The following is a 60,948-nucleotide window of genomic DNA, read 5'->3' as shown; positions in this document are numbered from 1 at the left end:
CATCATGCCGAAACCGTGCCCACCCCATTGCCGGCAATGGGGAAAAAAGTCGCGATACGTCGCGGCACGTCACACGACGTTGCGAGTTTGACACCCCTGCCCTGGGTGAAGAGGTTCCTCTATCCTGATCCACCTTTTTCCTTGCAGGCTATGGAAGTGTAAGGCCCCTTGAGTCCAGGTGCCAGAACTCACCTTCCCCTCTCATCTACCACTCAGTGTCCAGGCTTGGGTACCAGGCTGGGCCCTGGAGTATCTCAAGCCCTGTGGGGAGGGGCTCAGTATTCCCAAAACGTTGCACAGTTTAGGGTATCGGCATCAGCTCGCAGGGTTCCAGCTGGGTCTCCTCGTAGGTATTTGCCATTCTTCCCTTTAATGGCCACTCGGCTGCACTCACGAAACTCAAAGAAGAAGTCCTCAGATGTCTCGCCATCACTGCACACGGTGCCATTGCTGGCCACGTACCAGAACCTGTCACTGAGGCCTAGGAGCACCAAAGAGGCACAAGTCATTGGAGGGCGCATACACAATGGAGCCACATTCATCCTAAACACTTGCCTGGATGTTTCCCTGATAAACACACACAAGTCAGAAGCCATAATGGGCCAGCATGTTCAAACTTCGTCACGTGGTGATTGAAATATGAAAATGAGCACTTGTGCCAGGACGATGAGTTGATTATGAGGGTTCTTTTAGAGTGGGGGAAAACTCTAAAAGAGACAACATTTGTCCAGTTTGCTCATTCAACAACCAACACACTCAAGATCACTGCACAGAATCTTGAATGCAGAGAGTTCCACCATAGACAAGGCCATGTTAGGAAAAAGAGAAAACAAAAGCCCATGTGAAAAAGTAACATGAAGCCCCAGGCTCCCTAATTAAAACACTGGCATAAGCATCCTTTGCCAGGGCTAGTCCTCTCTTTAAATGTCTTCTAGTTGGACCTCTGCCCATAGCTGGTTATGGTAGAGGAACAGGATAAGAGAGCAAGGAGTTGCCCATCCCAGTTGGTACCTGGAAGACAGAACACACAAGACACTCTCACTTGGTCACCATCTTCCTCAATACGGGGAGATTTGATTCCCATCACCATAATTATTTCCCAATAAGCATCCAGAAGGAAAAATGAGCATGTGCACTTTTGGGTTCTTTTGCGAAGCAGTATCTTCTTTTCCTCATATGGAGTAGAGGGTAGAGATGATGGAACAGTTGGAGCAAGGAGGAAATGTTCTAAATCTATTTCGTGTCTACCAACAGCAGCACAGCAATTAACCATGATAGCCCAGAGATAGCTCCATATGGCAAGTCAGACGTGAGGTTCCCTTGTGACTTGGATAACTTTCAATAATTTAATCTATTGTGTGAAATTAGCTGATGGATTCTAAAGATTCTATATAAGATTGTTCTATATTAATTTTTTTAAAATGCTGTGAGGCTCTTAAGCTGTCCATTATAGCTGTTTCCCTTCGACTTTTAATTTTCTTTCTCCAACAGTCTTTACCCTTTGACTGTTGATCATATTCAGTTTTCATCAGACCTTTTTCTTAAAGTCTATTTCTCCGCTTGTATAAACCCTGGAATCAAAGGCAACAATACTTCTTTCTTGTGGATGGTACTACAGGTGGTCCTCCACTTACAACCACAATAGGCCCCAAAATTTCTGTTGCAAAGTGAGACATTTGTTAAGTCCATTTGTCCCATTTTTACCACTGTTCTTGCCATAGTTAAATGAACCACTGCAGTTACTGAATTACTAACGTGGTTGTTAAGTGAATCTGGCTTACCCATTGACTTTGCTTGTCAGAAGGTTGCAAAAAGGAATCACATGACCCCAGGACACTGCAACTGTCATAAATAGGAGTAAGTTGCCAAATGTCTGAATTTTGATCATATGCCGATGGGGATGCTGCAGTGGTCATAAGTGTGAACAATGGTCACAAATCATTTTTCCCAGTGCTGTCGCAACTTCAAACAATCACTAAATGAATTGTTTTAAGTCAAGGGCTAGTGTGTTTTTGTTTAGTGAACATACACTTAGGATATTTAATTAACTATTATTATATAGAATGGAAAAGGGACGCGGTGGCTCAGTGGGTTAGGACGCTGAGCTTGTCGATCAGAAGGTCGGCAATTTGGCGGGTCGAATCCCGAGTGCTGCGTAACAGAGTGAGCGCCTGTTACTCGTCCCAGCTTCTGCCAACCTAGCAGTTCAAAAGCACGTAAAAATGCAAGTAGAAAAATAGGGACCACGACGGTTGGAAGGTAACAGCGTTCCGTGCGCCTTTGGCGTCTAGTCATGCTGGCCACATGACCACGGAGACGTCCTCGGACAAACGCTGGCTCTTTGGCTTTGAAACGGAGATGAGCACCGGCCCCTAGAGTCGGAAATGACTAGCACGCATGTGCGTGGGAACCTTTACCTTTACCTATATAGAATGGGGATGAACTGCAGTCGACAAAATGGATATGTTTGCATATGATTGCATATGGGAACTTCAAAGCATTAACACTAAGCAACCTTTGAGTACATACCAGTTTACACTCACATGCAGGAAGTGGCCCACTGTGTTTCGTGTAGTATAGCATTCCTCTGACATGTGATCCAAATTAATTCACTGTGTGAATGAAGAATGTTCCCTAGCTCCATTCTCTCTTCCAACCACCCAGTTTGCAGACAACTAATTACCTTTGATCTGGTAAGCACCATCACTGAAATTGAGGTGGAAGACATCGTAGATGGAACGGTTGGCATCCAGCAAGTTGGAGTTGCGATGGTAACAAACAAAGCCATGGGCCCCACGAAGAACTAGAATGGGTCGGTTGATCAGCTTGAGAACAAATTCTTCATCTTTCCCTGTGGCAACAACTGTAACTCAGTGCGTTCTGAGGTTAATGAGGCTACCATAACCCTGAAGAATTAGGAATCTAAAAATGAATTCAAAGTTGCTCCCTTAGAAATGCCTATTTCTAAGAACTTGTTCATGTAGATATTTGGCAAACAGAAGGGAAGATTTTAAGTAGGGCTATGAAATTGGGGGTCATTTTATAGTCATACCTCTACAAGTTCCCTGCATGTGCCAAAATTCTAGAAATGTTGAAGAATCCCGCTTCTTTCCATGCTTAGGTAATCCAAATATAATAGTCCCTTAATTCTAAGACTAAATAAGCGTTGCTTTAGTATTCTCGTTAGCTAAAATTGTTTTGCACATGCAGGATATATAATTATTTACCAATTTAAGAGTTCAAGAGTGTTCTAGAGCCAGCTCAAGAATATAACAATGTCCTCTTGTCAGCCCGCATTGAGCAGATATGTCTCTTTTGGTTTTCCTGTTCCCTTAAACATCTGCTTTTCTAACTACAGCTTCAGAACTATCTGGCCAGGCTCCACCAACTCAATGATAAGGTTCCCATAATTGCTAAGCCCATGGTGCTTAACCATGCTTGGTTCACGATGCCACTATTACCCAGATCCACATAACATGTTTAACTCAAATAATGATATAACACAACATTCAGCATACTGCTGAACCCAGCCAGCATCTCTAGAAACAGAGTGGGTTTCTTCCAACTTCCTTGGAAACTTCAGTTTACACCAATTCTCTATCTAGCTCTCCTCTATTACACACCTAGACTTTTCCAGATTTATTCCAGCTGTCTCCAGTCTCTCCTGATTTCTATAAGCCCCAATGCTTATTGCTTGCGGGGGGGGGGGGGGAGGCAGAGAGACAGATAATGAGAAGGTGGTCCAACGTATTTGGAGGGTTCCAGATTTGTACTCTTTCTTTTGGCGACTAATTAGAGCTATATGGAAACTTCAGCCATACTTTCAAGATATTGCTAGGTCCATCTGGCTTTATTTTGTTTCACCATCTTCTACATTCCACAAAGCAATGCAACTGTGTTAAATATTTGATGTCTGGATTTGGTTGGATTATTTGTCTTTCAAAGCCATACAAAAGCAGTAGAAAATGAATGAATTTGACTAACCCACCTTCTACTAAAAGTCCAGTCAGCATGGCAATTGTCAGAGATGCTATGGTCCTTCAATAACCAAAAGACAACAGATTTCTCATAGTGGCTTCCTATTTTTATTTTTATTTTATTTAAAGGGACTGAGCTTTTGAAATAAAGCCCACGGGGAGTTTCCTCTTCAGGAACCAGAGATAAGACTTACCCACTCTGTCACTGACAGCTGCCAGTTGCCCATTCTTCTTGGTACAGATGTATTTGCCATTGTTAGCTTTAAGGGCAACACGGCGACCCCGCCATTCAAGGTCGAACATCATGCTGGCAGATCTAAGGAAACCAAAGCAGAAAGGAAGAGCAGAAAGGATTGATGGGAGAATCAGAAAGTAGGAACTATTCATTCCTTCCAAAGATTTTGTTCTTTCTGGCCTATTAGGCATTTATTACACATATAAATCCCACATACAATACACCCACAAAACTCCACAAAACATGGGAGGGAGATTTATGGAATCTTGATACAGTTGTAAAAATTGTATGTTGGATTGTATTGCCTATCTGCTAGTATTTACAAAGGTTCATCATGCTCTATTATTGCAACTGTTTCCTGAAGGTTTGGAGGCATTATTACCCTGCCTTAACTCATTGGCTTTTCAAGTTGTTCCTGTGGAGAGCAAACGTGTCTTACTAATCCTTTGCATTACATATTCTGTTAAATAACTATTTTTTTCCAAAGCACCAGAAGGCAAGACAAGAAACAATGGATGGAAACTAATCAAGGAGAGAAGCAACCTAGAACTAAGGAGAAATTTCCATGACTGGAAGTTTTCAAGAAGAGACGGGAACAGCCACTTGTCTGGTATGGTATAAGGTCTTTTGCTCGAGCAGGGGGTTAGATTAGATGACCTCCGAGGTCCGTCTATTCTGTTCTGTTCTGTTCTGTTCTGTTCTGTTCTGTTCTATTCCTATTCCTATTCCTATTCCTATTCCTATTCCTATTCCTATTCTGTTCTGTTCTGTTCTGTTCTGCTCTGCTCTGCTCTGTTCTATTCCTATTCCTATTCCTATTCCTATTCCTATTCCTATTCCTATTCCTATTCCTATTCCATTCCACATTCTCCACTACACTACACAGTCCACAAATTGAAAGAAGGTATGTGGGGTGGGGAATTTGCCTTACTAAATGAAAAATGAAGGTCAGGAAACACATTTGTAATGCACATTCCACCCAAACAGGGGCATGAGATGACACATATTGCTGAATATTTTCCTTTTTCTTTGGCATGATTCCATTGAATTGTAGCATAAAAGCATCCAGGCTATTTTCAGGGGCAGAAATAGGATTTTCCTAGATGTGACAAGTCTCTATAAGGAACCTCAGGGAATTTCAGTGCCTCATTTCATTGCCAAGTCTTATTCAGCCCTAGTCTTTGAATAAAGGTTCAAGTCATTGAAGAAGAATAGGGGGGGGAGAAACTTTAGCGTCTACATATATGTTTCCAACAGTTAATCCCACTAGCTGTTAAATATTCTAATTTTAATCTAATCTACTTTTGTCCAGTTTTAGCCTGCAGCCTGGAGCTCATGCTTGCCTGGATTAGAAAGTTCTTAAATGTTCTTGCTTAGAAGTGTCACATGTGAAAAGGGGAAGTAAGGGCGCAGTTGGAGAAGGAGAAGGCAGAGAAGCTGTTGTTGGATCGCCCAGATTCTAAAATTAAAAACAGCTAAAAACAACCAAGAAGGTGGTGCTTGTTCTTTATTGTATTGAAACGAGGATGCTGAGAAAAGATGTTATTCTTTTCCCTCATGTTGTTTTCCCGAACTAAATTATCTTCCTGAAAATATTATTTGCCCCAGGGAATAGAGAAGGTAAGAGAAATATATTCAAATACCCACATGGATTTCTACTGAACAAACAGCCGCTTCTGAAAGGGATTTTTTTTTAACCAGGAAATTATAAGGGGAAAGGCTGACCCCCTTCACTGCAACCCCCTCTTGAGGGTGCTTTTAATTTCTCAGCATCCCAGATCTTCCACAGATTTGTTTATGTCAGGGTTGTCAAACTTAATTTCATTGAGGGCCACATCAGCATTGCAGTTGCCCTCAGGGGGCCGGGTGGGTGTGGCCTGGGTGGGCGTGGCCTACTTGGTGGGTGTGGCTAAAGTGTGTATGGCCTACTGGGTGGGCATGGCCTACTGGGTGGGTGTGGCTAAAGTGCATATGGCCTACTGGGTGGGCATGGCCAGCTCTACATCATTGGCATCAAGGGTGCCTATGGGGGCCTGGACAGGAGTGGGACAGATCTGAGGGTCTCTGGCAGGAGGAGGGTCTCTGGGCCAGGGCCAAGGCAGTGGGGGCCGTTCCCTCACTATTTCCAGGATGGCTTCGCGGGCCACATGAAACCACTTTGCGGGCCGGATCTGGCCCCCAGGCCTTGTGTTTGACATGTCTGGTTTACGTGGTCCAAAGATGCCATTGCCAGATTCTCCAATCCTACTATTAAAAGTTCTCAAGCTACTGAGAAAACATTTCAGTAAAATAATAATAACAATTAAAAAAAACCCAGACTTATCAATTGTTGACAAGACAGTCTGGATAGTGGATGTGGCAGTACCTGGAGACAGCAGAAGAGAAAAGAAAGAACTGGAAAAAGTCACAAAATACCAAGACCCACAACCCGGTCCGGGTTTGGATGGGGAGAAACAGGCTTCGTCTCAATCCTGCCAAGACTGAGTGGCTGTGCATACCGGCATCTCAGACTAACCAATCTTTTCCATCGTTAACTATGGGGGGTGAGGTGTTACCCCCCGTGGATAGGGCCCGCAACTTGGGCGTCCTCCTGGATTCACGGCTCAGTTTGGAAGATCATATAGGAGCCGTGGCCAGGGGGGCTTTTGCCCAGGTTCGCCTGGTGCACCAGTTACGGCCCTATCTGGACCGAGATGCCCTACTCATGCGCTCGTGACCTCCCGGCTAGACTACTGCAATGCTCTCTACATGGGGCTGCCCCTGAGGACCACTCAGAGGCTTCAGCTGGTGCAGAATGCAGCCGCGCGAGTTGTGATGGGAGTCTCCCGATACTCCCATGTAACACCTCTTCTCCACGAGCTGCATTGGCTTCCAGTTGCCCTCCGGGTGAGATTCAAGGTGCTGGTGATGACCTAAAAAGCCCTAAATGGCATGGGCCTGGACCTGCTGCCAGCGTCAATTTCCCATCGTCCTGTGCCCTCCCACAAGGAGGACCTCAGGGTACCACCGGTCAAGGATTGCCGACGGGCGATCCACAGGGGGAGGGCGTTCTCTGTGGGTGCGCCTGCCCTATGGAATCAACTGCCAACGGAACTCCAGACTGCCCCCAACCTTCGTTCATTTCGCTGGGACCTAAAAACCTGGCTCTTTGAGCTATCTGGTCTGGACTGAGGGGTTTAATGTTTTTAAATTGTGATTTAATTTTTGTGGCTAGACTTAATTTAATTTATTTTAATTTTATATTGGATTGTTTTTAAATTTTGCCTTGTAAACCGCCCTGAGTCCTTTGAGAATAGGGCGGTATATAAACCGAATAAATAAATAAAATAAATAAATAGAAATAGAAAAACTGTGGCAAAAGAAAGCAATGATAATGCCAATAGTGATTGGTCCAAAACCACTGGACCAACACTTGAATGTAACCACCATTGACAAATTCACCATTACTCAAAAATTACACAAAAGGCAGCTTTCCTTGGAACAATTTAAATTCTGCTATATCTTTAACACCACCGAAACAGCAACACCTGCCTATCCCAGGTCCTTGGGAAGGACTCAACAGATGGATAAAAATGCCAAATCCAGTCTGAATATCTGGCTGACTGTGCAACAAATTATAATAAATTTAATAATTTATTAAACTTATAAGATGCCCAACCTTCAATGGCTCTGTGGCTCACAACCATCGATTAATCAAGCAGACAAACAAAATGTAAAATCAATGTAGACCAATGCAGAATATATGAAATCAGATTCTGCAGAAGGGAATTATGAAATGAGTTCTGATCAAGCAGTTGAACTATTTTAACCTTCCACCAACCGGCTGGCTGTTATTTGTGTAGAAGCAGATGAACGTTTCGTACAGGAATAACTTTTTAAAAACACCCACACCATCCAAATGTCCAACCCTGGATTCTCACATGAGGGGTGTGTGTGTGTGTGTGTGTGTTTTCAAAGAGAGGGAGTCATTTCCATAGGACGTCTTTCAGCCTATTCCACTGTTACACGTTTGCCAAAGTTACTGGTTTGGGCAAGGGAAGGGAGGGAGAGAAGCCCAGAGACTGTATCAGAACAGTTGCTGCCGGAGGAGGAAGGGAGATGTTCTTGAGAAACAGCAATTGTCTAAATGCAAACTCTGCAGAGGAAGATAAATGGGGCAGCAGATGCCAAAAGCAGCATCTTGCCATCATGGCACCAGCTTCCCTCCTTTTGCACAGGCACAATTACTCTATAGGTCTGCAAAAAAGAGACAGAATCTGCTTTGTGATGGTGCAGTGTTGTTTTTGTTGTTTTGATGAAAACCTACAGTAGCTCTTTGTTAAACCTGGTGACCATTTCTTCATTATGATGTCTGGTACACGCAATGGACTCACTTCTGAAATCCTGATTACTTTAGGGCAAGACTATGCAATCTTCTTATGCTTAGGGGCTGGAGACCACATTAACACTGGAGACTAGGTGCTTTGCTTGCTGTTGCCATCACCAAAATGGCTGCCTAAGGAGGTGGTGAGTAATCCATAGTGATGTCTGCCTCACAGACAGAGGTGGAAATATACATATTTCTTTTGAACCATATTCAGTCCACCGAGCATAGGTTATTGATCCCTGCTTTAGGGACCTACCAGCGAAATGAAGACACAGCACAACTCACATTTCAGTAGCCGTGGCTTGAATCCCTCCATGCGCCACCAAGGTCCAGTAGTTGCCTGTGTTGGAATAGAAAATGCACTTCTTGGTTTCTTTGTCAATTTGCATCTGGAAGGTTTCATGGTGTGTCTCTTCATCCTGATTGGCCGAGACATTAACACCTAGAAGAAAGAACGTATTTTCAAATCATTTAGTTACCAAATATCCCAATTCACCTCTGATCGAGCTTGTGAGAGAAGATGCCAAGATCCTTAGAAAAGCACTCAAGTAGTGGTACTAATTTGGATAACTGGAGCTTGTAAATAATTATTTAAATAATTAAATAGTATAATATGCTTTATTAACCACCCATTTTTAGCAGTAATCAGTACAAATTTTATATACAATTTATAATCTCCTCTCAATGTGCAACAGGCTCAATTCTGCTCACCTTGAGAAAACCCTTCAAGACTACCAGGCCAAGTTGGATGAAGGTTCCTGATTCATCGCTCTATTATGTTGTGGGGATACATTTACATTTGTTTGTTGTTTATTATAAAACATATTTATTTGTTTATTGTTATATGATGTCCTTTTCTGTCCCTTGGAGTATGTATTTATTTAACCAATTTATAGGGCCAGCCATCTAACAATGGGCAATGAAAAAAGGTAAAAAACATAATTGTTCAAACTAATTAAGAAAAAAAACTGAGTCGAGGCTCTTATAAACATCTAATTCAAGCATATCACCTACACCTATTCCCAAACTCTATTAACATCCTGGCCTTAATGCTTTGGAGAAAAGTCAGATCTTCATGGACCTCTGGAAAGCCAGCATTTTTGAAGCTGGTCTATAGTATCTTTGAGAGGATGCTGTTCTATAAGATAGACACCATGACAGACAAGACACACTTCAAGGGCGCACCAGGTGACAATTTTACTACTTTACTGAAGGGACGTACACTACAGCATGCCTTTGCATTGCAGATAGGCAGTCCCACAAACAATAAGGACCCATGCTACATAGTTGACGACCAACACCTTGAATTGTGCCTGGAAGTCTACTGAGAACTAACATAGTTCACATAGCAAAGGTGTTATGTGGGTGTACCTTGTTATACCCAAAACTGAATTTATGGTTGCATTCTGGACCAGCTGAAGCTCTGAAAGATTTTCAACAGTAGCCTCATATACAGCGTGTTGTAGTATGTTGCAGTAACCCAACTGGGCGGTGACTAAGGTTTGAGTGACTGTGAGTAGTGCTTCATGATCTAAGAACAGGCATAACTATGTGCACATGAAATATTTATACAAAGGCTCTCCCAGCCACAATTGCCACCTGCTCCTCAAGATGCAAATTTAAGAGGAGTCCCAGAGTGTGCACCAACTTTGCCTGAGGCAAAGATAGAAAATCACTAGATATGAGGGGCCCTAAAACCCTGAGCTGAACATTCTCTTTCAGCTAGTTCTTCCCCATCCAGATCCATACCCCATCCCGGCATTGGGAATGTACCTTGATGGGATCATTTGGATAACCGAGAGCGGAGATATGTAAGGTATAAGAGGCTATATTGATTATTTTGACCCCATGCCAATAGATTATCTTGCCCACTGGTTTCATGTAAATCTTACAGAGGAGTGGAAAGAGAATTGATCTCAGTGCCATCCCACAAAGCAGAAGCCTAGGGCTGGACCTTTCCCAAACTACTAACACTGACTGAAATCTGGAGGTCAGAGAACCACTGAAGAATTATTCCCCCCTCCCCCTAGTCCTGGCGCCCTCAGCCAACACAGAAGGATACCCAAATCAAGTGAGGGATCAAGGAGGGCCAGGATGGATACACTATCTCCATCCTAGCAGCAGAGGTCATCCATATGTATAGTCAATACTGCCCTGCTACTACATCTTGGCCTTTATTTACTTATTTAAACATTTCTGTAGCTGCCCATTTTAGAATCAACTCTGGGCAGCTCACTATCAATAAAACAATATAAACAATCATAAAACAAAGAGCAATAAAACGATAAAGCTAAAAACCAGAAAAACCTGGTGCCACAATTGCATTACCCTGATGAAACCCACATTCACAACCCATCCTGACTTCCCGCTTTATTTAGGAGAAGAGCTAAATTATAATGTTCTTAGGAAGGATAAAAGGTTAGGAGACTATTGGATTTCATGGAGCAGAGCTGCAATGGAATCTGCCTCCTCCTCGGCCCTTTGGAGTTTTATAAGCTATAAGCCAAAAAGGAAAGGTTGGAGACTGGACCAAAATTGTCCAGTAGCGCTAAGCCAAGTGATGACCTCTTGAAGAGTGTTATTCCCTGCTGAACTCACATGACTCCTCGCTGAGGGTGGACATAACATTTTGAATCCAGAATAGATTTTGGCGTTCCTGGAGAGACTTCAGATGGCTGTTTTTAGTTTGAGGCAACTATTTCAGGCTCAAAACCTGCTTAATTCAGACTGTTTTGCGCGTTTAGGTTCCTCACTAGCATTCTAGTCATGCCAGATTTGAGGATTATATTTGCTGTCCCCAATCCTGAACATCTGAGAATAAAAGTAATTGAAATCCAGGAGACAGAGAAAGGCTTCATTACCCAAATAAACTGTTGTTACATCTAATAGAAAGCCTGCATGCTGGGTATATTCGATATAACATCTTCCCTCTCACGGTCTTGTTTTACGTACTGTTATTATTTTAATAGGTTTGTAAAATGTTTTAACTCCTAGTTTTATTATATGCCACCTAGAGTCACTGTGAGGGAGATGAATATTGGTAACCAAGTTACCCAATATGTTTGTCCTTAATCCAGGTCCAACTTTCTTGGCATGGTAAATAGTAACCTAGTTCTCAATGCTGACCATAATGATGAAGGTTTGGTACAGGCGCCCGGCGTATTATGTCAAAAGCCCATCATGTCCATTTGCACAACAGGCTTCTCCACCTGATCCAAAATGCTTGGTAATCAGTGCTCCAAAAGATGGAGAATTCTGAAGCATAGTTTTTTATTAACAGGATAATTTTCTCATCAGCTTCTAAACTACAGCAATCGGCCTAATAACATGCCGGGACAAGAACAAGTAGATATATACTGTACTTGCTACTTACCTTCACTGAAAGCATAAAGGAAGGTCTTTCATTACTCTTGAACTCAATTACAAACATCTACCGTATATACTTGTAAAGAGAAAGGACCCATTCAATACAGCATAAACTTGGAAGGAGGAAGGACCCATTCAATCCTGTTCCACCTGCCAAATCTGACCACCCCTAAGGTCCCCATGTTAGGAGGTCATTGGAAAGGAAGTCTGCATGCAAGCATTAAGGAGTGAAGCTACTTTACCAATATTGCTGCAGCCTTTGCCCAATAACAATAGCTACATTTGCCAGCAGGCATTAGCCCAGCTTCTGAAGTGTTCAAATGGAAATTAAGAGCAGGAGCGCATTGCCGGCATTAAAAAAAATGCAGGTGACAGACATCTTGCATTATTGAACAAAGAAATGTCATACATGCAATCAGGGACCATGACTAAGAGTTGTTTGTTTTTATTTTATTTTTTCAGCAGTGCAGGAAACAGAATAGAAAATGGAATCCTGATAGCATCTCCTGTGGCTAGATGTTTTATACTGCATATCTGCTGACAGCGGAGGGCTTCTCATCTGACCAAATAGAAGCTGAAAGAACCTAAGAGATGCTGAGACGAGGGAATGTGACAGGCAGCCAGAGGCTCCTTGAAATGTTAAATGACCTGGCAAAATTTTGCAAATTACAGTGAACACAACAAACTGACACAAGGGAAACTGAATGGGAACGGTCAGAAAATCATTGGCAAGCAATAGAGTAAGATTAAAGACAGAATATTCAAGATCACTGTACTCTGGTTGTGGAGCCTAGGAGAACAATTTGTATCTCCGAGGGGTGCCTCAGAGAAAACACTAGGAGTTGCATTGTTATAACACCAGCAGCATCTCACGTATGCTAGAGAGCCTTATCTGGATGGGAAGGATACTTCAAAGAGTATAAAAGAACCGTAGATTGTGATGTTTGGGAGGACACTGCAAGTAAAACTAAATCATAAACCCGGAAAGCACTGCGGAGTTCCCTAAAGAGGCTTTAGAGGTTGTGGATTATGATGTGTACATTGAGCTACCTGGGTAAATATTTCTGAGTGGCAAATTCTTTAAGCAGTGCCTTCCTCTATAAATCCAGTGATATGTTTGGTAGGGAAACAGAGCTGATAGCAACTTAAATTTTATCGTAGGGAAGTGGGGGGACATGCAGACTAGAGCTTTACAGATCATTGGGAATATGGATGATGGGTAGTGTGAGATGAAACATGAAGTAGTAGACTACATCCTCATACTCAGAGGGATAAGTGTAACATTGGGGATGGGATTGTTGTGTTATTTCCACTCTCTGAAGGACAAGCAACAAAAGGAAACTTGCATTTCCACAAAACGCTGTGTCAATATTGGAGAAAGGTTAAAAAAATCTAAAGGCAGGAGAAAGTCTGCCTTATAAATGGAGATTGCTATTCTAATTTTAATCATACTCTGTTTATATACAAGATTTCAGGTAGTCGTAAACTACAGTGTCATTTTGACTCTTACAGATTAGCTGATATTTGTACAATATTCTCAAAAACTGGTCACAGTTTGTATCAAGCGAACTCAAGGCCTTTCAGGGAATCTAAATATCAAGCATTTTCACCTGTTTCTCCTCAGAGTGATGGAAAAGCAGAATAAATTGGACTTGAAAGTCAAGAGAAGAGGAAGGAAAGTGGGACCAGATCCTTAGCCCTGCTTTACTGTTTTGTTTTGTTTTTTGTGGTATACAAGCTAGAACAATCAGGGTGCAAAACTGGGACAATCGAAGTCAAACAGGATATGTGGTGAGGCAAGCCATTTCTTGGTACCATGGCAATCATAATCTTTAAAGGATTTGGATCAGGGATGATGACTTGCAGCCTGTGAGGTAATCTACTACTGGCAGGGGACTGCAAGAGACCCACTGCATTTTTAGCAGTTCAAAACCTACAACAAGTTGAATATGATCTTAAGTTGAAGAGCTGATGAATTGAGGAGAATACTGTCCACAGCAAGGGGGTTTTCCACTGTTGATCTCCTGTGTGTAAACAATTTGATTTTTAGGACGCTGAGCTTGTCGATCAGAAGGTTGGCAGTTTGGCGGGTCGAATCCCGAGTGCCGCGTAACAGAGTGAGCGCCTGTTACTCGTCCCAGCTTCTGCCAACCTAGCAGTTCGAAAGCACGTAAAAATGCAAGTAGAAAACTAGGGACCACTACGGTGGGAAGGTAACAGCGTTCCGTGCGCCTTTGGCGTCCAGTCATGCCGGCCACATGACCCCGGAGACGTCCTCGGACAAGCGCTGGCTCTTCGGCTTTGAAACGGAGATGAGCACCGGCCCCTAGAGTCGGAAACGACTAGCACGTATGTGCGGGGGAACCTTTACCTTTACCTTTACCTATATTGTATATTTGTATCTCTACTGAAAAAAATCAGATGTTCCTCTGTCTATTGTATTTCTTTATGTATTTTTTGTTTGTTTTTGTCACCTTTTTAAATTTTCCCTTTATCACACCCCCATTTGTGCTATTTTTTATTTTATCACTTCTTTGAAATTCAGTACAGGTAAATCCTCAACTTATAACTATTTGTTTAGTGATTGTTTTAAGTTACAATGGCACTGAAAAAGTGACGTGACTGTTTTTTACATTTAAGACTGTTATAGCATCCCTGCGGTCACATAATCAAAATTTGCGAACTTGGCAACTGACATGTATGTATGACCGTTGCAGTGATCACCTTTTGCAACCTTCTGACAAGCAAAGTCAATGGGAAGCTAGATTCACTTAACAACCATGTTACTAAATTAACTATACTGCAGTGATTTACTTAACTGTGGAAAGCTCATACAATGAGGCAAAACTCACTTAACAACTGTCTTGCTAACTAGGCTTGTGTTTGTAAATCGAGGACTATCTGTATTTTATATACTGAGCTTTTACACACACAAAGTGTGTGTGCATGGATACATGTAAGTAGATGGAAGTAATCAAAAAGAAGTACTGAAGCAAACACAAAGATTAAGACAAGCATATAGTAGAAGAATACAGATTGCAGGAACAACTATCAGAAAGTATCAGCCAACAGCTGGAAAGGGATGGAATATAGGGAGAGAACAGACATAGAATATATAAGTGGTTATACGTTGATTTTTGAACAAATGCATGTGCCACTTGAAATCATAATATTCTAAGAGCCTGTGTGACATACTAGTTATAGTGTTGAGGAGTGGCATTTTGAAAACCAGATGCTAGCCCAGAGGTCCCCAACCTTTTGGGCACCAGGGACCAATTACGTGAAGAGAGGTTTTTCCACGGACGGGAGGGTACGTGGTTTTGTATGCTGCCCGCATCTCGCGGATGGGGCTTTGCTTGTTTGTGCAGACCAGTTGCTGGTATGCCGCGGCCTGGTACTGGTCCACGGACCGGGGGTTGGGGACCCCTGTTCTAGCCTCTGTCTCACCAAGTGAGACTCTCACTGGGTGATTTGGGACCCATTACTTCCAGCCCAATGTATTCCATAGGATTGTTAGGGGAATAATGCTACAAAGCAGTGTAGATAAGATATAAATCTAATCAATACAAATTTAAAAATCACAGCAGTGATGGGTATCATTTGAACACTGAGGGGTGGATAGGAAAGAGAAGTTTCTCTCCTTGTAGGCACAGAGTTCTGTTCTCCTTTTAGCACTATTTTGCAGGATACTCAAATTGACAGGAAGGTAAAAGCCCATTGGTCAGGTAATCCCCCTGGCCTGATCATTCCATTGGCAACCTTTTCCAGCCAATCAGCTTTGCTCAAAATTTAGCTCCTCTCTGACCTTTTTATATTTTCATTAGTCTGGTCTTCCTGCATTTTCTAATGTGAATTTAATGGGATCTACTCACACATCAATGATTAGAAGGTGTGGGAGCCCCATACGGCATGGAAAATTTATACAGCATGCATTTTTTAAATGTTTGTGCTATTAAAAATGAAGCAGATTTCCCCATTTTTCTCAAAGCAGCAATAATAGCAGAGACTTTTAACTTTTTGTTATTTTTCTTTCAAAATTGCTCCTGAAGCTGCTTTTCACTCTAGAGTAAGGGATATGCAGTTATTTCTCATGGCTGCATTAATATGTAATCCTCCTTTCCCCAAGAGATCCGAAAAATATATTGACATAAATAGCACTGCCTCAATAGCTAAATCTTATTCTGTTACAGAAACAGGGAAGATGGTGCTACCCGAACATATTAAATGGCGACAAGGAAAATGGCGGATATTTCTGGATCTTCCTACTGAATATCACCTGATAGGGAGAAAACTTCCTGCTAATCAGTCTCCTTAAGCTATAGTGGGGCTGAGAAGGTGAGTTTTGAGACTTGAATAGCTAACAGTTGTCTCCTCTCTCAAAGTTAATATCAAAGTGTGATTTTTCTTTCTCTGCTCTTCTAGATGAAAGGATAGGAAGAGAACTCCTGAGGTTCCTACCAGCTTAATTGAAAGAAAGGATGAAATGTTATCTGCAACCTTCCCCAGCTCTCCTGCAGATGAAGAGAGGGAAGGGGCTGACAACATCCACATGCACATGTGCACACATATCCAGCTGCTTAAAGTAGCCAGCGGGAGCTAAGAATATTCCAGCATCTTCAGCAACATCAACAAAGCATAGAGATTGCATGGGGAGATTTATGAAGGAAGAAGATGAGAAGCACTATACCCAAACCTCCTTCTAGAATTCCCCTGGGTCTTTACATCCTGATTCTCCACCACCCACCCCACCTTTTTTTTGGGGGGGGGTAGTAGCTTAATAGCACCTGTTTCCACTACCTCTTCTAAAAGATGTCTCACAGGGCATTTAGCTTCTAATCCCAGTGTACAAGAGGGATAGTATGCACCTTTTTGAAAATTCAAAAAATCAAAATACAAACATTTGAATAATTTTAATAGAGCCACCTCTTAGTCATCTATTATAGAGGTATGGTAACTGGAGGTTTCAGTCTTTCCTTCCTAGGCTGCCAATTAGTTTTTAAAAATCTAAGGAAAGGCAATATTCCAGGCAAAAATACAAAAAAAATCTCTCCAATCTGGAGTGTTCAAAATATTACAGGGCACCTGAAAATTCTCATTTTCATGACTATGCCTGAAGTATACTTTGGTGTTAAGTGTATGCTGCATATGTTGTGTTTTTGCAGTTTTATATTTATAGCTTTTATTCCTTTTTGTTGTAATTCTAAATTAGCCATCCAAGAATTGCAATCTGCATATTTGAATAGACAGACAGACACTGAAATTAAATGCTCAATTCCATAACTTGTCCAGTGAGATAAAGAAAATAAGATATACAAAACACACAAAATAGACATTTAAAACTGTAGTGCAGATATTTGATTAGAGGGCGATTGTTCCTTTCTGCAGAAATACAAGGCTTCCCAAGACATATGGCCCTTTGCTTCAAATTTCTAGACTTCTCCAGCTTCTCAGCGATTCCCAACATTAATCAGCGTCTGCTGAGACAGTGAAAAATCTGACTTGTACTCAGCCTCTTTCCATGGACTTCTCTGTTTCTGTTTCTCTTTGCAAGATTACAACACAACACCATTTTCTATATGTGGCACGGAGAGTCTGGGATAATCTGACTCTGGGTCTATATACATGACTAACAGCATCCCTCATTAATGAGGATATAGACTATCTGATCTGCAGATTGATATTTAGATTACATTTATAACAATGAACTTTAAAGTTAGAATAATTAGTTTTTCTCCATTTTATTCTGTTCTATGCTTTGCCATAGACACCAGCAAAAACATTTCCTCAATCCTTCGATCAGTACCAGAGTCAATTGAGGGGTAGGATTGATGTGGTGCTTATTAGTAGACTGGTGCATATTCTTTTGTTCCTCCAACATCACCTCTCTTTACTGTCTTCCTCTGCTTTGGGCAGTGGGAATATCTGGGCCTTCCTTCAAACCAGATTATCCTTCTGGAGCCACCTGGTCTCTGGATCAGCAGCTTCTCCAAGAGAATTCTCTGCTGCTTCATGGCAAAACTGTCCAGTCTTTGCACTTGTCAATATTTGTTCCGGCCCTTTTTGAACATAGAAATAGCACTTTTCCAGCCAGGGTTAAATATGTGTCAGCTGATGACCAGACTCTGTTTGCAAATGGTTTGTTGTTGTTAGTTGCGAAGTCGTGTCCAACCCATCGTGACCCCATGGACGATGTTCCTCCAGGCCTTCCTATCCTCTACCATCTTCTGGAGTCCATTTTGGCTCACACCTACTGCTTCAGTGACTCCATCCAGCCACCTCATTCTCTGTCGTCCCCTTCTTCTCTTGGCCTCAACCTTTCCCAGCATTAGGCTCTTCTCCAGTGAGTCCTTCCTTCTCATTAGGTGGCCAAAGTCAGTTTCAACTGCAGGATCTGGCCTTCTTAAAAAAGTGCTATTTCAACAATAGTCTCCCTCTGAATGCACCTGCAGTTACATAAATACAGGGGGAGTCTTGACAAATACTTAAACTTACAGGTCCAGTTATCTTTCACAACTCACTTTGTCCCTTAGCTCTAGCCTATGCCAAAGCAATTGCTTGATGTTTGTTCTGGACTGGTAACATCTGATGGCAGGAAGGAGTAAAGGCTGGAGGATTTCACCATTGTCCTTAATATGTACTGTATGCTATTAATAAATGCCGTACAATTGCTGACATTGTGCCTGCAGGCAAAATAAGAGACTGCAAAGGAGAAGAGCAAATTTTATTCATGTATAGTTTTCTGTTGCCTCTAGGAATGGTAGATATCATTTTAACTCAGACATAGGGAAATGATCTATGTTTGTTTGAGGGGGCAATTTTCACCAAACTATAGCTTAGTAAGCATGCTAAATGTTACAAATTTATCCAAGTTCATTGCAAACCTTTTCACACACACACACCATGCATATCTCTGGAAGACCACATTCATACATGCACATAGACACAGACTGCAGGAATTTGGTTGAATCCACATAGTTGACTTGACCAGTTAATCCTTCTAATTGAAAACATTGCTACCTTCTCCATTGTCTACTTGAAATCATGCCTCTCTGCAGCAATGAACCATGGATACCCCCTTTCCCCAACCTCCTTGGAATAGCCCAAAGGAGGGCTTTTTGTACATGTTGTGCGCTTACCAACATACTGGCATCTCTGGTGTCCTGCAGCCCTGGTGGAAGTGACTCAGATATGCCAAAAAGATAAAAACAGGCTAGTTGAGAATGGTGGGCTGTGACTGCTATTGATTTGACACCCTAACATTGCTTTTCTCAATATGGCATCCTCTATATGTGTTGCAACTGCAGCTCTCAGAAAGTTATTCTGGCTGAGAATTGTGTCAGTTAGATACACTGCCAATGTGACAAGTTGTGAAAGGCTGATATCTCCTCCTTGCAAGAAGAAGCTAGCTTCATAGCTTTCCAACATACATTTACACTTTTGTCCCCGAAAGCATATTTTATTCATCAACGCAAAACAGATTTTCTCTCTCTTTCTTAGGTGAGCAATGTTACCAACATGCAGAAAAAAGAGTAAAACACAGCAAAGAAACTAAAGGCATGAGATAAGAGAAAGAAAGAGAAATAGCTATAACTACTTCACATTTAACACCATATCTCTCCATTCCATACCTTTCTGTCCTACAAATCTCCTTGCTTTAAGTACAAGGTTCATAGGTTGCCTTTTAAACTTTTCACCTCTCTTGGAAAATCTCATTGGCTCCATCCAGTCATGACTTTTTTTGGTCCATCCTGCTCTTCTGCTGCATTTATTCTCACTAATGATCAAACCATCTTTGTTTATTTCTTTCATACGAGCTAATTTATTTTGTATTCAATCCAAATTCATTCATCACCCTTAGAGTGTTTAAGCTACCTCCTGTTTCTACAATGCACTTCATAAATCCTCCTTTTTTCTTTGCATTTAATTTACTGTTTTGTTTCTCCTCGTATATCCAGTGTTTGTTTCCATATAACAAAATGGGAAGAAGCATGTCCTTATCCACATCTATTTTTGCTTCAGTCAGCCCTTCCTACCAACAAGTGCATGTCTTAAAAATTTTCCATCCATTTCCCAATCTTTATTAAATGTTCCATCAAAGTAGACTAATTAATCCATTTGCTCTGGGTTTTTTTTCCAGCTTTTATGTGTAACTTGCTATTATTCCATTTTTCTATCAAACACTTAAAATGTGTAATGTTCCCATGATCATCTAATATATTTATGGATGCTTATATTTAACTCTAGAGGTATGTTGTTGGCAAATCTGTATTACTCTATGGGTCTATTTGGGGTATAGATTTTGCTGCATTGTTGACTGAAGGATTTGCTATGAATGTTAGATTGCATGATGTAACAAGGAGTATGGATCTGAGGTAGACACATACTACCGTATATACAGATCTTCACACAGACCTACAAACAACAACATACCTCTACAGTTACTACAAGCATCCATAAATACATTAAATAATCAAGAAAACATTGCACACCTTTGTTTTACTCCTTGTTCAAATGCTGACTAAACTTGACTAAACTTTTCATTAATTAGGATGCATGCTTTGTTTCCATCGTATAGTGCACTTATTGCATCCAGCAATTGCTCTTCAACTCAGTATTTGTGCAAAACATCCCAGGCTTCCTACTTAGTCACATGATCATACACTTCCTCTAAGGCTAAGCCAAGCTAAGTACAGAAAGCCTGCAGAGCATGGCTTCTGGAATTCATCCCAACTTCTTAGAAATAGCAAAGCTCTAGAGTCATTTGCCTAGGAAGGAAGTGGGCTTAGAACGGAAAAGCTGAGATGGCAACATCTTCTTTCTGTGGTGTCCCGTTTCCATTCATTCTACTGTGAGATTAATCTATCTCATACTTTCTCTTCCTGCCGTTGTGCTACTTTCACTCTAAGTTCTTTCGCTTCCTTTTCTTTCATACTCATTATTTTTTTTAATCGAGATCCACTGTTTCATGCTGTCATCATCCTGGTATTCTTTGCTAATTCTCTAAATCTTTCATCATGAACAATCAAACCAGTCATGCTTTTTAATTCATTCCTTTGCCATGAGTACACGTGAATAGACTTACGCCTAAACCTCACCTAACAATTCCTATTTCCCCCCTCCTCCCCCCATAGATCATATTCATTCAGAATGTTGGACATCTTTTCCTCCAAACTTTTGTTTGTTCATTAACACCATTCTCTGCAGTATATCATACAGCTATTGCCAACTTGTGAAATGGTGTTATTTGAATTGGATTGAATTTAAAACGGAGTAACTATTTTGGGGGGAAAATGGAACTGGCTTTCTGAAAATGAACTATATGTGTAAAGCTGGTAGACGAGATTGGGAAAAGGAGGATCCAAAGTGGATTTAAAGCAATACAGAGGAAATATGTAGGAATTAAGATTAATCTGCTGTTTATGGGAAGGTCTTCCCTCCAAATTCTCATTTCAGAGATCTTTCTCACACAACAGCTGGTGATAATGGCCCTGAGGGTGAGAAGGGAGAAAGCATATCTTTCAGGTCTGTTATAAAGCCAAGGGTAAACAAAAAGAGTTTAGCACAATTGGTAAATCCAGACTGTTTTCAATTGCTCAGGAAATGCAACATTTCTCCCAATTCCCAGAGACATATAATAGCAAAAGTGTCTGGATCCCATGCAACAAAACCAGCTGCAGCTCTAATTGCAGAAACTGACTCAGCTATAGACAAGTTCATAGACAGACATTAAGGACACTGCAATCATGTAAAACTATTGGAATTGTTTGGTTGACAGTTTCCCCCCCCCCCACACACACACACACACTTCACGCTCAGCATCAGAACTCCATGTTTACAGTAGGCAATGAGTAGTTTTTCTCCAAATTGACAAGCCACTAACCCCAAGGTTTCATTTAATTTAAAAGGCAAAATTCCAACCATTTGTATGATAACCTCTAAAAAAAAATAATTTTGCCACTAACCATAGGAAACAAATTCCATAGCACATTAGATATCACAGGTTTCAAATGAATATAGACGATACTATCACCACATACTTTTGGATAGGGGCCTCCATGTGGTATGGTGATCTTCCCTCCATGCTTTGTTTTGCTGTCCATCTGAGATCAACTCCCCAAGGAAATTGGCATACAGCAAATTAACATTAGCCCTTGGGCAGTGTGGTACTTCCTGTTTCTACTTACTGTGTGCCAGTAAGCCACTGCAGTTTTCTTGGCAAGGTTTTTCAGAAGTAGTTTGCCATTGCCTCCTTCTTAGGGCTAAAAGAAAATGACTGGCCCAAGATCACCCAAATGGCTTTGTGCCTAAAATGGGATTAGAATTCAGTCTCCCGGTTTCTAATCTGATGTCTTAACCATCACATCAAATTGGCTCTACATCAATATATAGAAAGATGTATATAGATATATAGGCCTATCTTTATACACATCTATATGTATGACTGAATTTGGGCAGGGGAATATAATCTATAACAAGAGGTCCCCAACCTTTTGGGTACCAGGGACCAGTTCTGTGGAGAAAGGTTTTTCTGCGGACTGGAGAGTGTGTGGTTTTGTGTGCTGCCTGCATCCCATGGATGGGACTTTGCTTGTTTGTGCGGACTGGTTGTGGGCATGCCACGGCCCAGTACTGGTCCACGGCCCAGGGGTTGGGGACTCCTGATCTATAATACAGTTCCTAATACCTTCACCAAAATGAAAAAGGAGTCAGAAAGCTGGGATGCTGGATAAGGCAAGTTTTCCTGCCAATGGAAGAACCATCCTGCCCAACTCCAATTCTGAAAACTCTGCTTCACATTCTTCCTGCATCCACACTTCAGCCAGAAGTTAATTGGATCAGCTGCCAAAGACAGAGGACAACATTGTGAAGCCAGGGACGTGGCACCCATGTTATGTGCAGAGTCTCTGTGTGGGTGTTCTCTTCGAAACCATGTGATCTGCTGTATTCCTGGCTTCACTAGGACCAAACTGAGCAACAAGGAGTATTTGCTAGAGATCGGAGTTCTGTAATCAAGAAACCTGTGTTTTTTCAGAATATCTACTGATTTCAGTTGTTTCTCTTTTTTTTTTTAAAAAAGTAAGCTTTTAGGCTTCATGAACTACACAGTTTTACAAAGAATAAGATAAAACATATGAAGACTATCTGCAATAGTTTTCAGAGCTCTGATTAGTACAGTACTGGGAAGAAAATGTGGCATGCATATTGCCTTTTGTTTTGCTTTTCGCTTTCATAGCTTATCTTTCAATATCTAATGTACATTTTGGACCTCCTAGATCTTTTCTTAATTTTCTCATTCATATATCATGTTCAAGAAATGTGAGAATAAAATATGTAAATGTCTGAACAGAATAAAATATATAAACCCTGGCTCCCAGAGGATTTTGTGTGCAGAAGCCAGCAAGTGATTTCTTTTCATGCAGAAAATAACATTTTATTCCCTGTGAATTGCCATACATCACTGCCATGAAAGAGTAGTTATTGGACTCCGATTCAGAAATTGGCAATCTTATATGCCTTAGGTCTTCTGGTTGTACAGCTGTGGCTGTAAGCATGGAATTTCAATTTGTTTTACCCTGGCCAAAAGATCAGAAAAAGAGAAGCATTCAACTCACCTGGACTCTTAAAAATAACATTAAAAAGAACAATGATTCATGTATGTTTCATTTTTCTATGGGAAAAGGAGCAAGGGTTCTCTTTTCCAAGCAGATTTAAATCAATTATATGATTCCTTTGGTTTGCTGGTAACATGATTCAGTTATTATCATTTTAAATTGCTGACTATTTCTTCTTTTTAGGTTTGTTCTCAATGATAAGGAATGGACAATTTACCATAGTGCAGGGGTAGGCAACCTTGGCTCTTTTATGACTCATGGACTTCAACTCCCAGAATTCCTGAGTCAGCTATGCAGCTATGCTGACTGAGGAATTCTGGGAGTTGAAGTCCATGAGTCATAAAAGAGCCGAGGTTGCCTACCCCTGCCATAGTGTGTTAAATGGGTTGAATTTGCCCATTCAAACAGCAATTGTCTTTCATAAACTACAGGAACACTAAGAATTTTTTTCCCCTTACAGCTGTGACAGAGAAGATGCAAATTAGAGCACAGTAATAAAGGTCTACTAAGTAGTTAAAGAAATCATCTGCTGGGTTACCTGCATATTTCAATGATACCTTAATATAGAAAGTGAAATGCCCATTGATCTTCATGGCACAAAAAAAGTTTTACTTACAGTACTTTGTCCCCAAAGTGCTTTTTCAAGAGGCAACTAGACTTTCTTGTTTTTCTTTGAAGACGTTTCGCTTCTCATCCAAGAAGCTTCTTCAGCAAAATGTCTTCAAATGAAAACAAGGAAGTCCAGTTGCTTCTTGAAAAACTACCTTGGCGACAACCATGACCTGGATGACTGAGAATCTCCATAGACTTTTATGTACTTTGCTTCTTCCTACTAAGAGACTTTAGAGCTTGAAAAATCACAGTCAGATATTTGATGATGGAGATGACAGATAGCAAGAAAACATTTATTCACATCAATTTGGTTAGCTTTGGGAGTAGGGAAAGAGATAGTCTGCTGTATTTCTATGTCTCTTCTATATATGAAACAACAGATAATTTTCCCAGTATTCCATCACGCTCAATGTTGCGTGATGGAATTCTGTTATAGCAGAAAACTAGTACAAACATAAAAGTTGGCATCATACTGGAAACGGAGTAGTCTAATGCCCAATCTTTTGGGCACCAGGGACCAGTTACATGGAGAGAGGTTTTCCCATGGACCGGAGGGGGTGTGGTTTTGTGTACTGCCTGCATCCTGTGGATGGGGCTTTCCTTGTTTGTGCAGACCGGTTGCTGACATGCCGCGGCCCGGTACTGGTCCATGGACCGGGGGTTGGGGACCCCTGGTCTAATGCATCATATGATCCATGCTGTTGTTAGGCAGACTAACTGAGGTAATTATTGCTCAGTTACTGTGGGCGATCAAAGTACTGTGGTTAATAGCTTTCAACTCACCAATCCAAATGGGGTGCAATTTTGGATTCATTACTCAATATAAGGTGCTCTTCTCCATTAAAAAGATGAAGACAGCACAAAGAAAATCCCATGTATGAAAATTATTTGAATATTTATGTAGAGTTTCTTTTTTAAAAGAATTTCCAGAAGTACAAAACATTTTTAGATTGCTATGTTCTTTGAAAGAAAGCTCATGATTTTCCTGAGAAGCAGTAATAAAATAAGCTGGCAGTTGTATAAAACTTTTAATAATCACATCTATGTGGTCAGCTAAGATATTAATGTAGAAAGAAATTGCACATAGACAAGAGTGCTTCAAACATTATCTGCTGGAAATTGTGTGGTTGACTTTGTACTCCTGCTTCCCTTGGAGAATCAGCATTGTCTTATGGGCACGTGGGAATAAGATTTTGTTAGAAACATTTGTTTTCAGGTAGATCACCCACCTCTGGGTACCCACAGAAAAATATCCCTTGTGCTTTGAAAACAAAAAGTATTGAGTTAGCTTCAGAGTGGCATTTGGAATTTTTAAAAGTTTTTGGAATTCTAGGAAAAGGAGATACCATATGCACTCAGTAGACATGTTCAGTTGTTCTTAGGATCTTGGGTGTTCAGGAGAAGAAATGAGGAAGACATGGGATGAAGGATAGACAATAATTTCACTGTTCATATATAGATGATCAAGCTGAGCTGAGCTGGAAGGCAGGGTTAAACATATCAATTTGGAATCTTTGCACTCCCACAGGAGACCTAAGTTTAGCTTTCCATGAACCCTAACCCTAACCCTAACCCATTAATTGACCAGATTCTTGTATATAGGTAACAATAATAAACTGTTCAGTGCTTTGAGCTCAGTGAGTGTTCCTGGTTCTTTGCGCCTGACATCACATAATATTCCCACACATTTTTTTAGAAGAAAGCACTACCGAACATTTAAATCTGCAAAAGGTTTTCTTCAACAGATTATTTTGTTTACGATTAGGAGCAGAATGGAAGCCATGCCAGGGAGGCATAAACTATGGGTTGATGACTAAAGGAGAATATTGCTCTGGGGTTGATCAATCAAATTACCACAGCTACATAAGAGTTGTCCTGTAGCCATATGAAAAAGTTATTTCATGAGCTTTGGTTTCTCATATTCCAAAATTCAGCTCTGAGATGAAAGAGGAAAGCACTTTCAGTAATGTTGGGCACTTTATATTTAAGCAGGTAAATGTCATAATTCCTCAGTAGATGGTAGAGGGATAAGAGGAAGATGGGTGGTAAAATAAAATAATAAAATAAAATAAAATAAAATAAAATAAAATAAATAAAATAAAATAAAATAAAATAAAATAATAAAATAAAATAAAATAAAATAAAATAAATAAAATAAAATAAAATAAAATAAAATAAAATAAAATAAAATAAAATAAAATAATAATAAAATAAAATAAAACATAAAATAAAATAAAATAAATAAAATAAAATAAATAAAATAAAATAAAATAAAATAAAATAAATAAAATAAAATAAAATAAAATAATAATAAAATAAAATAAAACATAAAATAAATAAAATATGAACTAAATAAAAACCCTCTTGATTCATCCTGAAAAATTTGTAAAGCAAAAGTATAAAATGAGATTGATTTTTAGGAATGAGTTTTATTTTTATGGCTGATAAGCTCTGAGTTACGGACAGCACCCAAAACAAGATAACCAGAAAAGCTGATCTCAAGTCTCACTGAGATTATTGGACTGATTTAAATCAGGAAGGAAGGAATTGGAAGATATTCTCTAAGTACTATCACTTAATGGCACAGAAGTAAATGAAACATAATGAGCATATTCTTTGTGCGGAGCTGAAATTTATAGAAGCTTTGGGACAGCTGTTGCACAAATCATACTTACGCAACAGCTCTTGTACCAAAGAATGCCACACTAGGTGGGTGATATCTAGGGACGCATTTGTTTTCCTTATGGGCCTCTCTCTTGTGTGTCAAAGAAAGCCAGATGATGTACCAGAGAAATATTTCTTGTACACGACAAACACTTCAGATCCTAGATCCTTTATCAAGGGATCTGAAATCTCTCCGTTTTTCAATCAGGTTCTCAGGCACTTTGAGAAACACTTCTATTCTCTATTTGATTTTTCAGTCTTTTGTGTCTGGACAGAAACAGAGGCCAGTTAATGAGATCTACTCCATCCAGAGAGAGCCTCACACCTATTTCAGACAGCAGCCCCTCCATTCACACACAGAAGCTGCAATCTGATGGCTACACAGTGAAGACAGGGAAATCCTCCCAATGTTTTTCTGTTATCGGAAAACAAGCTTTTCCCCCCCTTCTGCATGTGTTTTCCTATCCTTCATCTTTCCTATCCTTCATTTTGCCTTTGGAGAAACTGATTCCCCCCCTGGGCTGGGAGTGAATCCTGAGAGTTCCCCAAAGCAGGTATAAGCCACTTTAGCTGAGGCTGATGTGGGCTAAATTACCCCACCTTTGCAACAACTTGCTAATTCAAAAGAAGCTACTGTGGCAGGACTCAGAATGTCACTTTCTTGTCTAAGAACCAACAGCAGAAATGCTAACTGATACTGTGGAGTTTTTAACATTATTGCACAGACCGGAGAGACTCAGTTTAACACACAATTAGCTGACAGCTGCAACAAAGCTCCAGGACGCTCTATGGCTGCTCACTTTGGTGAATGTCCTTCATTCTTAAATCCTAGCCCAGCTCTTGCTGATAATACCTCTTGGATTCACATCCCCTTTGTACAATTGAGGTAATCTGTACTTTTCACAGCTCAGACACCCGTCCCTCACATCCATTATATTAAAGCTATGATTTGTGGTGTCAGGGTTCATACATCATGTAAACCAAAAGTTACAATTTACAGTGATTGGATTCAAGCAACATGTCAAATATTCTATGCTAGAATTTTATCACATTCCGTGAACCAATCAGTGCACTGATGAAAATCAAGAATTGTTACAGAGTCATGAAATTTTATGCCCTTTCCCTTCAGGTTCAGAGATGTAGTGAAGCATAGAAAGATGACTGCCAAAAAGCTCTAGAAAATCAAATGCCAAAAAATCTCCAGAAACTGTAAGTACTGCCAGCCACAGTTAAGCAAACCCAAGCATATTTCCCAATTGCAAGGTAGACAAACCATTAGGCACATCTAAGCATGTTACTGAAATGGGAGAGAAACATTGCCCGGCCAAGGGCAGCCCCACAAAGCAGAAAGGGATGGATTTATTACCTTGACGGATGGAGACGTATCTGCCATTGGAAGCCATGAAAACGACTTGTGGGTGACTCTCTTCCAGATCAAAGAGTTCGTCTTTGCCTGGCTTGGAGCTCCTGCCAGATTTTAGAGTGCCCGTAGGTCCCACTGGTGCTAGGTATTTCCCATCACAATCCTTGAAGGCCAACTTTCCTGCCTTGAATTCCAGGGTATAACCTGAATGGCGGTCTGGCTCCTGGACCAAGATACCATCGTTGCGCAGGTAGCGATTGTCACAGGTTCGTAGGCAATACTTCTTGTTCTGGAAGGTAAGGGTGATAAGCGAATCCACCCCCCAAGGAATATTGCTGTCAATAGAGATCTCATCTTCTTGGGCACTGAGGTGAGCATACCTTCGCCTGCTAACGCTCAGAAGATTAGCTTGGGGGTGGATGGCCAAGTGTACAACCCAGAGCTCAGTTTCAGTAATGGTTTGGGCGAAACAGGACAACCTGTCTTCAGAACCACCAAAGAAGCGCTTGTATGGTTCTGACTGGAGCGCCCAGCGTCCATCTGACTGAGTGACAATGATAAAACACCCATCAGTTTCTGGCTTCTCAGCTTCACAGGAGACTTTGCCATCCTTGTTGGCAGACAAGTACCGACCTAGATGGCTCTTTAAGAAGACTACTGAACTGTCTCCATCCTGTTCCAGGCTCCATATTTGCTTCCTTTTCAGACTCGGTGCCGAGGCATTGATTTTATAGCCAAAGTGCTCTGCTGTTAAATAGCGATTATCAGAATTGATTAAGCCAAACTGGATCTTCAAGGCCTGGTGAATCCCATTGGTTGGCATCTTCAGTTTAGACAGTAAACAATCCTAAAGTCTGATGTGGAAGTCAAGTTTTCCCAGTTATTAATAGGTACAAATGTATGCCCAGCCTCACAGTTGAGGAATCTGGATTAAAACAAATGAGCGTTTACATCTCAGTCAAAGCACCACGGTGACCTGCAAATGCCCTAGTTCCAGGTCCGTCTGCAGCAGCTTTTCCTTCATCTAATCTGCAGCCCATACAACCAATCTTGTTCATTACTTTTCCCCCGCCCTCCACACCTCCTTGAGCTGGCAGCATTGCTCTCTCCTGCACTGTTCACATTAACTTCTACTCCTGCTCCTCCTCTGTGCAAGCACAGCAGGGATGGGGGAAAAAGTAGGCACTTAGCACTGCACCAGCTTTGCTTAATTAGCACAGCTAGGATTACAAAGCTTTCAATGAGCTGCCAGCCTCCTGTAACCAATAGTGGAGCTTCTACATAAAAGCCACAACGAAAGGGGGCTGACAGGTGGTACAATAGCCTTTTGATCAGCTGTGTTCTTCAGTGGGATCTTGTATTCTACAATAGTGGCGTTCTGCACTATAGCTCCGTCTCTTTTCCTTTGCGGTCTCAGTATCTCTAAATGTTTCATAGATTCCCTACCTAACTCCTTCACATCTCAGAGCTATAGTATCTTGCAACCAAACCTGCTGCCTTCATGGTTGATTTTCTACGTGGAGGATTTATTCCTCTTTGTCTCTGTGTAAAGTTACATGGTTCTGATTCCACGTGGTAGGTCACCTTCCAGCTGAATGCCTGTTTGGTCCAGCTTCTAATCTCCTTAACAATTAAAAGGGCCATTCTATTAGTGTAATTCTTTTATCCTCCTTCAGAGTCTTTGCCTCCATCTGTTAAGTAGCCCCAAATCCATAGCTTTTTTTAAAAGGAAAGTTGCAGGATCCCTTAAGTTAAAGGAAATGGTCTACCTAAAAGCTGAATCAGGGCAGTCTATAAAGCAAATGGAGCCAGCCAGGATGGCAAACCCAAGTCTTGAATAAGTAAATCTCAAAGAAATGCTGTTTAATTTAAACATAAAATCTCAGAATCTGCTAAAGCAGAAATTATTCAAAATACAGAATGGAAGCTACACCAAATACTATATTTATGGAGTTGCTATGAAGCAAATTCATGGCATCTAATCAATCAATCATCTGCAATGGATTCCAACTTTCCATTAGGTAAAATGCGACTGATTCTTTAGCTACTAGATCCCAAAATATCTGGCATTTCTCCTAAGCTTCCAGGCTAGCTAGTTGCTTTCAGGTGCACGTTCCCAGATAGAAAACAAAAAAGCACCCACCTGCTTCTAGGTTGAAGAGGGCAAGGGATGCGCACCTTCCATTTTGCCCTTTGTCTCAGTAGCAAAATCGCTTGGCCTACTTCATTAGTTGCTTTTTCACCCCTTCCTTCCCTCTGTACTCTCTGCATCCATGGAAAAATATGCTTTTCAGATTAGAAAAACTGGGGAAAACTCTAAGGATATAAAGGCGGAATGGGGAATTGGTAGAGGCACGACATGAGATCAGAGTTGAAATTGGTGGTAAGACACGAACAGGAAAATTACTCTTGGGCAAAGTTGAAGTAGGGCAAAACAAACAATTCACTGCTTGGGTGCTGCATGAGTTAAGTCTAGATAGTGGGGAGTAATGCTAGTACAGACGGTCCCCAACTTACAACCATTCCTTTAGTGACCATTTGAGGTTACAACATGGAAAAAAGTGAATTACAACTTCGCATTTACAACTGTCCCTGTAATCCCATGGTCACCTGATCAGAATTTGGGGGCTGGGCAACTGGCATGTATTTACAATGGTTGCAGCATCATGGGGTCATGTGATCACCATTTACAACCTTCCCAGCAGGCTTCTGAGAAGCAAAGTCAATGAGGGAAGCCAGATTCAGTTAACAACAGCATGATTCACTTAACATCTGCAGTGATTCACTTAACAGCTGTGGCAAAAAAGACGTAAAATTGTTTCTGACTCACTTAATATCCACCTTGCTTAACAACAGCAATTTTTGTCTCAATTGAGGGAACTTTCTATTAGCTGCATGGATTGCAATACATTACAGAAGTTGTCTAAAACATCAAATTTCCAACCCATTCAAGGGAACACTGAAATGCCAAACAATGGGCTTAGAGACACCAGTGATACACCAGTACTTTGCCACAGCCTGCTTTAAAAACCCTTTTAGCTGGATAGGAGGCTTCAAATAACCCAATTCAATAAATGAATAAAATCAACTTATTTTTGCTACAATGCCCCTATATAATTTAGTAAACTTTCCCCTCCTACAAGTGCCATCAAGCCAGGCAACTTTGCAGCTTGTTAAATTCAGCAGATATTTCAATCTTCAGATAAGAAACTTCTAGAGTTTGTTTTTCTTGGGGATTTTGTGAAAGAAGCTGCAGAAGGAACGAAGAATAGTGGACATTCCTTTTTAAATATAGGAATGTTTAAGAATGATGAGTATAGGATTGATGTCATACATCATGATATGGACCATCCTTGTTTGGTTCCAGTCAAAGAGCACAGACTGAACCCTTTTATAGCATTCTCTAATAGCCAACTCTGGGATGGGCCTCTGCTCATAATACAAATACATCATCTTTTTTCAACTGAGTGCCTGATTTCATTTCACCCCAGCCCATGTTTGAGATAGCCTTAACTCATCCTTTATTAAATTTACTTGCCACCCATCCTGACTTGTACAGGTGCTAAAAGAGTATTTCTGTCAGGACCCACCTCAATCCACATCTTAGGAAATAAGAACTCTTGGATGCAAGTTTAGTCCAAAAGGAAAATGTTTACTAGGAAGGAATCGATTGTGGGAATACAAGACGGAATCTGAGAAAACTTACATTTCAATCCTATATAAACCATTCCCATTCCAGCCCCTCCCCTCATCCATTTGGTCAGGCTGTCGTCAGTTGCTAGGTGTCAGGTTCTTCCATGGGAAAGGGAACTCTCCTTGGTTTTATGGTTATTGCTTCCCTTGTAAATGAAGACACAAACCATATCTGTCTGTCCCCCTCCCTTCCCCCGTTAAAACATCCCCTGTTGTTTGAAAATCGCTTTAGTAACCATCCTCTCCCCCCCACTCGGAGAGATGGCAGAATCCCCAGTAATAGCACGTTGTTCTACCTATACAATTATGAAATGTGATATAAATGGATTCTGACATTCGGCTCTCCTTTCAGAAAAAAGATGAGTCCATCTGTGGGGAAAGAAACCATATAAATGTTAGCCTGGTTTGTTTGGATATTCTGTATGAAACCTCTTAAGCAACTTAGGTGCTTTAACATGGAGTTTGTTAACCCACTCGTTTTCTGAGGAGGGGAGGTGTTTCCATGCCACTAAATATTGTATCGTTCCATGGTGTTTTCTGGAATCTAAGATTTCTTTCACTTCAAAATGTTGTTCTCCTTCCACCATGATGGGGGGTGGTGGTGGTGGGATTTTTTCTCGTAGTGGAGATTGTTGTTCTCTCTTTAATAGACTGCAGTGGAAGGTTGGGTGTATTCGTCTAAGATTTTTGGGTAGTTCTAATTCAACTGTTACTGGGTTTATGATTCTTTTAATTGGAAAGGGTCCAATATATTTTGGTCCTAGTTTTTTACAGGGTTGGAGTGATTTCAGGTATTTTGTGGATAAATATACCATCTCTCCTACCCTAAATGGTGTGGGATCGGTTCTTTTTTTATCTGCCTGTGTCTTGTATGCTTTTCTGGCATCTTCCAACGCTTTCCTAACGATTGGCCATGTATTTTGTAATTGAGCAATCCATTCCTTCAGATCAGGGATAACCGGTTCTTTTGGGGTTAGTTCTGGTATTGGGTTGAAACTCTGGCCTGTAGCTACTTGAAAAGGAGTGTAACCTGTGCTTGAGTGGACTGCATTATTATATGCTACTTCTGCAAAAGGCAGTAGGTCCGTCCAGTCGGACTGCTGAAAATTAATATAGCATCTCAGATATTGTTCAAGTATATTATTAAGTCTTTCAGAAGCTCCGTCTGTCTGAGGATGGTGACTAGATGACAGTCCTTGGGTGGTTCCTAAGAGGGATAAAAATTCTTTCCAAAATGCCGATGTAAATTGCACCCCTCTGTCAGATATGATGCGTTGTGGTACCCCGTGCAATCTGTAAATATGCTGTACAAAAAGTTTTGCTAGTGCTTTTGCAGTCGGGATTTTTTGGCAAGGTATGAAGTGTACTTGCTTAGAGAACAGATCTGTGACAGTCCAGACTACGGTGTTTCCATTACTTTCAGGCAGTTCTACGATAAAATCCATGGCTATTTCTTTCCATGGGGCTGAGGGGTTTGCCACCGGTTGTAACAGACCTGGCGGTTTCCCTTGCAGTCTTTTGGCCATCGCGCAAATTTGACAGCTACCCACATAGCTTTCTATGTCCTTTTTCATAGATGGCCACCAAAATTGCCTTTTAGTTAAGTGTAAGGTTTTTACAAAACCAAAGTGTCCTGCTGATTTTGTATCATGGCACAGTTGCATGAAATTGATTCTCTGTGTGGCAGGTATATATAGCTTCTCCCCCACCCACGGCAGTCCATCTTTAATTGTGCACACATGTTTATTTTTCTGGAACCATTCATCACTTTCCAAAGATTTCCTGAATTCTATTCCAGTTTGGCTATCTACCTTCGGCTTCATTTTTTCTTGTGCCCTGGTGGTGACTGGTGCTGCCAGTTGTTGTTCCGGTACAAGTGGTTTAAAGTCAGTAACTCTTGTGCTGTTATATTGGGGCATGCGGGATAATGCATCTGCAAGGAAGTTCTTTCCCCCCGGTAAGTGTTTGAGAGTGAAATTGAATCGGTGAAAATGTTGGGACCAGCGGGCTTGCTTAGGAGTGAGCTTCCTGGGCGTTTTTAGTGCTTCCAAATTTTTGTGGTCTGTCCAGACCTGGAAAGGTATTTTATTTCCTTCTAAAAATTGGCGCCATGTTAGTAATGCCCACCTCAACGAGAATGCCTCTTTTTCCCATATTGGCCAGCGTTGTTCTGTTTCTGTGAGTTTTCTGGATGTGTATGCGCATGGTTGCAATGTCCCCCCATCATTTTCTTGTAATAGTACGGCTCCTACCGCTACATCACTCGCATCTGCCTGTATTACAAAAGGTTTGTCGGGATCTGGGTGTTTTAGGACAGGTTCAGCAGAAAAAAGTCTCTTTAGCCTCTCAAATGCTGCTTGACATTCCATTGACCATTTCAGAGGCTGGCTGGGTTTCACGGGTGACCCCCCCTTCGTTTTCAACAAATTTGTGAGGGGCATGGCTATTTGGCCAAATGCGGGGATGAATTGGCGGTAGAAGTTTGCAAACCCCAGGAAACTTTGCAATTGCTTCCGTGTGCGGGGGGGTGCCCACTCTAGTACTGCTCTGACCTTCTCAGGGTCCATTTCGATGCCCTCTGGAGATATGCGATATCCCAGGTAGTCGATTTTTTCCTGATGGAATTCACACTTCGATAATTTAGCATATAAGTGGGCAGCTCGCAACTTCTTCAGGACTGCTCTGACTAGTTTGATATGTTCCTCTTTGGTTTCTGTGAAGATAAGGATGTCATCGAGGTAAACCAGGACCCCCTTATATAGGTGCTCTCTCAGCACGTCATTAATTAATTGCATAAAGACTGCGGGGGCCCCTTGCAGTCCGAATGGCAATACTTTGAATTGATAGCACCCCATTGGGCAGTTGAATGCAGTCTTCCATTCGTCTCCTTCCTTAATCCTAATTCGGTAGTATGCTTCCCTCAGGTCTAGTTTGGTAAAAATCTTTCCTTTCGATAGGTGGGATAACATATCCTTCATTAGGGGAAGGGGGTACAGATTACATTCACTAATTGTGTTCAAATTTCTATAGTCCACAACCAAACGAAAGGATCCATCCTTCTTCTCCCTGAACAGAACCGGGGCGGCCACTTTGGGTTTGGCAGGCTCAATAAATCCTCTTTCTAAGTTTTTCTTTATGAATCTCTCCATTTCTGCCATTTCCCTTGGGCTCATGGCATACATCCTGGGTTTTGGGAGTTTTGCCCCAGGTTTGAATTCTATGGTGCAGTCTGTGGGGCGGTGGGGGGGAAGCTCATCTGCTCTTTCCTCACTGAAAACCTCAGCCAGGTCCCTGTATTCCTCTGGTATCTCTGGTAATCCCTTCTCTTTCCCCACTGCTGCTGTCTCCTCCCTCTGGGTTGGGGGGGTGCTTTTGGAGTCTACGTTCTTCTGCCCCCCCTTTGGGAAGTTGAGTTCTGCTGTCCTCCAGTTTATCCCGGGGTTCCATTTCTTCAGCCATTCCAGTCCTAGGATCATTGGGCATTCCATGCCTGGGGCCACTATAAACGTTATGTCCTCCTCATGGGGCCCCAGTGATAGGTGGATTGGTAAAGTGGCTAGGGTGGCTGGTCCTCCCCCTGCTATTGTCCCATCTAATTGACTAAAAGAGATTGGATGTTTTAGCCTCCTCACTGGGATGCTCAATCTCTCCACCAGCGTTGGGCTGATAAGGCAGCGGATGCACCCAGAGTCTATCAGAGCTTTTATTTTGGCTGCTTCAGGCATAGGGGAAGCTAATATAGTCACTGTCTTAAGTATGGGTGGAAGGGGTCCACTTACCAATGGTTCTCCCTCTGAGCTGTCTTCCGAGTTGTCCACCGTCCCTGCGGTGCAGGCCGGAGTCCAGTCCCAGTTCCTGGCAGGAATTGTGGACTCTACAGCCTCTGTCCCCTTCATGGAAGATTCTTTTGTGTTGCCTTGGGGCTTCCCCGGCTTCTTGGAGGATGATGCCTCTGGTTTTCGGGGGGGGGCTTTTGAACGACATTCTGCAGCACGGTGGCCCTCTCTCCCGCAGTTGAAACAACTTGTTGATTTTTTGGCTGTGGCTGGTGGTTTTTCCCCCTCGCGTGTTTGCTCGGGTGGCAGGCGGCCCCATGGTTTTCCTCTGCGGTGTCTCTTCAGTAGGTCTATTTCCACTTCCTCCGCCAGGATGTACCAGTCGTCGAGGTGGGGTGGGTCTCCTCGAGGCAGGCAAGCATCATACAGGTCGTAGTTCAGACCGTCTTTGAAATGGCTAAGGAGGATGTCTTCTGGCCAGTTCAGCTTGCTGGCAATGGCTCGGAATTCTTGGGTATAATCAGCCACTGCTCGCCTGCCCTGCCTCACCGTTTTGATTCTCTCCCGGGCCTTACGGTCAGCCAAAGGGTCCTCGAATCGTCGCCTCAAAGATGACATGAATCGGTTGAAGTCGTTGAGTTCTGGGGCGTTGGAGTCATGCAAGTTCACCACCCAGTCTGCAGCCATCCCGTTCAGGGCAGATTGCACAATTCGGATGCGTGTTTTGTCACTGGGGATGTCCCGTCCATACTCTTCCATGTAGCTGAGGACTTGGGTTAGGAAAAATCCCAGTCGTGATGGCTCCCCCTTGAATTTGACTTCCAGGGGCGGGAGTCTTTGGCTGGAGCGTTGTCTGTGCCGTGGCCGGTATCGCTCCTCATCCTGGTCCCCATCTGTGGTTCTGGGGGGGTGGGTGGGTACTGCTGAGGCAGCAATTCCTGTTCCATTGGATGGCCCCGGGGTTTCAGGTGTTGGATCCCCTCCGTTACCTTTCCAGTTGCATCCCCAGGCGCTGCCTCGGTTGCGATTTTCAGCTCTCTCCTCCCTCAGTGAACTCAGGGTTGCTTTCATCAGATCAATGGCCTTTTCCAGGATCCGCTCCTCCTCGCTGGCGTGCAGGGAACTCTCCATCTCTTGCCTCCATTCCGGTTGGTGGTTACTACGCCTCAGGGCCTTTTCTCCCGAAGCCTTTTCCCACTCACTTTTCCTTCCAACGCCCATCGACCACCGGGGTTTTCGGTCGTACTGCTCCACCGCTTCTTCCCCGGGGGAATATGCTGCTTCAGTTTCCCATTGTCTCTGGGATTCCATTTGGGGGGAAGACTCCCCCTCCATGGGGCTTCCCTCCTCTCTTGCTTCGTCGCCAGACATTTGTATTTGTTGCAAAGTCCCCCGGTAAGGTTTTCCCTTCCAGGTTGACTCTTAAAGCAGATTCCGTCTACTGTCAGGACCCACCTCAATCCACATCTTAGGAAATAAGAACTCTTGGATGCAAGTTTAGTCCAAAAGGAAAATGTTTACTAGGAAGGAATCGATTGTGGGAATACAAGACGGAATCTGAGAAAACTTACATTTCAATCCTATATAAACCATTCCCATTCCAGCCCCTCCCCTCATCCATTTGGTCAGGCTGTCGTCAGTTGCTAGGTGTCAGGTTCTTCCATGGGAAAGGGAACTCTCCTTGGTTTTATGGTTATTGCTTCCCTTGTAAATGAAGACACAAACCATATCTGTCTGTCCCCCTCCCTTCCCCCGTTAAAACATCCCCTGTTGTTTGAAAATCGCTTTAGTAACCATCCTCTCCCCCCCACTCGGAGAGATGGCAGAATCCCCAGTAATAGCACGTTGTTCTACCTATACAATTATGAAATGTGATATAAATGGATTCTGACAATTTCCCTCCCCCCATTATTCCAACTCAGTCCAACTTAAGTTGTGCAAAAACATGTCACCTCCTAACTTAGAGGGAAACCTGTGATAAAAGTGGGGGAGGATACGGAGAAGAAGTGGGGGAGATCTCAGCAATTGTACCACAGTTTCTGTTCTGTACCAGCCTGCTACCGGCCCTGCAGAAAAGGCAGGGACAACCCCTTTTACAAGAAGGCAAGAGGCTGGAATTACGCCTGCCAAATTTATTGCTACAAAAACAAACGGAACAAGACAAACCAAGAAACAGGAGCTTTAAGAAACAGGAACTATCCAAGCGGTTGCCTTCAGCAAACCAGCCCTCCCACACATTCCCCTTAAATACAGTTCAGGGCGTGGCCTCTCTCTGCCTCCTTCCGAGGTGCCCCATTGCCTTCCTCTGTTTACTCCTGACTGCCTCCTGCGTCGGGCGTCCTTGAACAGGGCCAGCTGTGGGTCATCTTCATCCACGCTGTCAGGCTCACACAGCTGGGTCTCCGTGGTGACCAAGTGGGAGGGGCCTGGCTGAGGGCTCTCATCAGCAAGATCTTCAACCCCCTCAGCAAGGTCTTCAACACCCCCCTCCTCCTCTGAGTCGTCCGACCCAACTGCCAAACCCACAGGCTGACCCTGAATCACAACAGTTTCCAATGGAGGTAGCACATGCCAGAGGGGAAAATATTCTGGAAGAAAGTCCAAAATAAGAAACTGCAGTTCTGAACTGAATTGGAGAGGGAGGAAAAGGTTCAGGATAGCCACACCCTAGAATCGCTCAGGATATATCTTTCAGGTTAGAAGGTAAAACCTTTGGTCTGGCAAGAATCTGTCTATTAGGTTTTAGCAAATAAAGAATTAGACTCAATTGGATTTCACTGCATGAATTGGACTTGGGTTTGATATACAGTAGCTAGATAACTGGTGCCTTTATCAGCTGCTGAACTGTTATCTATCCAGCCTTGCATCAGAGGAAACTATACCTCCATGAAGTTTGCTGTCCCCATAACCAATCTTTAACAATGGTAAAGGCCCTCATACCAACTTCTATAAATCTAGCAATTCTGCACTCTTCATCAGAGGGGAATCTGAATTTGGCAGGAGTGCTTATTAGGGCAGAGGTCCCCAACCTTTTCGGCTTTGCAGACTGGTAGGGAGAGGGGATGGTTCCACGTGTGCGGCGGGCAAGTGTGCACACGCAGCTCCATTTGCATGAAAGGTGGGCATGTGTGCCCACTGCTGGCACAAATGGAGCACATGTGCACGTGCTCACCCATTGCTCATGCAAGTGGGGATGCGCACGAGAGCGCACTCACCCACTTCCAGGGCCCAGTTCCGAAAGGCTCAAGGACCAGGGGTTGAGGACCCTCGTATTAGAGGATAAGCTTCTGAACATAAGCAGAGTGCTAAATAACTGCATACCAGAAAGTCCCATTAAAAAGAAAATACAATTTATAAGGTAATTTTTCTTTCATGCAGACTATGGCCAACTGTCAGTGCATGGAAGACCTGCTTTTGTACCTGAACTTGATTCTTACCTATGTTATCTACCTATTAGGGCCAAGACAAATTTCCATGGAGATACTTTTCATCACCAAATGGTGATTTGTGTAGATCATTTTTAGGATAGAAGGCAAAGCAGATACAATGAGAATTCTGCTAGTGTCTATATAGTTCTGTTTTCACTTTTGTTCATGTGACATAATACTTAGAAATGTGGAGGACAAGCAGATGAATCACTGATTCACCATACCATTAACAAGGGTGATAATGGCAAGCACTCATGCATGGCACTCCAATCTGCAGTACTTTATATCTATGAAAAATAGCTTCTTCGGAGTTCAAAGTCCAAACAGCTGGTTGATCCTTGCGTCAATCATTAGGCCATTGCTTTCAAGGACAACCTTTTCCTCCCCAAAACATAAGAATCCTTTAAAATAAATGCACTGAATAAATGTTGTCCATCTGAAACATTTTAAAAAGGGAATCTTGTCCTTTGAGAAATGAGTAAGAAAGCCTCACTATGAAGAAAGAAACCCCATCTGTTAGAACTAAGGACCTGTGGGCCCCTCCCCCATATGTTGCTAAATTGCTACTCCCAACATGATTACGTGGCTGGGATGGCTTTCAGATGTTACTCAGCATCATCCAAAGGCCCACAAATTCTTCATTCCTGCCATGTGTGGAATTTGGTCTTACAGAAAACAGGACTGCACTCTACACTATGCTTCGTGCCTTTCTTAAAAGAAGCTACAGGGCCATTTTCATCCCAAATAAAATCTGGACTGTAAAAAAAAATCCAGAAGACCCCTAAGATGGCAGCAAAGAGATTCTCTGAAGCTTTGAAGGTCAAATCTAGCAGCTTTACCCTCTCTTCCAGCACATCTGGGTCCCTATCAAACTAGCAGAAGCTGATCTTTCTAAGTGAGCACTAGCTGAGCTGACTCAGCCTCACCAATATTTCATTGTTCCTCAAGGGCAAAAGGAGAGTAACTGAGAGTTACTACACAGCTTCCCTAGTTAGAAACGCTTACTGCAGTAATCTGTGTGTGGTTCAGGATATGCCCTTTCAAACCAGAGAAGGCATAAATAGATCCTGCTAATTCACCTAACCTGCACCTTTCTAGACGGGAGCAAAGAATATATATCAGGTGACCCACTCCATGAATTGCTCCCCACTTCATCTACCACATAATGCTTTTACTTCTAGAGCACGCATGTCAAACTCGTGATGTCATGTGACAGTGCCTGACGTATCGTGACTTTTTCCCCATTGCCAGCAATGGGGTGGGCGCAGTTTCAGTATGATGAATCCGGCCTGTGGACCGGCAGTTTGACATGCCTGTTCTAGAGAAAGTGGTTAAATGGAAAGAACAATTGTTCCAAGCATTATTTCACTAAACCCCATTTTCCTGGATGTTGTGGATACATGAATTTCTTCCATAGATCAGATCCGGTTCCAGATTTCTGGGATATCTATATATAAAGAAGTATTTATTTGCATAAAGCCAGCATTTTCCAGCCAATCTGCTACATGTTCTCCAAACAAGTTTACCTTCATTTACTTCTAAATAATCTAGCTGTGTACTCTTACAATTTGAATTTTCATTTCATTTCCTGGTTACAGAATGGAAAAACCAGCTTTTGTTCTTGATGGATTTGAACAATTTATCTTTACGTATCTAAAATATAAGCAGCTGTAGTTAAATTTATTGACTCTTTTCATTCTGGAACTAACAGGAAGTGCCTCCTGCACGTGTGAACCAAGTACTTGCGGAATCAGTCCTGCAGCTGTAAGTGGGAAGCCTTTGTTCTGACAAATGCCAATTCCTCTCCCTCTGCTTGAAGGAAACCACAGATACTTCCTCTAGCCCTGTCTGTTTCCGTTCTTTAATCTTTTTCTCTTGTATAACAGATTTGGAAAGGCAGCTACATATTCTATTAGACTGACTTTTCAAAATGGTGGGTCAAAGAACAAGGCACACACCTTTTAACCTGCTGCTTTCCGCTACAGCAAATGGCTGGAAAGTTTCAGAGATCTGAGACTCCTTTAAAGCAGAAAAAAACAGAATAGATTATTAAAAAATAAAATTATTTTTGTCTCCTGGGGTATTTAATCTCCTTTAGCTCAGCTGGAAGATGGTTCCCCTCTGAGTGTTGCTGGCAGTGCATTCATTTAGGCCAGAGTATAGTCAATTTTCTGCAGACAAAGAATAATATGGGAGTCCGTAACAGGAGCCTCATAGCTAGCACAAGGCTGGATGACAGAAAAGTGTTAGAATTAACTATGCTGCACAGTACAGTAGATCTTTGCTGCTATTTTGTGCTGGTAGCCTGAAATAAAACCAGAGAAAAGTTAAGCATGGGTGGCTAATCTCTGATTTCACTCAAGACTGAGTAACTTTCATCTTACCAATGGGGTTAGTCAAATTCATTTATTTTCCATTGTTTTCATATTAAAAATGGATATGAAAGATGAATACTATGTATACGTATACATACATACATGTATGTATATATGTATGTATGGGTATATATGCAGATCTTTGGTCATTCGGGTTTTTCCCCACGTAGAATTGAAGGTATAAGAGCAACGTTTCGACGAAATCTCATCCGTCATCCTCAGTCTGGTGGCTTCAGCTTCGTTCTTCTGGGAGAAGTGTGTGGTAGTGGCTGTTTGTTCCTCTTTTTTAAACTGCCAGAGGGGGTGTGTTCTGTGGGTGGAGGTGTGCTCTGATTGGGTGGGGGGTTAGCTGTGTTCTGATTGGGTGGGAGTGTGTTTTGAAAAAAGCAAATCCGAACCCACAACGATAACGACACACAACCACAAAACAGAAACCTAACTACAGCTGCAACATCAGCCACTTTAAACCCCTCCAAACCACACAATAAGCAAACTGACACCCACTATAAAAACATGGCACCACCACAAACACGGAGCCGAACAAAAGCAGCACAACTCACCAGTTCAGGTCTAAGGCTGGCAGCTGAGACCAGCCCATCCACTCAAAACACCCGCCCACCCAATCAGAACACAGCCCCCATTCAAAACAGATGAACCGTGCTCGCTTCGGCAGCACATATACTAAAATTGGAACGATACAGAGAAGATTAGCATGGCCCCTGCGCAAGGATGACACGCAAATTCGTGAAGCGTTCCATATTTTTAAGTATAGGGTTAAGAAGTTTTATGTAGCATTTGAATAAGTCTTCTTTCTTTTTTTTCTTTTTGTATTTTAGTTTCTTTATATATATTTAATATTACTAAGGCTTGTTTTATCCTATATAAGCTAGAGAGTGATGGATTTTAGAGTTTATAGTTGTTAGTATATGATTGTTTATGATTGCTTTTTATATATATACCTTGTATTTAGCTCTGGGAAGTCGGGGGGGGGAGGGGGGGAGGGGGGAGAGGTAGGGGGGGAGAAGGGAGGGGGAGGGGGGTTTTAAAGGAAAATTGTATGTTAAAACTTTTCAATAAAAAAAAACAACAGATGAACCATCTGTTTTCTTGCAGATGGTTCATCACCCAACTACTGATGCACTAATGAAGATACCTAGCTGGGTAATAAAACGTCTGCAAGAAAACAACCAAGTTCAGAGAGCACCAAGGACCCCATAACTTGATCTTCGTCTCCACAAAGCTTTTCCAACCTGGTAACTCCATATGAGTTAGACTTTCCTACCAAGATTGGGAACATTTTTCTTGGGTTTTTTTTCTACTTTTCCCCAAATTTATGCTTGAGTCCAGTGTCAAGACTGTACACTGTTTTCAGTTTACATTTTGTAACAGATCTAAAAACTTGGTTTTTTTTAAAAAAAAATGGAGGGAGGATAAGATTAAATAAAATTGATGTGAATTGTGAAGACAGCTTGTCAGTTTCATCTACCCATTTTTCTTTTTGTTTCCCTCCCCCTCTGTGCTTGTGTCCTGAATCTTTGACTGGACTCTTCTGCCCATTTCTTCCTTTTCCACATTCTCATTTTCAATTCTAGGTTCAGAAATAATTCTATGAGTGCTACCCATAGGTCATCTTTTCCCTCATTTTTTGCCATTGACATGGACTCACTTCTTGTGACCTGCAATCTTCTCAAATCACACTTCATTCATTTCCCCCTTCATTCAGTTCTGTTCCTGCACCCAGGAAAAGCAACCAAAAGGAATGAGCATATGTGCTTCAAGCAGAGCTGCAGATAATGGCATAATTTGCTATAGGGCTTGTATGTGTTATATTTAGCTGAAAGGAAGACAGTCTGAATTCTCCAAAAGGGAGGACAGACAGGGAAAACCTGTGTGGTATCTACGTTCCCCATCTTATCAACTTGGTTGCCAATTTCAGCTGAAACCAATCTTAAAGAGACTCCACCCTCACCTAATAAATGTACACTTGTGACACAATTGTATGTACACCATGTATGAATGTTTATATTTACCCGTCAAAAGCCATACACCAAGGAAGGGCAAGGCCAGGATGGAGGGGGGAAAAAAGTATGCTCATTGAATTACTGATTAAAATTAATTGCCTGTAAAATGAAGTACCCATTTACAAAATTAAATCTGCATACATCAGTTATTCTGTCTTACACAGAGAAACATTCAAGTACAAACTCTTTTCTCTTTCTAGGAGAAGGAAAGAAAAAAAATTCAGGATTTCTGGTGGGGGAAGAAATAGCTGCCTTTGGGCGTCAAAGAAAGAGAAAGAGGGAGAAATTGGATGGAAATAAGATTAGCCAGGAAGATAATTGGATGAAGGAAAGCAGTTTAGGCATTACAAAAAAAGATTTACTAACTTGACCAAGCAAACAGCCTCTAAATTTCAAAAGCATCCATCCATCCATCCTCTTTGCTAAATTCACATGGAATCATTTGGGGGAAAAACATATTCTGTTAAGTGAATTGCTGAGAAGGGATAGGCCCTAGAATTATCTACAAGATGGATATAAGGACTATTTATCTGGCCAATAAAATTGCTTGGATTTGTTTGGAGCTGGTCTCAAGTAGGCAGATCTGCTTTACTCAACCCACTATTACAGTCAGTACTTGTTTTTTGCAGTAGTTCTATAAAGTTGCTGCAAACTCTGAATAGGAAAATACTTAACCATTGTTCCTACAGGAAGCCCAGGGTTAGGTTCCTGCAAGCTTCTGGTCATAACCATTTTGTAACCCAGACAATACAGTAAGAGAGCTTGCTTGGCCTGGTGGTTAAGGCAACAGGCTAGAAAAACCGGAGGCTAGCAAGAGCAATTACTCTTGGCTGCGTTTCTTGTCTGGACTACCTCACAGGGCCAACACATTATGAGAGCTGAAGCAAGAAAGCAGTGAATTACCTTCTTCAACCTCAGCTGTGAAGGTCCATTCTACGTCCATTCTACATTTTACGTCATGGGTGTCAAACTCGCTGCGTCATGTGATGTGTCACAACGTCTTGTGACTTTTTTCGCATTGACAGAGCTGAGGTGGGCACGGCCTCCACATGATGCAACTGGCCCGCGGGCTGGCAGTTTGACACCCTTGTTCAGTGGCGTAGCGTGGGGGGTGCAGGGGAGGCCGGCCGCACCGGGCGCAACATCTGGGGGGGCGCGCTCGCACTGAGCTGCTCAGGGAGCCCCAAGGGCTGCACAGAGTCGGCTTGGCTCCGCTCTCGAGCTGCTCTTTCTTGCAAAGCGAAACGAGTCCGGCAGGTGAGATGGGCGGCCACATAAACTGAATAAAATAAATAGAAGCGGCCAACTCTCCGCCCAGGCTCAGGCCAGCCGCAAGCGCCCCGCAGGTGCCCTGGCAGGCTTGGCCGAGCGAAGACGGACCCGCCGGCCGGCCGGCCTAGCTTCGTGCGCATGCGTGGCTTTATTTAGAGGGGCTCACGTGCGAGCTTGAATGCAGTGGCTCTTGCAGGTCGGAGCCCCGCCCAGCTGCCCTCGAGAGGGACCCGGAAGCATCCCGCATGCGCACAACTCTTCTTGGAAAGTCTACGCCGCTGCAGGGCGCGTCTTTTCGGCGGTGCCGTGACGTCACTTGCCTTGCCCCGGGTGCTGACAACCCACGCTACGCCACTGCCCTTGTTCTACGTGTTCAGAAATGGCCATGAAAGTATTGCAAGTACAGCTAGTCCTTGACTTACAAGCACAACTGATCCCAAAATTTCCATTGCTAAACAAGGCAGTTATTGATGTTTTGTCTCATTTTACAACCTTTCTTGTTAGTTATTAAATGAATCACTACAGTAACATGTTAGTAACGCAATTGTTAAATGAATCTTGCTTCCCCATTGACTTTGCTTGTCAGAAGATTGTGAAAGATGATCACATGATCTCGGGACACTTCATCCATCATAAATACATGCCAGCTGCCAAGCATCTGAATTTTGATCATGTGACCTTGGGGATGCTGCAACGGTCATGTGAAAAACGGTTATACATCACTTTTTTCAGTGCCATTATAACTTCAAACAGTCATTAAATGGATGGTTGTTAAGTCGAGGACTACCTTTATTGATTTGGAGATTACAAATAAATTTTAGCCATTAGGCGAATTCGCAAATATGGAATCCTAAAATAATGAGGATTGACTGCATTACTCTTCCCGAGGAAGGGCTTCCAAGCTGCTTGCAGAACAGTCTCCCCATTCCTTCATTTGCCCCTTCCTCAACCTTCTTCCAGGTTTTATTACGAAAATATGGATGGGTGGGTGGATAATGGGATCTATGTTATACTAGATAAGTGGTACTTATAGGAGTTCATGCCCAAGTCTGCAGAGTAAGAAATTAAGTCCTTATTATTACGTATACTTTAAAGCTGTATAGACTTCTGCATTCTAGGCCAAAGGGGTTAAAAGCACTTGCAGGGGCACATATATAGCAGGTCTAACTCGCTGTAGCCAACCCACTGTGGCACAACTCGCCATGGCCAACTCAACATGGGACCACACGTTGTAGGACAAGAGTTACACTAATATCGAAGTAATGGTGGAATAGAATTATTAAAGAAAGGATGCCAAAGGAGGGACAAAATGAAGTACGAAGCACAAAAATTAAAATTATTTTTAAAATTATTTTAAATAATTGAATTGTTGAATTGTCCCATGGCGAGTTGGTCATGACGAGTTGTCCCATTCCGACATAGAGCACCTGTCATGGGAAGCGTGTTAAAGCAGTAGGAACTTTTCCTGGATTGGCACAGCTGCCCTTTGCAACTGATGCATTATTCTTGGAAGAGACATGTCCGGTTTAGGGTACTTCTGATAGATGCTACATCTATGACTGTGCAAGCTCACTAGATCTCTGCACCTTCCTATTATGGTCTATACTCTATTCGCTGGGACTAACAATGATAATTTTATATTGCCTAGAAATGATAGTATAATTTATGTCCATAATATAAATATGGATAATTTCCATAATAAAAAACCCTCAATTTAAAATTATAATATGAAACCCACTCCAATATTCTCTTGTGCTTCAAAAGCCTGTAAATTGGAAATTATCATGAATTCTTCCAACATAAGCTATAAATATTTTACTCATATGCTCTTAGGGATTTAGAAGTGACACGCTTTCAAGTCACAGCTTGCACTGATATTTCAGGTCCAGCTTACTGGGGAGGGACATCCAGAGAAAGACAGAAGCAATACAACTAGCTTATCACTTCACAGAGATGCCTCTAAGGAAATGAAGTCTGCAGGGCAAAATTCCACCCAGAACAATAATTTTGCAGCCAGAATTTCAACTCCTAGAAATACATATCTTGTACTTCTACCTGATATTGATTTAATTCTCATTATTCTAGGCAGTTTCCATTATTATAGAATTTACACAGTCAGCTACTCAACAGGTGTACAGTTGATTCATGATAATTTTCTAGATGTTTAATTGATGTGTACTGGTACAATTCACAGTATTGTGAAATTACATTCTATGACTTTCATGCCTGTTTGTGGAACAGAGCAATAAACATTCAGAAAATCGTAGTCAATGTTATTATTGCTTAGGACAGCGTTTCCCAACCTTAGGAACTTGAAGATGCATGGACTTCAACTCCCAGAATTCCCCAGCCAGTTCCTAAGGTTGGGAAACGCTGTCTTAGGATATCTGAGCAACATATCTACAGTTATGTATTAAGAATTTCTGATACATAAAGGGAATATTTCAACTATCAAGCCTTTCTGTTAAAAAACAGCTCTGATATTTATCACTCAATAATTTTCCAACTATTTTCTATGTGCGCTCGTTACTGTTCTGTTGATCTTTCTGTCCTCAGTTGTTTCATTAACTCTCCATTTACTATTGTTTCATTGCAAAATGGCCTTTGGAAATGTTTTGGAATTTGAACTATTCGTATATGAAATCTTATGGTAGATCAACCCCAGGAATAACTGCAAAATTGCAACCTTTACAGTGGTGTGGAGTTTCCGTTTCTATTACAGCAATAGTTACCCCTTGGCCTTTGTTCTCATTGTGCTCATTATGTCTGGTGTACTGAGGTATGAGAGTTCCCAATTCGGGGGGGTCCCCCTGGGACTCACACCTCTTGTTCAATGGTCAGAGCTGAAGCTTGGCAGGCTGTTGCATAGATAGCTTCGATGTGCCGATTCCAGCCATTTCTGGTTCAGGAAGTCCTACACAGACCTCGCACCACAGGTAACTTCTGTTTAGAATCTATCACAGACATGTCAAACACAAGGCCCAGGGGCCGGATTTAGCCCACGAAGTGGTTTCATGTGGCCCGCGAAGCCATCCTGGAAACAGTGAGGGAACGGCCCCCACTGCCTTGGCCCTGGCCCAGAGACCCTCCTTCTGCCAGAGACCCTCAGATCTGTCCCACTCCTGCCCAGGCCCCCATAGGCACCCTTGATGCGAATGATGTAGAGTTGGCCATGCCCACCCAGTAGACCATAAGCACTCTAGCCACGCCCACCCAGTAGGCCACGCCCACCCTGGCCATACCCACCCGGCCCCCTGAGGGCAACTGCAATGCTGATGCGGCCCTCAATGAAATTGAGTTTGACACCCTGGTTTAGATAATACTGTCATGTCCTACATACGGGGCTGCCCCTGAAGAACATTTGGAAGCTACAGCTAGTATAAAACAAAGCTTCCTCTGCAAAGATGGGTGTATATTGATATACTGAATGATCCCAGTGCTGAGGGAGCCGCAATGACTGCAGTTGGCTTCTAGGTACAATTCAAGCTGCTGGTTGTCAGCTTTAAGGCCTTGCATGGCTCCAGCCTTGTTATCTAAGGGGCAACGTTCTCCTGAATTCCTCTGCCTGCTGACCAGATCAAAGGAGGCCAGCTTCTTCCAGGCCCAGCCTTACGTGACAGGCATCTCATAGGGCCTCAGAAGCAGGCATTTTTCAGTAGCTGCTCTCATAGTTTGGAACTCTTTTTCTCCCTGGAGAATTTGGCCTCCTGACCCTCCTAGGCTTCAGAAATGCTGTTATGACTCATCTGCTCCCTCAGGATGAGTTCGACAGCAGAGAAGGAGAAGATGCTCGGATCGGAAGTGAGGATTGCCAGGGCATACCTTCTGGCCTTTCTTGTTTCCTTTTGCTTCTGTATCTATTTTTAATCTATTTTGAGATTCTTATCCATTCTTATGGATGCTTTTATTTTATGATGCGATTCTTGGTTGTATAAATATGAGATCAATAAAGTCCAAATATAAATACCTCCTTCCTTCTCTCTGCTCCCCTCCCCACTCTTCCCTCCCCTTTTCTCTTTCCTTCCTTCCTTCCTTCCTCCCTCCCTCCCTCCCTCTTTTTTCTGTTCTTTAACTCTGAAGTACCATTTACAATTCTACTGCTGTAGTTTTGGTGAGCTAACTGTTAACATCAATACTGACAAATTATTACTTTTCTTAATCCATCTGTAGATTTGCTACTGTGGGTGGATTTTATGTTCTACACATATATTAAACGTAATAAATTTAAATAATAATTAAATAATTTCATCAGGTCTACACAAGGTGACTTATGCAGTTACACCTTTTCTGTTTCTGTCCCATCTCAGGCTGGACATGAAATATTTGTGCCAAAGATGGTCTTGAGGAATTAGCGTTTTTAAATCCATATTATCAGTTTAAAAAGCACTGCGTTCACCATTTGCATTGTGAGATTACTAAATTCTTAACTTCCAATTTGCTAAAGTCAGCTTAAAAAGGTTTATTTTGGATGTGCAACACTTACTAATCTGAGAATAAACAGTACATTCTCGAGAATGCTCCAGAGCATTTTGTTTCTCTCAGAAAATGTCAGACTTCTACTCTGAAGATTGATAGTTTTCAGAAGCAAGTGACTTCTGGAATTAGAAGCAGTCTGAGAACTTTTGAATTCATTGTTTATGAGCAAACAAGTGTATCTGGAGGTTGCATGTCCTTGAAACATTTCAAAACTGCTTCCAGTTCAGAAGATTAACTTCTGGAAACCACCAAACCTCCCCCAAATGGGACAATCTGGAGGAAAATGTAACATTCTCTAAAATAAGGGTTCCCAACTGGAGGTGTGAGATGATATTCCGGGGGGGGGGGGGAGGGAAACTTGGGTTTAGAAGTTTCAAAATTATAGTGTATATGCTTAATTTGTTACTTTTAACTTTTGTAAGGGGTGCGAGAATATATCTGAAGCATTCTAGAGGTGCAGGATATAGAAAAGGTTGGGGGCTGCTGCTCTAAAATCTTCCATTTCCAGATCTATAAAATTTTGCATATTTAAAGTGCTTATTCAAATGGAAACATAAGTCCTTTGTAAAACACGGGGCTTGTTCTGTCTATCCTATGTAAACCCTGTTACAAAAATACATTGATGCTGATCTGGATGAAAATCGAACTGAGCATTTTGAGTGTTTTGCACACCTGAAAAAGAAAGCTGGAACAGCTCTTGCCCCCCCCTCCCCCCCACACACACCTCAAAAGTATGGCAGATTGTGAATTAATAGATTTGCAGTATGACAAGGAAGGCAGTAATATAAGATGCCTGGTATAAACTCCTATGCTGCCATACAAACAAAGCGAACTCGGCATTTGTCAGCTGTGTTAAGCTAGCAGGGGAACAACAGTCCCAATACTATTTGGTTGTGGGAGGCTTGCTTGGATTCTGATTTCTCCTTAAAGGAGCAGTTCAAGTTTCAGTTGATACCAAGTGGCAGATATTGTTGCTGAAAATAGGTCTAGCGGATTGGTTGCCTAATAATTTTTTCATGCTTGAGAGCATCCTTTTTCTGCAGCGGCTCCATTTACAGTCGCCTGGAACTGGCTGGTTTTCTCTCTGAAGGCAGGTATAAGTTACCTGAGCAGCACAGCTACAGTTTAGTGTAACAGACTCTTCTTAAGGCTTAAGGCAATCAAGTGAATTCTGTAATTGATACCCCCTTGTGGGCGGTTTTTCCAAGCATGCCGCGAGGACAAACTGGACTTGGTGTCCCATCTGGATTGCCATCTTGCAATGGAAATCTGGCCCAAAGGATTAGAAGGGCAGGAGAATGAGAGAAATGTCATTCTTGGTTCTCTGCCACCAAGGAGTTTTTCCTACCTTGGCAATAGTTTTGGCCTCTCCCTGGCTGCACATTCAAAAGGGCTCGCTGGCCACGAACCGAGTAAACCAATCTAAGCAGGAAGCTGGTCATTACCTCTTCTGCTTCCTCTGACCACACCATTTACATTATAACTTGATAGAATCAGTCCTGATATACAGAACATTAAGCTATGTCTACACAGCTTCGCCCTTCACTCACCAGGGTTTTGTGTACCGTGAGCAATTACCGCCATCTTCCTCCACCACCAGTTGAGCTGGCCAGCACTTCTTCCAGCTAGCCAACAGAGGAAGAGCCAAAATGGCAGCTTGCCGGCAACCACTCTCCCTTTTTTGTTCTTCCCTCCACAGTAGGGAACAAAAATTGTGCGAAAACCCAACAGGCTACCTAGTGGGGAAGCAGCACAATTTGGAGCAGTTTGGAGGCGAGGGTGCAGGCTGCAAGGTGCAACACTTTGTTGCTATCTGATGAGAGAAGGGGAAATTCCAGAACCAAAAAATGGGAAATCACACACACACACACACACACACACACACACACAAACAGCTCAAGAGGAAATTGCAAAACTGTCTTTGCAGCATTTCTCTGGAAGAGCTGGTCTAGCTACCTCAAAGTAGCAATTGTGCATAACATTTATGCAGCACATATTATGCACTTAGGAGGATTGAATCTATACAAGTTCAATTACGGTCACCGTAATCTGCGAGCTGATCCATGCTTTCCTGGGTGTAAGATGGGGTTTACCACTGAGGAAAGGGAGGTATTAAGTTGTTTGATTGTTGCCAATCTAGGTTGTGCAAACAAAACTTGGGAAGATTCTTGCAAGGCATCAGATTAACCACTGTGTGGAGGTTGTTTGTGTCTTTCTGTCCTGTTACAGACCCTTCTGTCTCCACAGAGCTAGCCAGGGTTCAAGTTCCTTTATTTATTTATTTATTTATTTATTTATTTATTTATTTATTTATTTATTTATTTAAATTTTTATACCGCCCTATTCCCGAAGGACTCAGGGCGGTTTACAGGGCAACATAAAATACAATATAAAAATAGTATAAAATTAAAATAGATTAAATTAATTAAGCCCAACAATTAAAACAATATTAAAAGCTAAAACCCCTTCAGTCCAGGCCTGATAGATCAAAAAAACAGGTTTTCAGGTCCCGGCGAAATGAACGCAGATCGGGGGCGGTCCGAAGTTCCACCGGTAAATCATTCCAAAGGGCAGGCGCGCCCACAGAGAATGCCCTCCCCCTGGGGATCACCCACCGGCACTCCTTAACCGCCGGCACCCTGAGAAGGCCCTCCCTGTGGGAGCACACAGGATGATGGGAAGTTGATGCCGGCAGCAGGTGTTCCCTTAGATAATCTGGACCCAAGCCATTTAGAGCTTTATAGGTCATTACCAGCACCTTGAATCTCACCTGGAGGGCAACCGGAAGCCAATGCAGCTCACGGAGAAAGAGGTGTTACATGGGAGTATCAGGAAACTCCCATAACAACTCGCGCGGCTGCATTCTGCACCAGTTGAAGCCTCCATGTGGTTCTCAAGGGCAGCCCCATGTAGAGAGCGTTGCAGTAGTCTAGCCGGGAGGTCACAAGTGCATGGGTGACTGTGCGTAGGGCATCTCGGTCCAGATAGGGCCGCAACTGGCGCACCAGACGAAGCTGGGCAAACCCCCCCCTGGTCACGGCTCCTATATGGTCTTTGAAATTGAGCTGTGAATCCAAGAGGATGCCCAAGTTGCGAGCCCTATCGACGGGGGGTAACACCTCACCCCCCATCATTAGTGATGGAACAACCTGGTTAACCCGAGGTGCCGGTATGCACAGCCACTCAGTCTTGGCAGGATTGAGACAAAGCTCCCCATCCAAACCCAGACCGCCTCCAGGCAACGGGACATCACGTCGAGTGCATCACTGGGTTGGTTCGGGGTGGAAAGAAAAAGTTGGGTACCCCCACCCCGAAACCACGAATGAGCTTGCCCAGTGGTTTCTTGTAGATGTTGAACAGGAGGGGAAAGAGGACCGACCCCTGAGGGACTCCACAAACGAGAGATCTCGGGGTGGACCTCTGCCCTCCCGTCAACACCGACTGCGAGCGGCCCAGGAGGTAGGAGGTGTTCTGTACCAGCCTGCTACCGGCCTTGCAGAAAGGCAACCCCTGTACAAACAGTAGAGACTGGAGAGCGTCTGAGGCTGGAAAGCGTCTGCCAAGTTTAATTCACAAGCAAAACAACAGAACATGAAACAAGATACCGGAACTTTGATCCTCAAACGGAACGGTTGCTTTCAGCAACCAGCCCTTCCCCAAACACTCCCTTTATTTAGAGTTCAGGGCGTGGCCTCCCTGTGCCTCCTTCCGAGGAGTCCCACAGCCTTTCTCTGCTTGTTCCTGCTTGACTGCCTCCTGCGTCGGGCGTCCTTGAACAGGGCCAGCTGTGGGTCATCATCATCCGCACTGTCGGGCTCGCGCAGCTGAGAAGAGGGCCCTGGCTGGGGGCTCTGCGAAGCCTCCAAGCCATCATCAGCAAGTTCGTCTTCAACACCCTCCTCCTCCCCCTCGTCTGAGTCATCCGAGACATCCGAGCCGGCTGCCGGACCCACAGGCTGGCCCTGAATCACAACAGGAGGAGAACCACCGCAAAACAGTGCCTCCCACTCCCAACCCCCTGAGACGCCGCAGTAGGATACCATGGTCGATGGTATCGAAAGCCGCTGAGAGATCTAAAAGGACTAGGACAGAGGAACATCCCCTGTCCCGAGCCCGCTAGAGATCATTCACCAGTGCGACCAATGCCGTCTCCGTGCTGTACCCGGGCCTGAAACCCGATTGGTACGGGTCAAGATAATCAGTTTCCTCCAGGAACAGAGGAAGCTGATGCGCCACCACACTCTCAACAACCTTCGCCAAAAAGCGGAGGTTGGATACCAGACAGTAGTTATTTAAAACAGCCGGGTCCAGGGCAGGCTTCTTGAGAAGGGGTCTCACCACCGCCTCCTTCAAGGCGGCAGGGAAGATACTCTCCTTCAAGGAAGCAGATATTACTGCCTGGAACCAGCCTCGTGTCTCCTCCCGAGCCGCATAAACCACCCAGGAGGGGCACGGGTCCAGTAAACAAGTGGTGGAGCTCAGCCTTCTCATGATCCTGTCCATGTCATCGGGGGAAACAGGATCGAACTCAGTCCAGATAACATGCTCAAGACCACTTGATTCCTCCATGCCTGACTCTGCCCAGTCAGAGTCCAAACCGGTCCGGATTTGCAGGTATCAAACGCAAAGCCTGCATTTTCTCTCCTCTCTCAGGAATGCATAAAGGCTCTCCCTCTGCCTTTTTAGTAGCTCTTCAACCCTTCCATTTTCAATTTTGATTTAATTCTGTTTCTAATGTTTTTAATTATATCTTTTTATATGATCTTTTGATTTTATTTGTAAACTACAAATAAGAGCCATGCAAGTGTAACGGGTGGTATAGAAATAGGATAAGTAAATAAAATAAATAAAATAAAACATGGGGAGGTTGGGCCAGCCTTTATCAGGTGTGCTGCATTGGAGATGGCTTCCATCAGAATGGACTGTTGCATCTGGGACTGCCTCTGCCCAGGAGCCCACCTGCTGGCTTAGGAAGGAAAGTGCAGCACAGGTAATCAGAAGGGGGTGGTGCATCACTATGCAGGATTACAATGGCTTTGGGGACAATTTTCCGAGAAAAGGCAATAGGATGTACAATGCTTCAAAGCTGTGATTCACCATGTGTAGGAGCTGGGAAGACAGTGGAGTGATGTGGTTATGCATGCAGGCACATGTAAGCAGCTCCCAAAGCAGGCGTGACAACCTTGCAAAGAACAATTTGCCAAGAGATGCTTTGTATGCAGGAGAGGCTCCCTTGCAGCTCTTTTACAGGATCTGCACAGCCCTTAAAGCAGTTACCTGATTTGGTATATGAGCTGAAGGTTTGAGGTAAGCACATTAAGTCATGTAGGACAAAGACACAAGATTAAAAGGATACCCATTTTTTTAATATTCTTTCAGGGTTGAATCATCACAGAACGTTGGGGTTGCAGCATAGATGACTAGAATTATTTGGATTTTGACAGCTGGACATGCTAAGTGGCACACATGAGAACTGCAGACAAAGGCCTCTGGAAATCACTGGGTTTCTATACGTTCCATAATATACGTGAGAACCGTAACTCAAGACAGTCTGCATACAAGAGCCTGTTTTAATGCTTATGCATAAAGTAATAAATGCATAAGGGTTAAACTGCTTTGCCAAATCTGATCCCAGTTAGTATGAAAGCTAGACTAAAATGGGTTGCCAGACCTGGGGGGCAGAGTAGGGAAGAACACAGAGTGTACTTGTGCTAGAGCTTCAGACAGCTCTATCAGTTCCTCTATCAAGAAAAATGAAATGCACTTATAAGCAGGCCCTTTTCATTTCAATCACGCATCTGTGTTCTCAAAAGCCACAACTGTTTCCAGCGTTTCTGGAATCTACAAGTCACCAATGTCCCATTCTGAATGTGTAGCTAAACTCTTGAGAGGATTAAAAACACACTGCTCAAATGTGTTTCAGGAAAGGGCGCAGCACTAATCAAAAGGCAGCCATTTGACAGCACGCCAAGGGAAAAATCTATGCAACGCAAGCACATACTCGGCCCAAGCATCCTCTTTCTCTCTCTCCAGGGATTTTTCACAGAATTCTTCTGGCTTTCTCCATTTAGTACGAGAGAAAAGACCCCTCATGATCCAAATCAGAATAATTCGGTTTAAACTCAACAGAATGTGTGCACTGGCACTGGTGCATATCTGAAAGCTCATAGAGGACTGATCTGGAGTGGGTGAGGGGAAGTGGTATGTAATGAAAAGGTTTACTATGCCCGTTGCTCTCCCCCAGCCACAGAGCCCATTCTGGAAAACGCTCTTTCCATTTTCAAAAAAGCATCTACGTCTTTAATGCATCTTGGTGAGTGAGGCCCGGTTCAAATCCTTTCTGCCTTTCTGAAATATGCCTTGTGGGAATGAAATGTCTTGTACTGGATTGGTTGATGGTTTCATTCTAATTTCTCCAGAATGAAACATTTCAGAGGATTCCCAACCCAAAGTAACCCTGGAGTGCAAGCAAAGCTGTTGATTAAAGGGTGGGGATGGAAAGGGATTTAGCTTGGCCAATAAAAATCAATAGCTGAAGCTTTCCACAGCAGGGAGTCAGAAGTCCGAAGATTTCAAGTCTGCAAATAAAGCTGCTCTTAAAGTTACAGTGGGGCCCTTTCTCAATACATTGTGGATTCTCTCCTTTTCAGATTTCAGTCTCCATATGTTGGAATTAAATATAATGGCTCCTCGTACACATGACATTGTTTGGTCACACATTCTAAGACCTTTCCACAATTCAAGATTCAGATAAAAATGAAAATGAATATATGTAACATTAATCTGAAACGGACAACAATCCAAAATGACAACAACGAGAGGGACACACAGGCTGTGCTCCCACAGCAAGCTAAAGCATGTCAAATCTGATAGCCTTCACACACCATGCTAAGCGTGATTAGTTTTAACATTGGTTGTTTTGTGGTGAAGCTTTTAGCAGGAATGCAGGCCATTGGATTAGTTTATGATTCCGGGTATTACACAAAGATAGAAAATGGGTTAGTTCAGTATCTAGGCCATAGGAACACCCTTTTTTATTGACTAGCCAAAAAAGTCCACATCAGCTGATCTAAGATCAAATGAGAAAGTTATGCACTTATTACCAGTCATTGCAGGCAATAGTTATAAACTCTCCCCTTTACAATCATTAACAGCAGTTATATTTCATTATTACTTCTGTGTGGATTTGTGCAAAGTAATTTTCCTTAACTTTAAGAACTAGGTGACTCCTGATAATAATTTCTGTGACTGTTTGCTCTGCTAATATTTCCTTACCTGAATCAAATCTACTCGCATCATCAGAGAAATCATCTGATGAATGGGGAGATACTGAGAACTAAGGGCCATTTAGATTGCTGATACATCTGAATGAAATGAAATCGATTACATATATTTTACCCCATTTCTGCTAACTACTTTAGCACATCATCCTCCCTTTCCTGAAATTTCTGGACTTTTAAGAGTTATCTAGGAACAAATGTAACTAACCCAGTTTTCGTCCTCAATAAAAAGCACCGGGGCCAGCCCAACGGACATCCATAAAACATATTAAGAAATTGGCACTAATACGGTACACATGATTTTTTAAAATCCCATTTATATCCCGCCCTTCTCCGAAGACTCAGGGCGGCTTACAATCTAAGAAGCACAAATCAATGTGCTTAGCGATAGCCTTCATTCTATGTATATGCCTGCTTATTAGGGCTTCCCTCCCCCAAGCGGCATTTTTACAAAGTCAGCTTATTGACCCCAACAATCTGGGTCCTCATTTACCTACCTCAGAAGGATGGAAGGCTGAGTCAACCTTGAGCCTGGTGGGACTCGAACCTGCACTAATTGCAGACAGCTGGTGTTACTTAAGGAGGCATTAGCCCACTGCTCCACCAAGGCTAATCAAATGCAAACCACATGACTTTGTTCCTTAAGGATCAAAAGTATAAACTTCTACTGTCTACAGCCAAAGATTACAGGTGGTCCTTGAGTTACGACCACTTGTTCAGTGACCATTTGAACTTGCAACAAAGCTGAACAAGTGGGATTCACAATAGGTCCTCAGAGATCTGACCTCACAGCATCCCTGCCATCATGTAATCATGACTTCCCACATTCCCTGCCAGTTTCCCACAAGCAGAGTCAATGGGGAAACTGGCAGGAAGTTGTGGCTATGTGAGGTCCTCATTTAACAACGTACAGAGTCTTCACTTAAGGACGGAAATCAGGCTTGGTGGCCTTTAGCGATGCAGTTACCCAATTTCACACTTTACTAGTGTGTTGCTTAGCAATGGCAGTTTTGGTTCCAATTGTAACCCAAGGACCATCTATATGCTCTGTTTTCTCCACAAAACCATCCAGTCAGTGGGCATCCTTTATAGCAAGCAAAAACTAATCACCAATGCCATCGCTATTCTGGATATTCAACTACATTAGGACTTCACCAGGGCAAGACAATGAACCTACTCTACAGAACTCACCTCCTTGAAGAAAAAGAACACAAATGTTCAAATGTCTACAGGTGAAATGACTTCCCACCAAGTTGTGAATCTGTGTGCAGTCACACACTCAGCCAAACTGAAGAGTCCATTCTGGGACAAAGCCTCTCCTTTCTCCCCACTAAATCCAAACAAAATATGCAGTTTTGGTGGGGAGCTTGAAACATTTTCTTCCTGCTTGAGAGAAAAGGGAGTACTTTCAAGACAAGAAAGAAAACACAGACACACAGCCATCAACCCAACACACCTGGAACAACACACAATTAAAGATCACGCCAAATCCCAAATGCATTAAAAAAACAAAACACCTTCTATTGCATGGATGCCCCCAGGTGGATGCAACACTGAATTGGATTTTTATACTGAATACTTTTGCCAACAAGCTAAAGCCAGAATTATCTTTTTAAAAAATAACAACAACAACAACAACAACAACAACCCTTTTTTATACAATCTCAGCACAGCAGATCAAGATGCCACCTAGATGCCATCAAGAGGCCTCAAGAAAATAACAATGACATCATAATCAAGCAAGGTGATAAGGGAGGGACAGTTGCAATCATGAATAAGATGGGTTACATAAATAAAGATGAGAAACAATTCTCTACCATCACATTCTTCAGACGGATGCTGAGCCACTATATATACCAACTCCCCCACATATATGAACTTCAATCTATGAAGAACATAAACAGCACAGCTTGCCACTAGACTTTGAACTCCTCCCATAATAACTATTTCACTTTTGCATTGACATCACAAAGCTGATGTACCTGCAAATCACTGGCATAATCATGGACGCAGACATGGCTCAATATTAGGCCAAAATCTTTATGGCTGACTTAGAACCTTGTGAACATCTGTTTTACCTGAGATTCATTGATGACATTTTCATCATCTGGACCCACACAAATGAATCAACAAATTCCATCAAGACTTCTACCTTACCATCAACCTCAGGTTGGATTTACCAATCAAACAAGTCCATTTCCTTGATGTAAAACTACACAGTAAACACAAAAACACCATTATACAGGAAACCTACAGATTGCCAAAACATATTTTGCATGCTTCCCCCAAAGAAGAGCCGTGGTGGCACAGTGGTTAGAATGCAGCAGGCTAATTCACTGCTCACTCCAGGATTTCGATTCTGAACAGCTCAAGGCTGACTCAGCTTTCCATTCTTCTGAGGTCGATAAAATGAGGACCCAGATTGTTGGAGGCAATGTGCTGACTCTGTAAACTGCTTAGAGAGGGCTGTAAAGCACCGTGAAGCGGTGTGTAAGTCCAAGTACTATTGCTTCCAGATTCCATCCAGATCACACCACCAAATCTATAATCTAACGCTATGCTCTACACTTGAACTGTATTTGTTCTAGCCCACTTCACAGACATTCTTAACTGTGTTTTAAGAATTAAACCAGGCATTCAGGTGGCTGAACTACCCACCCAGCAACATCAATAGACAAATAAAGAGAGCCAGATCAATTCCCAGGCAGGACCTATTAAAAGGCAGACCACAGAAACAGAATAGCAAAATACCATCAGTTGTCATTTACTGCTCACAGCTCAAACCACTGAAATGCATCATTAATAAGCTTCAGCCCATACTGAACAACGACAGTACACTTTCTCAGCAACTGGGTGGCATACCGATACAGCATTTGCACAGAAAACCATCCAACCTGAAGCAGATTCTCACAAGCAACAAGAAATAGGATAATGATGCCAATTCAGGAACTAGACCTGCAACAATTCCACATGTCTACTTTGCCCCCCACATCTACACCAGTAGTACTATTACAAGCCCCAATAACACATAAGAATCGAGGTATACACATATGTACTTCCTCCAAAGTGATATATCCCGTCATCTGTCAGTAATACCCCTCTGCATTCTACACAGGAGAAACAGGACAAACATTGTGCAAAAATAATTACTGCACCCAAGTCTGACACTGAGATTCAAAACCAGGACAAAGTAGTATCAAGCATTTCAACACATCACGACACTCCATAGCAGAATTCAGAGGGGCTGCTTTGGAAAAGTGGGACTTTAAAAACACCATCAAGAGAGAAATTGCTGAATTCACACATACTTCAAAAGTTTTCAGGTAACCTCAAAAGGTCTCAACAAATATAAAGGGGTTTAATGCATTGCAATCTATCTCACATGTGACCTGCTTTTTCATCTTGCCTTTCCCCCATGTTCTCACCCACCTCCCCTCAATTTATTTCATTTTATTTACTTGTATACTGACTTTATTATTTTTACACATAACTCAAGACAGCAAACATATCTAATATATTTTCCTCTTCCTATTTTCCCCACAACAACAATTCTGTGAGGTAGGTTGGCTGGAGAGAAAGAGACTGGCCCAAAGTCACTCAGCTGGCTTTCATGGCTAAGTCAAGACTTGAACTGCTTTTTAGCCTGGTGCCTTATGCACTACAAATCCTACATCTGTCTACTGTTCTATGCATCTGATGAAGTTAGCTGTGGCTCATGAAAGCTGACACCTTTTAATGTAATTTGTTAAGTAAAAAAGGTACTACTGTACCAGACTCCTGATAAAGTATACTCCACTCCATCCATCCAATGAAGTGAGCTGCAGTTCAGTTTATGCCATCCAATAATATTTGTGTGTCTGAAAAGATGCTACCAGATTCCTGCTTTTTGGCTATTGCAGGCTGATACGGCTCTTCTCCTACGAGGTCTACTCACAAAGGAGACTTTTTACAAAACAGGACTAGAAACATGTTGGAAATGTAGTATTTGCTTGCCAAGGCTCCTCTTCTCATTTCCACCCCCAAAGAGAGGGCAAAGAGGTGAAAGCCAACAAGTGGTGAGGAATATACACAATTCATGGGAAATCAACACCCAGCCAATTTCTGGCTCTATATACCTCAAACTGGTTTTGCCAAACCTGACCCCCCCCCTCATAAACAGACGGACTGTTTCTTTGAGTGTCCTTTGTCTACCATCAACCAAAAATCTGTCACTCAAACTGCAAATGCCTTTGGGATCTACTATATCTGAAGATTATTGTAATTTAGGATTTACATTTTGTACAGATTCTGTAAAATACCTGAGTTGACTGCTTTCTTGAAGGTCTTCATAATGTGCTGATTTAAATATGTCCAAATGTATAGATTGAATTTCAATAGATATGTTACTGTTAATTTTCAGGGCTATGATTAATGTTATTACAAGGAATATTAC

At 42.5% G+C, this 60,948-nt stretch overlaps 1 protein-coding gene across 1 annotated transcript; it reads right to left on the bottom strand.

Moving 5' to 3' along the window:
• Nucleotides 1-275: 275 nt before the first annotated feature.
• Nucleotides 276-29,018, bottom strand: FSCN2 (fascin actin-bundling protein 2, retinal; the record flags this gene model as incomplete). The annotated part of the gene is made up of 5 exons (XM_083351394.1): nt 276-481; nt 2,684-2,851; nt 4,172-4,293; nt 8,864-9,020; nt 28,199-29,018. The coding sequence occupies 5 exons, from the start codon at nt 29,016-29,018 to the stop codon at nt 276-278; spliced, it is 1,473 nt and encodes a 490-aa protein (XP_083207520.1).
• Nucleotides 29,019-60,948: the final 31,930 nt, after the last annotated feature.

The sequence above is a fragment of the Vipera ursinii genome, assembly GCF_947247035.1.
Source record: "Vipera ursinii genome assembly, chromosome: 2".
Classification (NCBI taxonomy): Eukaryota; Metazoa; Chordata; class Lepidosauria; order Squamata; family Viperidae; genus Vipera; species Vipera ursinii.
Note: the sequence above shows the minus strand (reverse complement) of the source record. Positions and strands in the feature narration are given on the sequence as shown.